The 62,716-nt window shown below is 41.4% G+C and overlaps 2 protein-coding genes across 4 annotated transcripts in view; both read right to left on the bottom strand.

The window, feature by feature from the left end:
• Positions 1-10,444: 10,444 nt before the first annotated feature.
• relt (RELT TNF receptor) lies at positions 10,445-51,628 on the bottom strand. Of its 3 annotated transcripts, none has more exons than XM_039744254.1 (12): positions 51,502-51,628; positions 26,412-26,486; positions 21,525-21,638; positions 21,059-21,237; positions 19,885-19,970; positions 18,489-18,752; positions 16,038-16,118; positions 15,863-15,941; positions 13,416-13,646; positions 12,889-13,078; positions 12,142-12,191; positions 10,445-10,784 (listed from the first exon to the last, which is right to left on the bottom strand). In XM_039744254.1, the coding sequence occupies exons 2-11, from the start codon at positions 26,457-26,459 to the stop codon at positions 12,144-12,146; spliced, it is 1,320 nt and encodes a 439-aa protein (XP_039600188.1). In that variant the 5' UTR covers positions 26,460-26,486; positions 51,502-51,628; the 3' UTR covers positions 10,445-10,784; positions 12,142-12,143. The 3 variants fall into 3 exon arrangements, with proteins under 3 accessions (XP_039600188.1, XP_039600190.1, XP_039600191.1); XM_039744256.1 differs by lacking the exon at positions 51,502-51,628 and adding an exon at positions 32,745-32,807; XM_039744257.1 differs by lacking the exon at positions 12,142-12,191.
• Positions 51,629-62,325: 10,697 nt separating this feature from the next.
• The window catches only part of LOC120523196 (rho guanine nucleotide exchange factor 17-like), a 277,419-nt gene continuing 277,028 nt past the window's right edge, over positions 62,326-62,716 (bottom strand). The window contains exon 21 of the mRNA XM_039744253.1: positions 62,326-62,716. This exon is cut by the window's right edge and continues 3,531 nt beyond it. The gene's annotated coding sequence lies outside the window, so the exon portion shown is untranslated.

Genomic DNA, 62,716 nt, shown 5'->3' with positions numbered 1-62,716 from the left:
GTCAACTGCTAATCAGGAGATGTGATCACAACAGACAAGCTGACTTGTAGCAGTGTTGTCATTGAATAAAGACTGATGACAACCAAACTAGTTTGATTACAGTGACGTGCTTTTTGGTTTTGTTTTACAGTCTTTTTTCATTTATTGCTGTTTTTGATGTCCTTGTTCACTACAGTAGTTTGCTTTATGTAAATTCAATACCCAAAATACTGTATATCAGGTGTGCCAACATTTACATTTTCTCTTTGTATTTTTTATGTTAAAAAGGTTTTTTTACCAAGATTAGCTATTATTTTCCAAGTAGACAGCCTAGATAAGTAAAGCCAAAGCCAACACCTGCTACTCTTCTGTTCTCTGCCCAAATGCTGTACCAGAAAAGCTAAAGACAATTGGAAAAACAAAACCAGGCATGACTGGGGAAGCTGGGAATTACACTTTCTGACCGAGTTAGTCTCTCCATTGCAAAGATGGAATTCATTTTCTGCCTTCCATTACTTCTCTGCTCAGTGTTGCACACGATTCTGTTGTTTGTTCTGGCTGCACAACTGAAAGGCTGTTGTACGGAGTGAAATGGGTTTGAGTGTTTTGGACATCACAAAGAAGATAACCAGAACCGTGTTTTGATTACCTGCAGCTCCTTGAAGGACTATTTGCAGAGCACTGTGTTAAAAGCCGAAGCTAAATCTTTAAAAGAAAATATGAGGGATGACTTGGCTGAAGTGTGGGCCATACTGTGTGTGTGTTTATTTTTCTGAATCTGAGACAGCCAGAGGTTTTGGAATCTGTCAGGCCCAGAGCTACCAAGACAAACCCTCTCGTGCTTGGCCAAGGTGAATATTTGAAAGAAAGTCTCACATCAGCCAGTCCAAGATGGTAATTAAGCCTCATTTAAATTTTATAACAATAAAAACTGGATTAACTCACAGTCGGAACGCTTGTACATGCAGTTCATTAGGGGACTGAGAGGTGTGCATTGGAGAACAAACCTGGGGTCAACCTGCCAGTGGCAAAGTTCGGAGAGAGGGGTTTCAGCTTGTGAGATCGTGCTTCTTCATATATTACTCTTTTAGTAGAAGAATTCAAGGTTAAAGTGAAGACATGGATGTAAAGTTGAGCAGATTTTGTGCATCGCTTCTGTGATGAAGGGACATGACAGACTACAAGGGGATTGATTACAGCATTTGCATCCACATTTATGTAACCCGAAAATTCACTTTGAGAAGAGCTAGTAGGGTTAAAGTGGTGAGAGTATAAGGAAGACAGCAAGACAATATTTCTCCTTTGAACCATTGTAACGCATGACCACTAATCTGTTTTTTCACCCGTGACCCACTGACTTTAGTTTACACATTCCAAGAAGGTAGCTTTGAAGTGTCACAGGATTTGTTGTGAGCGGAGTTGGACGCTGTTACTTGGAACTATCTGGTCATGTTACACAGTGATATGAAAAAGTTTGGGAACCCCACTCAGCCTGCATAATAATTTACTTTCAACAAAAAAGATAACAGTGGTATGTCTTTCAATTCCCAGGAACACCTGAGTACTGGGGTGTTTTCAGAACAAAGATTTTTAGTGAAGCAGTATTTAGTTATATGAAATTAAATCAAATGTGAAAAACTGACTGACTTTGAGGGTCCCCCTTGTAATTTTACTGATTGGAATGCATGTAACTGCTCAATACTGATTACTTGCAACACCTAATTGGTTGGATTAGCTTGTTAAGCCTTGAACTTTATAGACAGGTGTGTCCAATCATGAGAAAAGGTATTTAAGGTGGTCAATTGCAAGTTGTGCTTCCCTTTGACTCTCCTCTGAAGATTGACAGCATGGGATCCTCAAAGCAACTCTCAAAAGATCTGTAAACAAAGTTTGTTCAGCATCATGATTTAGGTGAAGGCTACAAAAAGGTATCTCAGAGGTTTAAACGGTCAGTTTCAACTGTAAGGAATGTAATCATGAAATGGAAGGCCACAGGCACAGTTGCTGTTAAACCCAGGTCTGGCAGGCCAAGAAAAATACAAGAGTGGCATTTGCACAGGATTGTGAAAATGGTTACAGACAACCCACAGATCATCTCCAAAGACCTGCAAGAACATCTTGCTGCAGATGGTGTATCTGTACATCGTTCTACAATTCAGTGCAATTTGCACAAAGAACATCAGTATGGCAGGGTGATGAGAAAGAAGCCCTTTCTGCACTCAAGCCACAAACAGAGTCGCTTGCTGTATGCAAATGCTCATTTAGACAAGCCAGATTCCTTTTTGATCAAACTGCTTTGGACTGATAAGACAAAAATTGAGTTATTTTGTCATAACAAAAAGCGCTTTGCATGGCGGAAGAAGAACACCACATTCCAAGAAAAACACCTGCTACCTACTGTCAAATTTGGTGGAGGTTTCATCATGCTGTGGGGCTGTGTAGCTAGTTCAGGGACTGGGGCCCTTGTTAAAGTCGGGGGCTCTTTGTTCTGTGTTTACTATTTTCTTTTTATGACAGTGGATTTGTGGACAGAATTAAGCAGGGCTATTTCGTTAATTATTGGGTTACTGGAGTTGATAAAAAAAATGTATTGACTCTGACTAAATGTAACTTGTAATATAATAAAATTTCTCATTTTCAATATACCAATTCTTTTATCCTTTTTTTCTTCAAGTATTTTAAATAAAAATATTGCCTATTTTTTTAAATTGAAAGTTTTTGTTTTTTTTCTCTCAGTGTTTGTAACTTCTTCAATATCTCATAAAGCTGCAACATCACTGCTACAGCCTTTAAACCCAAATTTTCAGAGGTTAGGGTGCTCAAAAGTAGCCTGTGGGCTTTCAGTAAACTCCGTAAATATAAGAGGCTGCGTACAAATTCAGGAGGCGGAGCCAGTGGTGCCATAAATTCAGGAGGTGGGGTCAAAAGCTTTATGTACCAACTCCACAGCTCTTGAATTAAGCAAGAATGCCTTAGGATGGAAAAGTGTGAGAGATGCAATGAATGTGCATGAAGTTAGTGTGGCCAGAGAAGGATGAAGTCGTAGCGCCGAGGTGAATATGACACGGATCTAACAAGTGTGAAGAAGCAAAACCGACGCTGAATTTATGTGTAGTACCAAACCTTATACAACTATGTGACTTGAACGGGACTTGTTTGAACAGAATTGTCTTGTAGTGTACACCTCGCGCCTCATTTTATGTCAATGTTTATGCAGCCTTTGCCACATCTCTGCCTTGAAAATCAAGATGAATGACAGTATTGATGAATGAAAGTGAGGAGGTGGATGTTAAGCATTTGTGGAAACTCTTTCCAGCCAATACAGCCTAATTTCTACAGATTTCCTGACAAGCATCACGTTGGCAGACACTTCTTGACCTTCTTAAATTGGCAATGCACTGCCTGTACCAGTCCTGAGCACTTCTGTTGTGTCCACAGCTCTCTCTGTACAGATACAGCAGTAATCATTGCACCCAAAGCAACAGCTACAGGTTTTCATTTGCTTTCTCTCTTCCTTGACTTCATAAGCTGACAAATTTGCAGTGAAAACAAGGTTAAGTAGCACAGCAGCCAACATGATGTTGGTGTCCATGTGCTCAGTAAGGGCTCACAGATTTGGTTTTATTTAACGCCCATTTTATTCCACGATTAAAATTTAGATCATGTGCAAAATGAATTTGATTGCTTGGGGGGAAAAAAAATGAACAAAACATTGAAATTGGGTCACCTTTAGCTGCAGTGTGACCGTGGCTGGCAGGCTGGCAGTACTTTCTGGAGTGCATTTTGTCGCTTAGTAAATGTGAGAGGTGTTTACAAGAGCATTTCAGTTTTTGCATCCTCCCGAGGTCAACTTGCACACAGGGAAAGGCAGTATCCTGTGACGACTGAAAGGTAAGACTGATTTTATTTTATTTTTATCATTATCAGTGTGTTTTCTTTATTATGAGGAGCATTCAATAATTTACATACCTCAGTAGAAAAGAAAAGAGTTTTCAATACATGTTTTATTTTTCTATATAGTCCCTTGATAACTCTATATACTTCATTCACTTTTCCTGCAATGACTTAAATCCATTTGAAAAAGAATCTTCTGTTTGATCTTCAAACCAGGACATCACCGCTGCTTTGACGTCTTCATCACTTGAAAAACGCTGTCCATGGAGAGATTTCTTCCAAACTCGCAACAGGAAATAATCTAAGGGAGCAAAGTGAGGATTGTAGGGTGGATGGTTCAGCTGCTGGAACCCGCAATCTCGGATGGCAGCCTGTGATTGATGTGACATGTGAACTGGTACCTTGTCATGAAGAAGCAGCATGTCTACTTTGAGTTTTCCTCATCTTTTCTTCTTGATTGACTCCCACGAAGCGATCATTGTGTTGGCGTATCTCTCCCCGGTTATGGTTGTCTTTTATAGCTTGAACTCGAGAAGCAAAAATTCTTCAATATCCCAGAAGACAGTTGCCATGACTTTCCTGCATATTTTTCTGTCTTGAACTTTTTTGGGGTGGGGGAGTGACTTGTGCTTGTGCTTGTGCATTTACTCCATATTGGACTCGGGATCTCTGTGATAGACCCAAGTCTCGTCTCCAGTCACCAAACAATGAAAAACATTCACTTGGTCTTCATGGAGCATCTCTTAAGTTCTCCTTACAGCACTGGAGCCTGATGGCCTTCAGACAAGGCATCAACATTCTTGGAACCCATCTTGCAATGACCTCTGACATGCCCAACTTGTCATGAATTATTTTACAAATTGTACCTGCCGAGATGCCAATTTCTTCACCTGTTTGGGAAAACCTTAATTCATCTGCCCCACTTAAACTGCTTGCACCAAAACTTTACTTTGTAGGATGATGGGGCAGACCCACCATAAACTGCAGTCATGCGTTCATAGATCTCCTTTGGCTTTTTCCCTTTCTTTGTGAGAAATTGTATCACTGCATGTTGCTCCAAATCTAGCATTTTCTTACTTGATTCGCACAAGGGCTCTCCTGTCATCCTGTCTCTTGGAATGTTAGACTCGCACTGAGCCACAACTGTGCATGAGTAACCCTGAGACGTGTCACACTGTGCCTAGACTTGTTTCAACGTGCTTGCTACTTTCTTTCATACTTGGGTAGATAAATTATTGAACACCCCTTGTACATATTAAATCTTGTTTGGGTTTGAAGATACTTAATAAAATACTCTAAGGCAGCCCATCTGAGAACGTCCCAGAGAACACAGATAAACAATCAAAAAACACGTAATTTGGGGTTCACAAAGAACTCCCTTCCCCTCAAAGCTGATGGATACTGGAGTGCAGGGCCGACATTTGGGGGACAGAAAACCAAAAGGCTTTCTGTTGACTAAATTTACATGTTTGAATGTTTGTGCCCCTGTATGCTGATATCCCTTTTAAATTAAACACATTATCTTATTGTAATATGTTAGAAGTTAAATTACGTTCCAGCATATATTATTATTATATGTTAAACTAGCTGTCCCCTCCAGCTCCACCTGTATAGTAGCGAAACAGGACAGCGAGGAAGGCCCTGCCTGGCTCCCCACTCCTGATGTCACGCATCCCCCTCCCCTCAGGCCCTTAGCCTCTGTCTCAGGTTAGTGCAAATATATCACTCCTGCAAATGAACTGTGATTCTTAGCACAATAAGAGAAGTCGCAAAATCAAGCAGAATGTTCAAGCAAAGTGTAGAAAAAAAACCTTCCCATTAAGTAATTCTCTCGTGCTCTAGCTAAGCAGAGGTAAGGAGTAACCTGAGGCAGACATGTGAGTGAGGAGGGCCCCACCGCCTCCCCTTCCCTATGCCCACTGTGTCTCTCTTGGATTTGAGCAAATAAATCGATACTATGATACATAGCACAATGAGGGAAGTCGCAAAATCAACTGCAATGTTAAAGCAAATTATAGAAAAAAAAAACGATCTAAATCCGTTAAGTAGTTCTCTCGTGAAAAGTGGACAGTCAGAGAAACATGGATTTATATATATATATATATATATATATATATATATATATATATACACACACACAGAGCATTAAAAAGGAGAAAACCCAGCATCTGGTGATGTCCATGAGTTCAAGACTTCAGGCTGTCATTGCCAGCAAAGGGTTTTCAACCAAGTATTAGAAATGAACATTTTATTTCCAGTTATTTAATTTGTCCAATTACTTTTGAGCCCCTGAAATAAAGGGATTGTGTTAAAAATGCTTTAATTAGCTCACATTTTTATGCAATCTTTTTGTTCAACCCACTGAATTAAAGCTGAAAGTCTGCACTTCATCTGCATCTGAGTTGTTTCATTTAAAATTCATTGTGGTAATGTACAGAACCAAAATTAGAAAAAGTTGTCTGTTCAAATATTAATGGACTTAACTGTATGTACAGTATGTGTGTGTGTGTGTATATATATATATATATATATATATATATATATCCTATATTTCTCTAAACATTTCCAAAATTTAATCATCCCCAAAATATTCTCCCCGAGACGCAATACACTTCTCCCACCACTTTTTCCATTGTTTAAACTGTTCTGAAACTCTTGCAAAATGATAGCCTGCAGTGCCTCCGTCGTTTGCTTCTTCATCCTCTATATCCTGAAAACACTTTCGTTTAAGGTCCCTTTTAATTCTTGGAAATAGGAAAAAAAATCGCAGGGTGCAAGGTCTGTTTGGGAGATGGGGATCCGTTGTCATGCTGTTTTTTGTGAGAAATGGCCACACACTCGGTGCTGTATGGGTGGGAGTGTTGTGATGTAGAAGAAGCCACTGTTTTCTCTAAAAGGAAGCAAAACTTGATGCAAACACATTATTCTTTCACATCTGCCCTCACAAAATCGATGAAGACATATAAGAGAGGCTCAAGAAAAAAAAAAAATGACGCTGACCTTACAGACCTTTCCCTAAGGACACTGCTTGGCCAGATGATGCAGAGTGCAGTCTACTACACACACCTAGTCAGCAAACGTCAGAACTAACTAACGCCCCTCCATTCTCCAGAAAAAAAGTCTCATTATTTTTGGGTCCCCCCTCATATGTTCTATTATAATATTATATTTTAGATGTTAAGCTGTGTTCCAGCACTTGTTATATTATTATTAGATGTGATGTTCCAACATATGTTATGATATTATTTTTATGTTTATGTTTTGACATTTGTTATTATATGTTAAATCTTCTAGTGTATGTTATAATATCATATGTTAGATGTTGCATTACATTCCCACATACAGAATGTTATACTACTGTTAGATGTTAAGTGATGTTCCTTTTTTGCTTCCCCTTTTTCAGTTCTTCATTTCCACCAGCTTATAACCAACCGCTAGGCCAAAAAGGGAGTTCTGAGTTAAAACAGCATCATGGGAGATGTTACCCTTTTGTATTAGCATTTTCAAGTTTTGTGTTTTAATTGTTTGAAGCTCTATTATAATTAGTGTTAAATATTGTACCGTGGATTCTTTGCTTCTGTGTCTCCTGTTATAGGTGTAATTTAGTTTTATTTTAATGGCTAATAGGCCTTTAGAAGGACGCCGTGTGTGTGCTCCAAGTTTGGGGAGAGCGTGTAACGTGTTCTGTTTTTCTTCTTCCTTCCCCAGGATGAAATCCCTGGTCAGAGAACTCCCTGACTTTCTAGCATGATTTGACTTTTAGCTATTTATAATAATCTTAAGATTTCTTTTTGTTTGCTTTACTGTTGAGTATACGAGTAAACATTTCTTTTAAAGTCCCCCTCTTTGGTCTGTTGCTCCTCTACTGACGTCACAAATGCCCTTCTAAATACTAAAAAAGTAAAATAAATCTGGAAAGAAAATGCATATGATGATTGAAGTGGCTTATTGCCAACTGCGAGTCGGAGGACAGTCTCTGTGAATGTGACTTTGAGCAGACCATGAGATGTCACAACTGTCAAGAGTAGCCTGGCATGGGATGGCAGTGAAAGTCAGTGTAGTGCGTGGCACTCGGGTCAACACAACTGAAATTGCGGTAAGAAAAAAAAATATTAGGCAGGCAGTGTGGCGTAGTGGTTAAGGCCTTGGACTTCAAGCCCTGAGGTTGTGGTTTCAAATCCTGAGCAGGTCACTTTGCCAGTCTGTGCTACGATTAGATAAAAGAATCGTCACTTAAACATTGCAAGTCACCTCGGAGAAAGACATAGGCCAACAAAATTTGGGACAAGCTTCAGTTTGAAACAAGCCATCTATTTGATTTTACATCACTTGGGGTGTTTCTGCATTTAGGGCTAGCGGGGCGCAGTTCCTTACCCATCCCCGACTTTGTGCCAAATAAGTAAGGTGCTCTCTTCACTAAGTTCAAGTTAAAATGTTCATAACAACCCTCAACTGTCGTCTTTACGAGTTTTTCTCCAGTTTTCTATTTTAGGCTCAAAGTAATTTCTCCTCTAGAAAAATGTGGCTTTTTGTAGTATGTGGAACGATCTTCATGTTGGGTGCGAGAAACCTCACAGCCTCGCTGTTGACCTCCATCTTTGTTTTCAGAGGTAAGTTTGAGATTTGGCTGACATTTTTGACACGTGCTGTTTTTCCTTATATTAGACCAAAATAAAGTCCATTTAAATAAATATTGCAAAAATGGTGTCATCCATCGTCAGACTAGTGGGGTGTTGTGGTGGAGTTGGAGCCTGACTGTGACTAAAGGCCTGTTTGTACTTGGCACGTCTGCGTCTAGGGTGTGGGTGACATAAGTTTCCTCATCCCTCATGGCGCCAGGACCCTTTTGTTGCCGACCGCGTGCATCCAGTATTTTGTGACCCCACGGACCTGTGTGTGTGTAGGAAAATGTGGGCTCATTCAAGGAAGAGTTGTGTAAAGTGATATGTCGGACCCGCACCAAAATAGCCAAACGTGATCCAATTTGGGGCGACAAATCACCCACACCATGGGCAAAGATGAAAGTTTGTACGGCAGAAATGGAAATATCTGTGAGATCGATCTGCGAAGGCAAAGAAAAAGCATTTGGGGAAAAGCCGGGGGATTCTGCAGCCTGAACACGTACTATTAACAGACCAGGGTGCACATCCTCTGTCAGCGTGCGCCCAATGTTGGTGAATTTTGAGGAGACGCTCTTACGAGGGTGAACAAAGAACTGAATGTAACGCAACAGGTCATCAAAGTGCAAAGGGGACGTGCAAAAATATTTCTTCATCGTGCAGGTCCCTCACTTTGGGTTACCTTTTCCGTTTTTCCTCTTAAAGTCAGTTATGACCGTTGCAACTCTCTCCATCTCTCGTCCTCTGCTGTGAGATTGTTGGGGGGGTGACGATGACCAAGCACTGTCACTATCTGACGAGGCCGCCAAGGGTCCAAATGCGTTTTAGTCCCCGATGGCGCACATGCTTCGTGTGAGCGGTCTGCACGCGGGCCTCACATGGTGAGCATTGCCAAGGCCTTATAAAGCAAGCGCTGGCACAAAGTGCTTCGATTTGGAGTGTAGGTGTAAGTCAGGCTGGTCATCTTAAATTTAATCGCCGTTCTCTGTGAAGACGCCATCATAGTAACAGTCATCGCAGCCAGTTGTCACTTTTGTGCTGTTTTTGCGGGGTTTGGGGAGAATAAAGAGACAGAAAGGCAGGTTTGAAATTTGATTCTTTACTTAAAGAACATAAATCTCCTAGCAAAGAAGAACAAAACAAATAAATTAAACCTACAAGGTTGTAGAGCAATGAGACATTCCGGTAAATAATAAACACAATCTTGACAGAAAAAAAAAAACAACCTTTAAAGCACCCAACCAATAAATTACAAGTTTATAACAAGAAAACATAACTCTCTGTAAACAACGAAAAGTGAGAGCAACATGTAAACTCTACGTTTTTTTTAGGTTTTTTTTTTTTCCTGTAAACCTTCTTAACAATATGTCTACTTCACTATAAAAAGTGGTTTTGCCCACATGAATATTTATTCGGGTTTCTCCCAGCCAGGTGCCTACGGCCAGCGTGAGGTAATCAATCGGCTGTGTCGGTTTAACCAGTGCCAGATTTCAGAGGCCACAAGTGAAGGGTGTCCCAATGTCTGCTAGCAGAGGGCACCTCTCACGGGTTCACGACTTGCATTAGGTTTGTTATTTTAGTGCCCACAAATGCCTTTCCTGTTGCTGCCCCCTTTCTCGGAGTACCTGCTGTAGTTGATTCCTGTATAAAGGGCAGGCTGAGGGGTTGTGTTTGAATTTTTTCACTTCCAGAATTCCCCCTCGTATGCTTCACTCTCCTAATCCCAATAGCTGAGGCAGGCTGAGCCCCGAGGTCTCCTGGGTAGTCGCAGGCCTTTGTAACAGCAGATTCCGCTTACCGCTTTACAAGCCCTTTACTATCAGGCCGATCTTAAGGGTACCCTACAACGCATGGGGGGCCCCAAATTCAGGTCCCTAAACGGCAGCTCCATCCACCTCCCCTGTCTGAACCCCAGCCTGCCCATCTCTGTACTCCCGAAATGAGAGCAAGAATTTCAAATCTCAAATCCAACACTGGCTGCTGCTTTTTCCTGCCACTCCAGCACTGTTGTCAGTGGCTATGAAAAGAAGCCATTTAGTGTTTTCATGTTGAAAAAATAAACTTTTATGAAAGGCTAATTTGATTCTTCAGCAATTTTGCCAAAATAAAGCATTTTTAACGCTCCTCCTAGACATGAGAAGCAAATCGGAGATTAAAGTGACAGTTTTACAGATTGTTCTGGGCTTTGTTGATGTGTGTTGCACATTTCCAAGTTTTCAGCCTTCGTTTTGACATCAGCGGTTGGTCTTCCCAGAATTTGGCCAAACTGTGCTTGTTCCATCAGTTGTTTACCTGTAAAAGAAAAAGGGAATGAACACTGAGTGCTGTAAGTGCAGGGGACATCAGGCACGTGACCACGACCGTCCTCCCTCTCCTCCTTGACGCTTATTTAGTGACCGTTCTTCTCGTTTTGACTAATTTTCCAACAGTTTCCATGGATTTCAAATTATTCCTGCACTGTCCTCCTTTCTTGGATTGCATGAGGCCATTTTATCTGGGACAGTATTGGTGCATTCTGGGACGAGCAGCTGTGTGTCCCATGTGAGCCCAGTGCCCGCTGACGCCTTTTAGTGGGCTGGTCAGTTCAGGTGAGTAACTAACAGGTTTATTTGTATAATTTAAGTCCAGCGTGTTTATCACGAGCAGGGGTGCAGTAAAGCACATGTGTGTAAAAACAAAAATGTGACCTGTTGTCTGCCCCGTGCAAAACTTGGCAGGAAAAGACTCAGTGGTGTGGATATACCAGAGAAAAAACACACACATTCAGGGTTTAATAGATGAAAGTATAAACTGAATAAAAAATACGGGCTGTTGACCAAGAGTGTAGTTACCTAACCAGTCCTGAAGTGGCTCGTGTGCAGGTTTGGCCTTTACAGTTCTGCACTGAGCGAGTCCCTTCATTTAAGGTTGGCATCAAATGAGTGAATTCTGAACGTCCTGCCAGATGGTGCCACTTTACCCCTCATTTCCACTGGCCTCACTGGTGGGCTCCTTGGCATACAGTAAGGGCTTGACACACTTTCTTTTGTCAGGGAGCTCACCGGTTGTGGGGCTCTTGTCTTCTCTTTTGTTCATATGTCTGACATACTAAGGAAACACTTCATTCAGGATGGAATTGGATTCTGTTGCTGCTCTTCTGAGAAGCCATGTGGATGGTAAGCAGAAGAGGGCGCTTTACAGAAAGCAGTAGCTGCCTTTTCCAACAGTAACCTGCAGAGCACGGTGCTCCCAGTGATTGATTTCCCCTGCAAAGTAGAATTGTCGCAACAAGCTGCAGGGTAGTCAGTGCCTCCCTGGCACACAAGTGTGAAGCACAAAAAGGTCCCGACTTGTTTGAACAATATAACTAAGTGACAGCGCAGCTGGTTTCTGCTCTTAGCGATGTTTCAGGCTAGGAAATATACCATTGGTAAACAGAACAATGAAATAAATAGACAGCAGAATGACAACGACAGGTTTCTAACCAGCTAAACGGGGACTAAAGTGAAAAAGGAGACGGTTTGAAAGAAACAGCATGCAAAAAAAAAAAAAAAACACGAATTCCTTAAGGAGCAGCTACTGCATTGCAGAAAGGCGCTTAGCAAGCAAAAAGGCAGGCTACTGCAGCTAGAAGCCCCAACCACCACATCATGGAGGCATTTGTTATTACCTTTATATTATAAGATTAGTTTCTCCCAGCTTTATGATGAGTTTTCTGTCCTGTGATGAGTAGGGGGGGAGAAAAAAGGGTCGAAATTGTCATGCTGTGAAACAAGCAAGGTAAGCCAAAGAGGAGAAAGGGCTACAGATCTTGTAAATGTGTTGCCTGCACACGGACCTTATCTGGGGGGCCGACTTGCCTCAATGGGTGGCTGGTTCATCTGACCATGCCTCCCCAGATTTTTTTTTAAAGAAAACAAGTGTCTGTGGAAAGGATTCCTATGTTGTTTGTCCTTCACACTGACGCATATCCCGTCATGGGTGCTGAAAGTGGTCCCCCAAGTTAAAATTAAATTAAAGAACTAAAGGCGAAGGAAAGGACACCCCTCCCTTTAAGAATGAACACATGTCTTAGAAATCTAACAGCTGATAACCCAACATGACTGCGGTTCAGCTGTTGTAATGCTGAAATAAAGTTAGTCGTAGAAGGATTTTAGTGCATAAAAAGCATGTTATGGCACCTGTGTCTGGGCCTGGCATGCTTTTTTAAAGGCATTATATGCAATAGTCCCATAATCCAAAGTGTGTTCAAGGAGCACTGAACCACTTTTAAAACCAAAGCCAACGGAATCCCAATTAAGGCTCAGACAGAAGAATTGCGACTGACAGATGGAGACTTTGAACATCCCATGAACGTGTTTGATTTAAAAAGCACAGGGCAGGTTGCTTGCATCACTGGTGCGTCTCAGTTGCTTACCTCTAATTTGCTGTCCCCAGGTTTCAGCCACTTGGACTTGGCACGTGATGAAGACGAGCCACCCAAAAGGGATTTCTCTTCTGCTGGCTCTGTGTGTGAAGTGTCGATGGAGTCTGTGTCACTTGACTCTGGGGGGCTGAGCTCTTCCAGTGGCATTGATTTCAGTTCAGGGATGTGGGCCACTCGAAACCTGAGGAGCAGAAACACAAGTCAGGCAAAAATGTTTGAGCTGCTCCGTTCATCTCGGCACTCCTCACTCTGGCTTAGCCCTCATACTGTTGCCATATTTTGGGAAACATGATTCATGATTGTGCCTTCCTCTGTTACACTAACTTGGATTTAGCTGGCTGTCTTAAACTGATCAGTATTTAGTGCCATTAGCAGCACGTGTCACCACATATGCTGTGTTACAGAGCAGCAACAAGTTTCAAAGAAAACTCTGTTTACACTGAAGGAGGATTGGAGCAAATTTAGATTTATGGCAGCCTTGGGCCGAGCGCACATTTGCTTATTAGCAGTCTTCTTACCTGCCCACAGATAGGATGGTGATCTCTCCTGGACGGGTGTTTTTGCTCCCCACCTTTGAGGACTTTGTTGTGTCAGTGGGTACCAGGATTTCTGGCCATTTCTTCTGTGTACAGCGGGTGCAGCAGGGGCCACTGGGTGCCACAAGTCCATGCACAGTGTGTAGGTGCTGCTGGTGTTTGCAGAGGTGGGGTAGAGATTTGAACTGGTGTAGCTGAGGCAGAGGAGGAAATCTGCATGAAAGAGAGGGAAAAAAATGTACTCAAGTGCCAATACAGACTGAGGAGATCATTCCGCCCCCACACTATCCGACTCTTCAATTCCACCCGAGGAGGTAAATGCTAACATTGTTCAAAGTTATTGTCTGTTTTTACATGCATTTTTATTACTCTAATTTATTGTTTTTTTTTTTTTTTGTATCAGTATACTGCTGCTGGATTATGTGAATTTCCCCTTGGGATTAATAAAGTATCTCTCTCTCTCTATCTACACGACAGCAAGTTCCATTGTAATCCTAATGGCCTTTGCTTTTGCCTGACCTTTTCTTAATAGGTTCAGATGCTCTTGGCCTTTCTTAAATGTCTGCTTGTAACACTTTAACAAAGGACTGATATTTGCCAAGTGTTTGTATGCAGAATGGATCCCTGCCCAGAGTCCCTGTCTTATTTAATACATGGCGAGTTGATAACTAATGCCATCTGCATCAGAATCTGGCTAAAATCGCCCAGTGAAGCTAACTTGTGGAAACTCGCGGCCTCGAAGTAAGGTAAGAGGCACCGGCTGGCCTCCTGCCAGACAGACTGTCATGTTTTCCATTGTGCTGCTGTGGTTCCTCCTTGTCCTTGGTGGGAGTTCACAGCCTGCGAGGCATTTAATGAATAATATGGCCGCTCTATTAACGCATGAAGGCAGCTGTGCTCGCAGTGGAAGTGTATCCTGCTTTTATTTCCTTGGCCAGACTCCTTCAAACCCCTTACAGATGCTCAATAGCAGCTTGTCTTTGGGTTCATATGTTTTGGCTTAATTTATCCTTTTGTTGTTAGTCACTGAGGAGCAAATAAAATCTAGTTTTTCCAAGCACAGGAACAGGCATGCCAGCTTGTTCACTACCTCATTGCTTCTAATTAAACAATGCATCTCTTAATGCTTGTGTGTTTTGGGGCAAATGCATATCATGAAATTGTGTGCCACCCAATTCCATGCACATTGGCCTCTGACACAAACATTGATAAAGTGACGGAAACTGAAGTCCATGACAGATATTGGGGATTCACACAAATCCCCTGATCACTATGGTGGGTTATAAATAAATGATTTAGAGTACCAAACTCTCATTTGAGCAGAAATAGGGTCGTTAAGTAGAAAATATTGTTTTCCTTCATATTATATACCCAGAGACACCAACCTTACTTCAAGTTCCTTTGTATACCGAATAACTATGAGGTCATATTGCCCCTCTCATGGGTTTAGATTGTCTAAAAGATGTACTTGTCAATGACCGGGTTAAATGCCAATGCTGATTTCATGAGAACGCAAGTCCATCAGTTTTCTAGGTCAAGATCCTATACAAGTGCCAGAGTGTAGCCAAAGCCATACAATTATAGTATATAACCAGCAAAAGGTCTTAATTGTTGTATGCAATACCTGAAGGTGTTAATACGAGTAAATCGGACATGAATGACTTCACTGGTGACGCGTGTATGTCCAGCTCTAGCCTGACAGCATTAAACAAGCACAGAGCTTTGTTTAACAAGAAAAGTCGATCGAATCTTCATATGATGCAAGAAGTATATTTTTACACAAGCAGGCAGTAAGATTTAGAGACTAAGGGACTGGGCTTAAAACCACAAGGTTGCTGGTTCAGAGCGTGCCTGTGGTTCATCATCAGACCTTTAATGTACCAATGCTCCATCTCGAATATGATCTAATGGATCACTTCTAAAATCAATTGGCACCAACTCTAAGTAAACTTTTACATCCTCTGAATAAAGCGAGCACCACTGAAAAAGTGGCATGGAAACAGCGTTAAGGGAGTACATCACGTAAGCCGGTTTGTGTTTAAATAAAATGAAATTATGTCTTTTAATGCACTCTAATTTATTATGACAAGACTACTACGACCATTAAAGGTGTCAGACAATATAACAATAATACAAACAACAATATTTCAATATTGAGAAAAGGGACGTGGGCTAAAACTGAAAACTTTTAACAAGTCTAATACTGCAGACCTTTACTGTGACCACTAGAACCCCCCTTTTTCAACTCACCCTAGAGTGTCATTTAAAAATTAATCGACATGGGAGACTAAATGTGAATGAGGGAGAAGTCAATAGATTCGTGGGATAGTTAAACCAAAATTGGCCCACGTTGTGCATGTGAAGTTGGCTCGCCTATCACCACAGTCTACCAGAAAGTCCCAGAAACAAGTAACAAAGTGATTGCATACCTGATGGAAGATCTCTTGCTCACAGTGTTCTGTTTGCTTTCATATTCTTTCAGAAGCTCTTCCAAAGCAGCAGCATTTTCTAAATAACAAAGCAAAATCGAGTTATTTCAAAGTTTACTTGGCATGCAGGAAAAGATGTCCATCATCAGGCTTCCTCATGCTGTATCTGACGCACCTTTCTTCTCTGTGATCAGTCGCACCAGCACGCTGATGGTGTCTTCATTGCCGTCATCAATTATATAAGGGCAGCCACTGCCTGTGGATCACAAAAGAATTATTGAACATGTCGGCAAAGAGCCCCTGAACCCTCAAAGGCACAGCCTTACATCAGCACCTGAATGCTGCGTCAGTCCACATTATATAAAAATAAATACACTGTAATCTGCAGGACTTCTAAAAATACTTTACTGTTTGATTCCAATTCAGCTGCTTCATGGCCATCTTTTTTAAATCTTACCCCTTCACAACAGATTTATTACAGAATATTTATTTTCAAGACAGTGTTTTTTATCAGTGAGAGCAGGCAATCTCAGATCAGCTGTCAGGCCTAATTCTGTTTGCTTGGCCAAAAATTCCGGAAGCCTCCCCTGACCCAGCCATGCCTTTGGGACCCAATGCATATAGCTATTTGTCTTTGGAGAGGCTGAGATCATACAGTGGACAAATGGCAGGGGGGATGATGATTAATAGCACTGCAGCGCCCTGTTCCCTGAGACAGAATAGATCAAGGTATTTCAGCCATTTTAAGGACGGTCCATTATTCATGCTTTTAGAGAGCTGATGCCTGTTCTACCTACAGTGAAACACCGACAGCTTGTGTACACTTGTCCGAACCCTTTCACTTTCTCTACCCTAAAGTAATGTCTAATGTGTGCCGTGGTGAGCAGCATATATGCAGAGCTTTTTCTGACACAATAAAATGAGGAAGGCAAGAACTGCATTAAGCACCAAGGCCAATGAGCTTGACAAATTCAACAGCCCTCCATCTATTGAACCCTTGCAATAAAATGTCTCTTTTAATTGTATATTATTTTGACTTCAGTTTCATTTTATTATCCTTAATAGCACATGCCAGACTGCTTTAAAAGGACCCAAGGACCCAGAAGCCCACTGATTTCAGTTTTGCTAATTTCCTAAGTAACACTTTGATGAAAATATCTCTAGGACTAACCCCATATAAATGATTTTACAAATTGGCATAGTGAATCCGCTTTGCATTCTCTTTTCAGAATTCATGTTGGGACACTAATAAATAATTTAACACCCCAGCTAAGCCTGTTTTATCAATTTTTCTATGCAGATACTGTTATTCATAGGAGTCGCATCTGAACAGCTGTGCATCTCCTCACTAAAGCGGACATCTTAGTATCTGAAGTACACACATCCGTTCATCCTTCTGTTTTTGCATCTTCTCTTTTGCCGTTAGAGTTGGGCACATTCTCCTGTCTAAACAGTCACTGTTGGGTACAAAGTGGCAAGCACACAGTATGTCCAGGATTATCACTGTCAATCGGCTTGATGTCATGCTGGTGGGAAAAGCGTACACACTTGGCAAAGCAAGGAGCTGGGTTGCAGTGATAAAGGCTACTCTAGTTTTTGTAATGGATTGCGTTTTAGGGAGTACCCCAAGTGCACATTTATTTTTACAATACCTTTCATTTTGACAATAAAACAACAATATTAACACTGTGTCAATAGTGGATCAAAACTCAATGTATTACAATTTTAAATGCAATGAAACCTAATCAAAGAAAAGCTGACTTTCCAAATATTGTGTGCGAAAGCCAGTATTGTGACATAAGTTTAGCATCTGCCCAGAACAGTTACACAGCAATACAATGTATTCATTTAGAAAGGAACACTACAAGTTGCGTGAGAAATGGATGTGCTTTGTCAGCATTTAAATTTTCACAGAAACCTAATCCTGCAAATAATTGCTTGTTAAAGATTTAGTTGGGTGTTTTGTTAAAACTGGAATTGTTACTCAAACTGTTCACAATACTACACATACTACACATAATGGAAGCTTTTCCTCATTTTTAGCTTGGCACTCCCAGTCATTCATCTTGCTACTAGACTACAATATGAATGGCTAACCAATAGCTGCCCAGCAAACAGTAGACCATCAATGACATAAAAGAGGTAATCCTATGGATGGTATGACCAGCATGCTAACATATTATTCGGCCTTGATCTGCTGGGTCCAGGAAGAAATGTGCCTAATGTTATGAATCCCACTAAGCTGGGATATGACGTTTGTACGTGGTATTGACTGTCAAAAGATAGCTGGTGGTGCTGCTCACTGTGATGGACAAGAAGGAACATATTGGGTTTACAAGAATGAGTTCAGACAAGGCTGAAGGGTCATTATTTTATAGGTGGGGTTTTCACACATTATTGGCATACTGTCCTCATGTCTGTGGGAGTAGAAGTGTAGATGTGCGCAGGAGCGGGACTTCTGATGGATTGGCAGCCTTTGTAAGATTGGCTCTTTCCTTGTACCTCATTCTACTGAGATTTGCTCCAATCCCCATGACACTGAACCGAAGTAGCAGGTTTTGTAACAGATGGCTGAATAAAATTTTTCCCGATGTCAGCGCATTGCTTTCCTGCTTTTTTTGCTTACCATCCTTCTCCTGCATACTGGACTGTTCATCACTGGCCTCCTTCTCCGTCATGCAGTGGTAGCCTTTTTTTTTCAGGACGTTACATATCAAGATTCCCAGAAGACCCATGATGCAGAAAATAGGTACAAGTGCAAATACTGCATACTCTGTGTTTTTTTCCTCTGGTAGGCTGGCAATTGTTCCATTAGTAGCAACTGAGACAACCAGTTTGGGGGTATTTTTCCCAGTGCTGTGCAAGATTTTTGGAACCAAGTCCTGGACATCTGAAAGAAAGATCAGAAAATTAAAAATTAATTAATGTAAAGCCAGAACTAGGGACACTGATCTACATTTTAAGTTTGATATTAGTGTTTTCAAATGGGATACAAGAGGGCTGATCTAATTTGTGACATGTGGCAGATGCCACAGCTTTTCTCATGGCATGCAGATTTAAGAATTATGGCTATACTACTGCAGTGTGACAAAAGAGGTTTTAAAACAAATGTCATGACACATTTCAAAACACTGGGCTGGCATTAACTGAACAGGACAGTCATGTCTTACATTTCCTTATTGTATTATACAGTTTTCTAAACAGGGTGCATAAATAGCTGCAACATCATACAAAGCTAAATCTTTCCACGAAGGAACAGCATGTAATTACAGACTGGCCTAACTGCTCTGGCTGATTTGGCACAAGTTGTCTACAGGCCTTTGTTTCATTGCCCAGATAGTAATTTAAATCTAAGCTCCTGTGCTTGTGATAGACAGATGTGCTAGCAATATTGTCCTAGTTTTAGTAAAGAATATGGATTCAAGTTTCTGTTTTTAAATGCCTTGTTGTCCGATTCGATAGCTGTCTTCTACAAACATCATCTGAATACCACATACTGGCTTGTAAGTCACGTGGCACAGCTCTGAATGTGCTCAACCTCTATTATGTTCTTTGCACTGGAAAGGCCCACCCTGTCAAACAGGAGTACTTATGTTATGGAAAGAATTGTATGCAAGACTGGAAATAGGAGTCGGCTTAGGAGATCAACCCTCCCTGCTTAACATTCTGCCAGCATTCACACGATACTCAAGTGCTGCGATTTTGTGGGACAAAATGTGATGTACAGTACTGTACAGATCACAGCATGGCTATTAACAGTTTCAACAATTCAGTCTTAGTCAGTCAGGATTAATTTTTCTTAACGCTTCAAAAGACAAAAACTCTCTACCAACTGGTTGCTTTAGGGATAACAAAATGTTTGAGTTAATGGAGGTAAAATACAAAGACAATGTGAATTATAGGCAGACGCAAACTGACAGTAGGAAAATGATACTTGATAATTACATCCAAAAGTGCAAAATATGCCAAGTGTTTATCATCTAGTAACAACAGTCCAAAATTCTGAATCAAATTTAACTGACCTTCACAGGCAGCTGTCCCCACTGGAGCCATCGCACACGGAAGACATTCGTTAATGAGAATGGACATGCCCTCGGTGTCAAAGAACCTGTAAAAACAGGGGTGATTAGGAAGGAAACTTGCCAAAAAAGTGAAAAGGCTATTAAGGAAAATAGATAAAGTTAATATAATGAATGTCAAAGTCAGCTGAACCTCAGCCTCCATTGCAACTTTCATTAATAAAAGTACTGCTGCCTACAGTCCCACTTGGGCTACAAAATGCTGAAGAAGGAAACTCCACTTCCGTTTGAAATCAGACACTCCAGTCTTCTCAAAAATATTCACTCACTTCATAGGAAGTAAACACAAAAAAGTATTTACAGTAAATTTTGCACAACTAAAATTTCCTCAAATTTAGTTCCACCTTTAAGGTATAAACAGACTAACAATGCTTTTTGTCATATAAGGTATCTCGTTGCTACACATCAAAAGGGAGAAAACATGGCTGAACAACCCTGGAGGAAATCTACAAAACAGCTTAATGGTTAGAAGCTTGTGCGCCTATATAATGTAGAGAGATGGTGCATTTTGTAATAAACACATTATCCATCTATCGATTTTGTGAACCAACTTTTCCAATATAAAATTTTAGGTGAGCCAGAGTCTTTTTCTAGCATGGACCGGCCAGTTCATTAATTTCATTTTTGTATAGACTTTGTGTATTGTTACAAGCTTACAGGTTACATACACATTTCAGATCATAAAGTACATTTAGCTTAAACATGTAGCTAAACATACCAATTAACATAAAGGAATCTAAAAAAATTAATGTCCAGTAATGTTATTGTTGAGATATGGCCAGGTGACAACAGAGGAGAGAAAAACAAAAACTCCACTGGGCAGCATGTCTGCGTAAAATATACACTCAGGCACAGTTAGTGTTGTGAAGATCGGGCCAGCCACCTAATCTGGGGCATTTAACAGTATCACGTCAGTATCACACGACACCCACTCATTCACCTTGGGCCAATTTAGAATTGCTGCTCAATCTCTGGATACAAAATAAGCCCTGCAGAACAAGTGAACTCCTCACGGTGCACAATAATGCTAAGAACATTGGAAAGACTAAACACGTTGCCCTCTGAGTTACATCAGGGCTGTCACTGTACCACAAGAAAGTCTTCTGTAAGAACTCACCCATGTAAGCAGTCTCCACACACTGCATCTGTGGTAGATGTGCCAGGGCTGAGCTGAGCACGATTCAAGTTCTCACACCAGGAGTGTGCTCTACAAGGCCAAGAGCTCAGGCTGTCTGAGAAAGTGCCCACTGCACAGGCCCGACATTGTGCTTCCTGGTCATTGCTGGAACTGCAATACTGAAATAAAAAAATAATTAAATGAATTTAAACACCGTGTTACATATATATTTAATTTTTAGCAATTTTTTCTTAGGGGACCAATCATTATGCCATTGTAGCAGAATGTATTAATGTTAAATTGCCAAACTGGGAATTTAAAAATAATCTGTAAATTTATAAAACTTAGAGACAACCATGGGTTTTGGTTCTAGCTATGTGATCCTTATTGTAATACTTTTATTTGCCGGAAGAGTATTATCAGTCTGTATTTGCCATTCATGTGCACAGTACACTGAAACACCTACCTGGTCAGGCTCCTCTCCGGCAGGGCACTGTAGACAGGGCACACACTGGCCTTCACCATTGAGCAACTCTTGTGGTCCACACTGAAGGCCCAGAACTCGGTGGCAGTACAGCACCTGCGCAGACAAAGAGAAATTGTAACAGGTAAGCTATGCCTGAAGTGTAGGTGGATGTTGTTGCTGTGTTCTAACTTGGGCAGTTCTCTCTTCTTTATGTGCACATCTCTTCAAATAAAAGGCTTTTCTATTCTGTTGCTTGCTACCTGTTGTTACCTTTAAACAAACAAAGAAGAAACTCCATGCATTATTTATGTTATTTGCAAACAGTGAGTCAGGAAAAGCCTTGTAATTGTTGGATTCCCTTTCGGCTGCTCAGAGCTGATTTATCTGGGCCTGTTAGAGGGTAGAACTGAAGAAGGTTGACGTCTGTGTAAGGCTTCACTTCCTGCACGGTACAAGATGACAGTTTAGACCCATTCAGTGAATGGGCCCAACTGTTTACCACCCACTTCAGCTCAGTCTGCTATATCATTTTTACTTTGTACCCTGGATCCGCTGAAGACAGTAGTACAAAAAAACACAAGGTTATCTATCACCTTCTGTAATTTCTTGTGTTGGAGAACCTTCAGCTATTGGCTCATTCTGCAACGTGTGCTACAAGATATTACTGGGGGACTTTTTTTGTGGTGATCTTTAACCTAGTCAGTGATAACACATTATAGCACAGAGACACAATAGACTAAAAAAGTGCTGTATTCTTTATATTATGTGTGGTTCTGTTTTATACAATGTCTTGGTGTACTTTATGTTCTGTGCGATTAATGCAGCATGTGAATTCCCCCTTGGATATGAATATGGTGTCTATCACAATTAACCATCATAATAGGATTAAAACACATATTCATTTATTTACCTTTTATACTGTCCATTTAGGGCATTACAAAATGGTTCACATGACAGTTCAAGATGAAACAGTGGCTAGTGTCACGCCAAACAGCAAGTAAGGACGGAAACAAATCAGCTGGCCACATACTTTTAAGGAAGGATGGAAAAAAAAAGGTCAAAACAAGACTCATTTGACACAGCAATGTGTCATCAGGAAGGATTTACAAAATGGAACTAAAATGTGCTGAATATGTGATCAAGGGAAAGACAGATTTCAAACCTAATGACAGATGCACTAAAAGGCACAGAGACAAAGTCTACAAAATTAAAAAAAATAGAAAGCAGACCTAAGGCAGTCATCAAACACACAAACAGAAAGAAAAATGTAAAAAAAAATCCACTGTGCTATTTAATCATTTATTAATCAGTCTAGTATTCCCCCTGAGAGATGACTAAACAGAACAATTCATGACTCAAAAAATGACAAAACATCACATCCTTCCCGATAGTATAGACAGAGCCTGAGCTCCAGGCTGTTAACAGTGCGGTTTAAGATCTCCTAACTTTTGTTTAACAACTCAGGTGAAATGGCTTTTCCTGTAGTTGCCCTCAACTTGAATTATTTTATTAGGCATGAGTCACATGCCACTCTCCAGATGTACCAGATGTATTGCTGTGCTCTGCTCTGCAAGGCCTTGAAATTGTGTGAAAACAGATTCAGCACTTTCTTGACAAACAATAAAGGGAAATACTCCATCTGCGATTTATGAAGATGTTCAGATCTGAAGGATGTTTTGGGCCATAAATAACGATCACTAAAGCACTGTGGGAGGTCTAACTTTGTCCTACAGTGGTCTGTAACATTTTACGCTGTGTATTAAGTTGCTCTATCTGTAGATTTATTAACTCTATAAAAATAAAAAAGGGACAGCAGCCACATTTACTGTTGTATGTTTCCCCATTATACTAAGCAGAAAAATGGGCCTTACCAACAGGAGCGAAGCAGAAGCAGCTCATCAAGGTGTGCCATACAGCCTGAGGAGATGACACCTTCACTCTCTACAACTGTGCAGAGTTCAGGGGCAGTAAGCGTTTCATTAAATTCAAAGGGGTTTTAAGACTACAATGAACATCCATCCATTATCGAATCTGGTTAATCCAATTCAGGAACCTATCCCAGAAACCTCAAGCATAAGACAGAAACTGTCCTGGTCAGGGTGCCAGTCCACAAAAACATGGGAAGAACATGGAGACTCTATACAGGTAATGCGTGTGTTGGGATTCAAACTCAGGAATCTAGACTGATGAGGCAGCAGTGTTAATCAAAGCCAAAACTAACATCTACTTTAGTTCTTGGCCATGAGTTACTACTGTCCATGGTGATCATTCAAAAGTTAACAAGTGTGGAACAAGCATGGTTAGCAGAAGTACTCTGTCTGGAAGCAGTTCCTGTTTTTGTAAACTTTGCCTTAGAAGTTTATCACTATGACGAGATGTTGGTCAATAATGGTGCAACGGTCGAAACTGGTCAAGCTAAAATTACTTTACATTTGAAACGGAGATGCTTTAAATGTTTATGCCAAATTGCACAAGATCAACATTCTCATCAGTTGTTTCTTCCCTTTGATCTAAGGCATCAAACAAGTAATTAATTTACAGATTATTGTGTTCTATTTCTTAAATTTTAAAGAGATCAGGCTTCAGGCTAATGGTAACTCTAGAACAGCCATTGCCTAGCAGCACGTTAAGTGGCGCAAAATGTGAGAGTAACTCGCCTTTTTTTTTGTTAGGGATCTGAGCTCAAAATTCAGGTGCTGCAAAACTCCTTTCCAAAAATGATGTTGTAGAGCATTTAGTTTGTGCAACTGGATAAAGAACTTGAAAAATGTAAATACAGTAACATAAGGCCCGACAGCATTAAATAGGTATTTTTTTTAAGCTTCTTTTGAAATCCTGCACCATAGCAAGTTAGAGTCACATCCAGATCAAATACTGCAATGCATCAGACACATAGCAAGACCCAACGCTCTTGTGGCTATGCCCATGAAGAAAGCCCACAGAGATACTAAGAGAACATAATGTTTCCTCAGCAGTCCACGACCATTTGATAAAGATATCTGATAACTGGTAAATAAAAGTTGAGTCAGCACTAATGATTATTGAACCACATCTATTATATTCATTACTGCATGCCATCCTGTTGGTTTGATGTTCTGACTCAGCTGTTCTTTAGGAAAAATTTACACCCACATATCTCTAAGTGCTTTCCAAACCTTGAGGCAGTATAGTGAATACGCATTTCTGAAGGCGTGTTCCCTTCCGCCTAATTAGTGACCTGGAAAAATATTACAAAGAACCTTTCCCATGACAGCGATCTAGTCACCTTGAAAAACACACCACTACCTGTCGCTTCCTTCTTGGTCAAAAAAATAGTGTCAGAGCAGGGCCTCATGCTCCAGCAGTAGACTGAAGAAGAGCATATCATTACAGTACAAAAACATGGGAGCCACCATGAACGTGCTAACAGAGCTTCCTCGTTAAAGTAAGCATTCTGTTCAAAATAATGTTAACTAAAACTTCACCTTTACAGCCTATTCAAATGTTTAAATGCCCTGCCTAGAGGAATTTTAGAGAGAACAGAGCTGGAAGAGTTCAGGTTCTTTCAAGTGGGTGCAGCTTTCAGCATTTCCAGTTTTCGCTTTGCCAGCTCATCACATTATTAAACTTATTAATGTCACTCTGCATTACAGCTCCCCTTCAGGCCTGAAGATACTTGAGTAGGCATTAACTGCAAGCAAATAGATCTGGAGTTCAGTGAACTGCACAAATAACCTGTAGCACTGCTGAGAGTAATGATGTGATGTAGTGGTTAGTGCTGCTGCCTCACAGCTCCATAGTTCTGGGATTGAATATTAGCCCTGGCACAGTCTGTGTGGAGAGTGGGCATTCTCAATGTTTAGGCAGTAGGGAGGGTGATTGGCTACCCTAAGTTAGCTCTGTGTGCAGGGGTGTGCTCTACCTGGCACCTATTCTTCTAGGATAGGCTCAGACTCCCTGCTGCCCCGATTAATTGGATGATGCCAATAAAAGCTCCCCGTTATTTTGCAACAGGAGAATTAGTGGCCAGCCAAGCAGAAGCCATGATCTTAATTGTGCAGATGTACCCCTGCCCTCCAGACCATTTTCTGCATCATGTTTAATCAATATGAAATCAAAAGAGATAAAGGAGGGCAAAGTGAGCTGAGCTGAGCTGTTACGACACCTCTTCCTATTTTTGTATCCAAATGCATTTGTGGCATCTTGGTAAGTGATTCAGCCTTGGGTTTCCACGATCTACTAAAATAATTTAAAGCACCTCTAACAACATCTTTCTGTTTTCTTATTAACATGTTAAAATGTGCAAGCCTTCTATCACATTGTGTTGTATTTGTGTTCTAATTCTAAGAGGATGGCAACTGTAAAAAACAGGAAATATACTATCAGTGTGCTTACATTGTTTTTTTCCCCCATCCATTCATTTTTCTAACTCACTTTTATTGTTCAGGGTCTGTAGGAGGCCAATGCCTATCCTGGCATCACTGCATATGCGTACGCATTAAGTTAAAGAGAATGGATGCTACAGCCCTGGATAGAACAGGAGGTAATGGCAGGGCACAATCATGCACAGATCCACACTCGCTCACACTGGGCAACTCTTGTGCCGCCTGCTAACCTTTAAGAAAAGTCGTAAAGGTGTGTTTATGAACCAAGGAGTAAAACAACAGCGTTTAATGATAATATCACTTCTATCTTTACCACAATTATCTTTCCATTTTAAATCACTGACTCCTGGCTACCAGCACAGCATACTCCTTCAGTTGAGTACTGCTTGCAGCTTTAACCCCTGAAGAAATAACGATTTGATTCTCTGACTGAAATGGGAACCCTTTTTCATTTTAATGTGGTGTGTGCCTGAAGAAAATTACAAGGCAGGAGATACTTGACACCCATGTTGATCACTCTTACCGTGAAAATCGAGACCACAGAACAGCAAAGGTGGCTCTTCATCTTCATCAAAATAGTCTTCTAGGAGCATAAGATCTGGGGAAAGAAAAGTTTCAAAATGTCACATTTGCATGTATTGCCGTGTTTACAGTATTCCTACCCCTCTGTAGCGGTCACTAGGCAAATTTTCCATTTGGCAGCATATGAAACAAAGTGGAATGCTGACCTGTTTTATGAATTATAACCTTGTATACAGGCCTCACTCCAATGATTATTTAACATTTTCTCACACTCTTAATCTAGTTCAGGGTCGCAGGACCAGAGCCTGTCCTGACAGCACTGGGCTCGAGACAGGAGACAATACACAGCATCATAGAGTTATTCAGAGAAAACTTAACAATTGCTTTTACTGACAAAACAGAGATGATCAAGACACTCAGATGTACCTGAGGTATACTACTGAGAGACGCCTTTTTACTTTCTCATATTCTACATGAGTTCTTCCTGTATTGCTTCTCTGTTGTACTTTATTGTGTTACATCAGTTTTTGTTTCAAATAATTTCTCAATTTCCACAATGATTCTGTTCTTAATTTCATACTGTTGAATTTCCTAATATTGTGCCTTGAATATTGCTTTCTGGTTCAGCTTGTACTCAAGTTATTTTAAATGGGTATTCTATTTCTGAGTTTCATGTCTGATACTGTAATCATGTTTGCCATGTAAAAGTCTCTATAATGGTGCATGCTGTTAATAGCACTACATAAAAATGATTCATTGACAGCTGCTGGTTAGTCATGATAAAGACTTGCTTAACCAGGCTTTCAAGTGCACACATAAACTAAACCAGTGGCTGGATTTAATCACACCAATGAGTTTAGCTGATGCCTAATGATTGAAATGTTCAAGCACCCATGGCGAGCTCTCTCAGCGTATATACACCACTTGAATTTTAACTGGAGATAGAAGATGAACTGCAATTCTTGTTGTGCTTCCCCAATGCAAGATGTTGAGGGAGTTACACATGCTAAAGAAATCCCAGTAATTTCAGATCTTGCGGGGAGAGGGCAAACATACAGTAAACAGTTTAAAAAGATAGAACAAACAGGAACAGTGCCTGTCAGAATTATGACAGATAGAGGCTGTGGACCAAAAGTAATCTGTATACTGTATATGCAAGCAAATATGTAATATACACCAATCATATCTGATTCCACAGGATGCCAGAGAATGAGAGTGATGACACCAAGTTCATCTTCTTGGGCATATTGGTCAGTCACACAAAGCCACATGTGATTGGCCTTCTGTGAAGCAAAAAAAATAATAATCCTCAGCGTGAACCTTCAATACAAGAAGACAGGTATTCTGACTGGAAATTAGCTCCAGATGCCTTTATTAAGAAACTCTGATATATGGAGGTGATGTTAACCCAAAAAGTCACTTTACCAAGTTCAAAGGTGCATTCTTTAGCACATTATATATTAGGTGTAATTATGGAATAGTTAGCAATTAAAGTATTTGTTATTTGAGAAGTCTTCAGAACAACAGTCCACCTATAAGAACTATTGTGCATTTGGGTTTATTTTATTTTATAATGTGCAGAGTACCCCCTAACAATTGTAATTCTATTAAAGATATGATCCTAAATTTGATTTCATCTGCGGGCCGGGCAGCTGACAGTGTGCCGTTTGCATACTCCGCCCATGCTGCCCGCATTCTCAGAGATGCCCATCAATTGGCGGCTCTGTTGGCCCAATGTGATGGAGTGAATGCGTGTGCCCTACAGGGGCATTGTCATCCAATCTATGACTGGCTGTACTAGCAGCAGGTCCGGCGCCAGCATTAAGGCGAATTAGACATACGCCTAAGGCGCAGATCATGGGGGGGTGGGACCGCGCGAGTTAGCTACCGAACAGTCGGCTGCCGCACTAATAAGCTTGGCATAATGGCGCGAAAAAACCTAGCACCAACACTGACTGCCAGTAATTACATTAATTAAAAACTGCTCAAAGGTATATTAATTAAAATAACGTTTTTCACAAAAATGAATTGCAATTCAAAACGGAAAGAGCTGAACACAGAGATAAATTCCACAGGTCACCACACGAACACAGCTCAGAGGTATCAATGGTTTTACAGACCGGGGTATTTAGGAAGTATTGTAAAATACCTAACTTTTTGATACGATAAAACTGGACTCAAATTCCCCACTTACATGTCTGATACTTCTATTTATCTAAGCCGTACTTTATCTGCAGTTACGTGCTTTGCCGTTAGGTTTCGGTTAACCTCGCATGCGAGCGCGTGCGCACAACAGGGAGCCAAAAAGGGCGCCCGTGGACGTCACCAGCGGCACGCGCGCACGCAGCACGCAGCTGGGGCGAGGAAGAATTGCTGGTGTTCAGGACGTTTATAGCCAATGATATATGTAATATCAAATACCAAACGTATTGTGTGCACCGGAGAGCACGTTTTATTTGAATATAAGCTGAGGAAGTAGAAATATAAATAGCAAATCCCGATGTATTAGTATTTAACTAACCATTTTATCAAAGGGACTTTAAAGCTAGGGCATCTTTGGCGAACACGCCTTTCGACGGTTCCAAGTTTGCATCATCATTTCTCTCCTTTTGCCAGCCCGACCAATTTTTATTCTGTTAAAACGACGCTAGCGATTTGTGAACTTCTACATGCCAGGTTTAAGTACCAGACATGTTCTGCATTAAAAGGTAGGGATCTTTCTTACCCTTTTCATTCATCAATCTAGTTTTACATCCTGGAATCTGCTTGTTAGCATTATTTCCTGGTATGGCATCTGCTAAGCTTAGGACCTCAAAGCACTGCACAGGTCGGTGAAGCCAGCATAGAATATAATACAGAAGCATTGCTGCCCTTTGTCCAGGACATATGTAAACCATGCTGCCTTAGAAAGACATATATTATTATTGTACAGTATTAAACACTAAATCATTCGTTACGCTTTCACGTTTCCCTCTTCATCAACTCTCGCTTACTCTCTTACTTTAAAGTCTTCATGCTGATCAGCAGCCACTCGAAATGACAACCCGTGTAAGTATACCGGACCTTCATTTCTTATATGTATTTAATGTATGATGTTGTATTTATTGTCTGTTGTCTGCACTATCCTACGGTCACTGACCTGTGGGAGAAATTAAGAATCTCAATGTACTGACAATAAGTTTCAAATTGACCATTTCACATTGTGTCTTTTACAAAAAAGCTACTTGCTGCATGAATAAGCCATTATGAACCCTATTGTTCTTCCAGTACTGTCTTGCTATAACAGGCATGCAAAAATTTTTTTATTTTTATCCTATTCACAGTCACTTAACATCTCCCTTAAATCTCAGTTTGTCTCCTCCTCACTTATCTGCTCATCAGCATCAACACTTCTTCCACCTCTGGTTTTGAACTTTCTACTTCTATTTTCATCTCCTTTCACTTCTTACTTTATGATCTCCTGCTTTCTCCTTAACACCAGGAGTAGACATCACTGTGGTCAACCTGGCACTAGGTTAGGTATTGCCACGTGTGCCAATGGTAAAATGAAATATTCTTGCTTTCCATGACATTACCACAGTTGAATTGAGAATAAAACAAAAGCTAAAGGGAACAGGGACAACCCTAACCAAGTTCCATATTTAAACTGACACACCCAACTTATATCCCTTCAAAGCAAATGGAGCACTACTAAAAATGTGGAAAACTGGGAATATAAAGCAGTACGAAAAAGACAAAATGTCTATTTTAGAAAAAAGGAATAGTGAAAATCTTTAATTGCATAAGTGTTTCAAAACTAAACGCTGAAGTCATAATAAAAGAAACAAAACATTTGGCCCCTTACAGATCTGTCTGCCTGTTTCAGGTCTTGCAAAAATAGCACTACAGCTTACAATGACAGCTGCAGGGGTTTACACTGCCAGGTATACAAAAGCTGTGTGACTTCAGACTCACCCAGGGTTCCTTCTTGGCAGCCATGTTTCTTGTGTATATCTGACTATCATTTCTGCCCTCATATCTCCAGAATCCTGGGCTAAAAGTCTAGCCTGGTAATATCAGTGTAAAGTATGCATGTTCTCTCAGTGTGTGAGTTTTCCCTGGCCCCAAACGCACCCACCTCACACACCCTAAAAGACGTACAGGTTAGGATGACTGGCCATGCTAAAATGAGCTTAGTGCACATACAAGTACTGTATATGTGCAAACATATCTTGTATTGAACTGACATCCTGCTCAGAGTTTCTTCTTTTACTGAGCTTGATGATGCAAAGACAGAATCCTGCTCCCAATGATTATGAAAGTTGAAAAAATTAATGAATGAATAAGCTGAATAGTAAAAGTTGGGTTTTAGAAATCAAGACGTTTTCATTTTGTGCAGCTCAGAAGAAAAAAAAAAAGATTTTTGTTGATTAGTGAATTTCAGAAAACATCGGCCATTACACAGTGTCAAAAGTATACTTTTCCCAAGTATTATTCTTTTCTACAATGCATGTTTACAAGGGCAGCTGTCTAGTATCCTGTTAAAAGTGAACCAAATTTATTTTTGCAAGTATACTCAAAAGTTACAGTTTTTGGTATGTAAGCAATAAGGCAGCCGAATAATTATTCATAATACAAAGCACAAAGCACGTTGCATCCTGTAAGACATTGCAGGAGGAGAGCTGGTTATCCATGCATTTAGGTGCCTGTATTTGAGCGATTCAGTATTAACTCTCCATAAGTGAAGTCCAGAGGCTTTTAAGCTTTTTTTTTATTATATATAAATATGGCCCTCAAAATAATGGAGCACACTCAGATGAGCACAGTTTAAAATCAGATGAACTGATTTCCTCTAGGTGTTTCAGTCTGAATCTGTTTCAAATATTCCTCATCTCTCTTAAACTTAACTTAGCTGGTGCCTCATATTAACTAAGAAGTGTCTCAAATGACCTGGGCAGAAACCCGGGCATAATAGTAACCAAACAAAGAAAACTGTGCATAATGTGAACTCGGCACAGAAACAATTACTATTTGATAACCACACTGAGACGCAAGTGTCAGATGCCAAAAAGTTTAAGATACCAGTGACCAAATCCAGCTACATGAAACAACAGGCACATTACCTCATTTAAACTCCCTAAATACACCATATCATATTAAGACTTTAATATATTATATAACACTATATGATTATATATAATATTTCATAAATTGGGTGCCAGAATAATTTTGTTCACTCCAGATTACTACTCCGTGTAGAGTGAGTGTGAAACTGTGAGAAACTTTGGAGACCCTGCTAACTACTGGTGGAAATCCAGAGATACAAAAGTGTCACTGTTAATTTTTATTTGAGTGTGTGTTAAAGAGGAGATGACCATTTTGAAATTAGCATGTTATTTACATATGAACGTACACTTGTCATTAAATCTGTGTTAAACTGTCAATTTGATTAACTAAATGTTTATGTGACTACTTACATTGTTCTGTGAGCCTGAGTGTTTATACAAAATATTACTGAAGTAAATAGATCAAATGCATTGTAGTATATTAAATAGAGAAATATTTGGTACCAAACTCCTTCTGTTCTAACTATGTGTCCAGACAAAGAGTAAATCTAAAATGACAAAAAGTTATTATCACTTGGCATTTGTCATGTTTCTTTCTTGCACCACTGTATGAGTGCTCTGTCAGCACACATTTGTACGGCAGTCAGTTTAAGATGAAAGCACAGCTCACATATTTTTACAAACTGATTTCTAATCAAGAACGTCAGACATCTCCAGGTAGAGTGACAGAAACAAGCAGCAATATTCTCAATGGCAGGAAATATTTTCAAATTTTCATTTTTAAAATTCTCATTAGCAGGAATGTCAACTACAAGCTGACCCTCTCCGGAGTTTTTAAAACTGTGAGTTTATTGTCACCTTAGGTCAGTTTTTTGATTCTTTCATTCCCACAAACTTGTTTCTTTAAAATCTCAACCCATTTGAAGACATTTCACTGCTAATTTGTTTTAGCTCCAGCTGCCTTCTTCCAGAAACATTCACTACCAGTTGCATTACACACAGATCTTTTTACCACTTGTATTGAACAAAATCAAATACAAAAATACCATTGTCTTGGTCATTTGTTTTTACCCATTCACATTTATGTCTTTTCCAGCTACTTTTTCTCCTTTATTCCACCTAACTGTTCATCTACAATAACCCCCCCCCCACTTGGCACTTAGTGCCTCATACTTCTTGTATCAGGAGAAAGGTGCCATACCATCAAGTTTAAATTTGTATATTTTCAAAGAACTGAGCATCAATAATCTATACTAATCCAAATTATTGAAACAGTAAATGACACCTACCCCAGGGTGCCTTCGGAGAGTTTCTGATTAGCTGCACTGGCTGTACCTGCTTCTGATCAGTCAGTGATACTTGAAACACTAGCAATGTCCAAATAGGCTCCTCTTATATACTTCTGAGCAACACAACAAGCTCCTCCCAGGCAATCATTGCCGTTTATCGTTTATTATCCACACAAAAGAGCAATTGGATGCACTGGAAGAGTAACGAGAGGCGGTGCAGTGTGGGCCTTGACTATCCACCTTAAGCGGCTCGAAGTGTGGGCAGCCTGCCAGTCCTCCCTAATCACTGTTTTCCATAAATGACTGCTCGCAACAACAACAAGCAGGGAAAGCCCTGTTTGGCTAGGAAAGTGTACAAAACACAAATGTGGCTCAGCTTTCCATTGGTGAGGTCTAAGCCTAGGTGTAGTGACCAGCAAGCAACAGTGGGCACAATGGAATTATTTGCCATGCCACTAGCCTGTAATTAGGGGCAGTTGTTTTCTGTTATGTTACACTTCCAACTCTTTTATTATGTTGATTTCTTTTAATGTCACGTCAAAATAGAAAGGAGGGGTGAAATCAAGCATGCTATGGATGTTCTACAGGTAAACATATATTGGTAGAGGTAATACGAGGACACATAGTGTCACAAGTAATGAGGTTCTTTGAACAGAACATACAACTTGATGGGGACAACAATTATCATGCTAGGCACCATTGTTCCACAGCCTTATATGAATAAGGTGTTGGGGTATAGGCAAATCAGGAAACGTCCTTTCCCATTCCGGTTGTATTTTTGTCTTACAGGGTCCATTAATAGTGAAGGGATGCAGTTAGGCAATGGAATTCATGAGGCAGACTTGACAACTACATGGTCATTATTTGAAACCCAACTTCTGGCTCACTTTGTGATCCTCAGAAACCTAAATGCACACAAACAGGTGTCTCCATTTTATCAAGTGAGACTTCTTTCTTCTTTTTCTCTATTCACATCGGTGCTGAGCCGTAGAAAAATGTACGAGACAAATATTAGATGAGTGTGGACCTTTACTTTTCTTTTGCTTTCGAGAGCAGCTAAAAGAAGCATAGCAAGCCACTTCAAACAGCACTGTGAGATATATTGAATATGTAAGATCTATCGCTGTTGTAAAACATAAGGAAAAGATGACAATTCTCTCTCTCTAGACTCAGTAGTTTAATAAACGCTCAGGTTACCTATTTAAGGCTGCAGCCTACAAAGGTGCTGTGCAGAAAGAAACTGCATACCTGTCCATGTCAACCATATTTGGTTAGCTGAGGCCCAAAGCTGTTTGATGGTGGAGGCATTCACTGTGGCTTTTTTTCCTTCATGTTCTAGCTGTCAGTTATTTGCATGTAGTTGTTCTATGAAATTCATAAAGGGATAATGTAAATATTTGTAGGATTATTATAAAGGTGTCAAAAGATGTAGCCAGATGCTCACTGATGCAAAATAAGGCATGTGATACAATTCTCAAGAGTGTGAAGGCATGATACCCACTGCTATGGTGGAATGTTAGCCATACTTTAGAGTGTGGCTCTGTGTTGTGTCCACATATAAATATGGTAGTTAATCTTAAGGGATGGCTGGCAGGGTCATACCAACTAGTGATCCCAGAAGTAAAAAATGGCTTAAATAACCAGAACACAGCAAATGTAGATTGAAAATCTTAAAACTCAAGATAAAAAAAAAAAATCTCCATTTAACATACATGTAATATACATAAATGATAGGCTAAATTCCAATAAAATTCATGTTTCGATGTTTATTGTCAATATTAGGATTACAGCAAGCTTCACAGAAAAAAGGTAAATTAACAGAAAAAACATTTAAATTATAACATCTGTACAAAACCTTCTAAATTCCTTGCAGAATGTACATTTCACACTGGTCTTTTCCAAATGCAGTATATGGGAAGAATAAAAGCAGCTAATTAAACAAGGTGAAACAACTCACAGATAGTGAACATGGAATAATACTGCAGCCATAGGAGTCTCCCAGGACTGAACTTGGCAAGCACGGAAATTCTGACATTTTAAAGTGGTGTACAAGCAACTTGTCCTACAGTCAGCCCTAGTACTAGACTTAATTTCAAAAAGGCTCAGTTGCCTGACACAATGTGTGCCCATTCTGCTTTTTTGCATATACAGACTATGTGTCGTTCTGCTTGTTAGCCCCCGAGCTTGGGCAGCTTGGTATAGATAACATTTGATGATTATAGCAGTCACAGGTATTGCATTTCATGCGCTCCATTTCATGGTATTGTTTGCATCATTTATGAGACATGGGAAGCATTTGTAAACATATTTGGAAAGCCTGTACACACTCCCCAGCCAATTCTGAGTGACCCTACATCCCCCTTAATGTGCAGGTTAGAATAAGTGGCAGCTCTGAACTGGCCCTTGTATGAGTGTGTGTGCCTGAATGGATCCGACGATGTAATGGTGCCTTGTCCAGAGCTATTTCCCACCTTGCCCTCAGTGCTGCAAGGATAGGTGCTAACCACACGAGTCTGAATTGGATGATGTAGGTTTCAGAATGATATTATATTTAAAAAGCACCGTTTTCGTTATTACACTGGTATCTCTCAAATATAAAATGACAATCAGCCCTTCCTCATTCTAGCTGTTATCCAAAAATAAAATATACACTGTTGGCTGTCAGCCAACTACAGGGTACATTTGCTATTTAAGAAAATGCATCCATTTTATGAAGTAGGTGGTTGTAATTCAGGGTTGACAGACGATGATGCCTATCCCTGTAGTTGAAGGCACAAGGTAGGGATGATGATGATGATGATGATGATGAACCAGGCCCCGATGGCATGATAATTTAGAGACACTAATCAACCCAGTTTGCACAACTTTTGAAATTTGGAATGTACCTGGAGAGAGAGGATTAAAAAAAAAAAAAAAAAGAGAGAGAGAGACAACTTCACACATACACACAACAAGGAGTCTTCTACAGGATCATACATCTCAGGCAGTGATGTAGGTTTGCTTCCAGTAAGCCACTTCTTTTGGATTAACTGATCAGACAAGATTTACAGTTTAATCCGAAGGCGTTAACACCATGATTTATAGCATCAGTCTAAAACATGTTACCAAACACACACACTATCCATTTGTGACAGCACAAGACCCCTGTCACAAGAGACCAAAGCTGCTCTCAAGTTCTCAAACACAGAGCCCAAGGTAATGGTGACTGATGCTCATCTGTTAGTGTTTGCTGACCACAAATGAGAGCAGGCCTATTTTTAAGCTCTTCTGCTATGGCAATACAGTGGGACAATTTATTATCATTGTGTCACAAAGAAACTCCAATTAACCTCAGCCAGGTTTCAGAAGGGCATGACAAAGCATATTAACAGCCAGGTCAGCAGCTATTTTTACAGAATTGCACTAGCTAAAAAAAGACTCACAACTTTTGCAAAAGGCTGGATACACATTGCGAGGGTCAGTCTAGTAGAATTTAGTATATTAACCATTTAACAACCTAGCTTTAGACACGCTAGGACTTAGAGCGAAATATTCAGAAATTAGTGCTCACATACAGGTGCTTACAGTACAGAATTCTAATGCAAGTAGTTTAGTTTTTTAATGTACCCCTCCCTAAAAAGAAATAGTCTGGAAAATCCGGGTTTAAATCTGTCATTGTAGATTTCCCACTCCAATCCCATGTCTCTTAGGAAACATTAGCTAATTATTAATCATCGAGTTGTTACACAGAAAGTGAACATAAAGGTGACAACTAAGAAGATGGACACATCTGATTGAGAAAGGCATAGCCCTAAATCGTGAAGCTAGCCATATATCGTTCCACAGCACTGTGCCTTTACTTCATTTCTGTTTAATGAAGGCTGTTTTTCAAAGCCACCGACGTACATACTTATGTTTAAAAGAACCACAGCTTATTTGTAGCAAGTGTGCACAAAACAGTAGACGAATGAATGATTGCAGAAAACAATAACAAGTCAGGTAATTAGTAGCTGTATAGCTCAGTAAACAGCTTCCTCTGTCATTTAAATATGATTCAGTGGAAAGTGATCCAGGAAAAATATTCACATTAGGCAAAATAGCTGGAAGAACCCCAAAAGTTGCTCCTGCTAGCTTACAGCACATTGCAGTTGTCTTATTTGGAAACCACTTAGGTTTTTTTTTTTTTCCTTACATTTTCAAAAGCCACTTTGGGGACCATAATGTGAAGTAAAAATGGTAAGTTCTTACAGGTCTCAAATGTACTGTAAAATAGACAGTGAAGGAAAAGAGGTGTGTGTAAAAATTGCCATTACAGAGAAAGTCTTTGTTCTTTAAAAAATTGTCACACACATCTGCACACTTAGGAGGGGTTCTTCTCTTAGCTTCTGCTACCCAACATGGCAGTAGTGCAGGCACCTTAGTGGAGTTGCCTCCTGCTAGTAGCACTCATTTAGAGGCTTATGTTTTTACCACTTTATCTTCTATGTTCCCATTTGTTCTCCAGCCAAACATAAGTGTATGTACTGTCATGAATATTTGATTGCGTTTACCCGAAATGCTATACACACACACACACACACACTCCACTCTGAATTCCTACTGTACATTTTAAGAGACCATACATCCTCCAGTAGTGAGTAACCGGGCATCATGTTATACTCTCAATCACTTCTGCTCCTCAACAAACCAATATGTGTTACTTTACACAGAGCCTTAGAACCTCAAAGAAGTTTGAAATTACACAGAAATCTAAGTAACAACATGGAATCAGTGGTGGGAAGTGAACTGGAACCTAGTGACATCTAGCCCATAAACGTACTACCAGACCACACTACCTGTGTAAGCACAGGTCCAGCTGTGTTACCTGTTCCCTTTATGCCAACCATTCACTTCCCGAACTCTGGTTCCAAAAACAAGGGCTGCCATCACTGCATGTTCCCAACACTATATCATCTCCCCAAGTCATGTGATTTAAAATCAGAGCTTTGATGGCTTTAGCACTGTCAAACATCAAACTAAAGCAAACTGCATTGTGTGAGATATCTGTGCCCAGATTGACACTGGCTGTGGCTGCAGTGTCTACAAGCACTCGTTGTGACTGGGTACAACCATTATGACAAATGTGTGTGGCTGTTTTTATTTTAATGTCATAAATTTAACTTACAATTGTTTGAAAAATTTGGAGGCCGTTTTCTTTTGTACAATATTGCATATTTTGAGTATGTGTAAACTGTATCTGTGTACACATGCCACAATAGACTAGAATCCCACCTGAGCAATACCTGTATGAATTTCTGTCCTTCCACATTTCAAAGGTGGGCATGTTAGTGTAATGAGTTACTTTGAGCTGGCCATTAATTACAACTACAGTGACACAGGGAGGTAGTGCCTAATCCCAGAATCATTGCCACAAGGTTTACACAGACCCAAATTTTCATTTACTCCGGGCAAATTTAAATTATCCAGTCAGCAAACAGACATGTTAATTCTACAAAAACAATGTCAAGGAGAAATTTTAACTCCTGGAGTTGAGAGGATGTTATTCTCTGCACAAATACACTTATTTTTAAAGATCAAGAAAAGGCTAAATTCACCCCTACATCAAAACAAAAAGTGCTGTCCAGATTGTAGGAATATCCTTTCTCTGGCCTGGATGATATCACATGAGAGATGCTCCTGGCAGGTTGTCCTCCTACTGTACTTGTCCTGCGACCCCTATTAAGAATTTGGTTTTCTACTGGTTGAAATAATACTTTCACACTAAATACAGAAGATAAGCTGTGAGATTTACTGTGTATGTTGGAAGAATAAAGGCAGTGGACAGAAAGTCCTATATACATGTTCAGTAATTGAAGTTATAATTCCTGTTCTCATCCTTATAGATATTTAAAAAAATGAATGTCATTTTAATTCATAGTAAAAAAAAAATAAATTGAAAAGTAAGTCGGGAGCACAATATAGTAGCTCCATGAGAAAGGTAAGGTAAAGCACTGCACAAGAACAAATCAAGAATGCGGAGACGTCAGTGGGTCATTGGCTTGGTGCGGTTACCATGTCCTAATTCTGTGCTTTATCCTTTTATCCAATTTTGAACTCTTCCAATCCAATTGTAGGTTTACAAGAGACCAAAGTCCATCCCAGGAACACTGAACACAAGGGAGGATCATAGGGTTCACTCCCACTGAGCCACTTTAGATACCAATTAACCAACACAAACAAACAGACACAGGGAGAACATGAAGTCTTCAAGAAAGTTACCAAACCAGAGATCTGAAGTGGTCTGAGGCAGCAGCCCCACTATGCTGTCCTTCTACATTTTGCACTACTTGAATTTACTTTAAGGTCATTTTTCTCCGTAGCTATGCATACTGTACATGAAATGGACTGAATAAAAAGCAAAATTAGGTACCATTTTAAAATGTTAAGACATCCATAAAATACAAAAGTTTTTCCTGTTTTCTTGTTAAATATCCTGAGTATGCCTCAAATAAGCAATCTTAATGCTACTGTCTTAACACTTTTAGAAGGCACCAGTTCTCTAGACTTACACATCAAGTGTGAAGATCAGAAGTAGACAGTGCCAACTTATTGTTTTCATCTGAAGTCTTTACACTTTCCTCACTGCAGTCAGACATATGCATTCCTGGTTTCCCCATCTTCTTTAAATGCCAGAGACCACACATGTCATACGAGACCCAAAGTTAAACAAGCATCTTGCATTACTTGGCCGGATGCAAGTCCGTAATGTCTGGGGAAATAAAGTTACACCATGATTACAACTCCCAGAGAACAAAGGCAAACGACAGGAAAAGCACACAGCGGAGCAGTGTCAGCAGCTTCGATGTGTTCTTTATTTGGAACGATGGAGGATGTCGGATGAGGTTTATTTGAAGTTCACAGGATGCCGCCCTGGCAGAGAGAAACAGCTGTCTGCGGCAGTGAAGGTAACCTTTGCTGCAGGTACACTGCCAAACTAAATCACTGGCTTGCTGCATACCTGTTACATCTGCCATGGCCATTTATAGCTACATCCGAACCAGACATGTAATTCCTAAAATAGACTCTCTCACACAATCTTTATGTCTAAATTATAATCAAACAGTCAAGAAAAAAAAAACATTTTGGTAAACATGCATTTGTTGGTGTGTGGGCAACATGTCCCTAACACGCCATAAAATGCACAGATGAAAATCCAACTCGCCCCTTCATCACCCTTCCAATGTCTTCATTCAGTTTATTTTTCAGCAGGTTTTTGTCAAGAATTGGTTAGCTTATCTTACACCAACCTCTACATTTTGACCAGCAGCCGGCCCATTATTTTACTCTCGAAAACCTTTTTTTGCGAAACACCACTACTTCCCGTATGTCACAAAAATCTTCCTCTTAATATGTAAATTAGTAAAGCAGAAAAAAAAACTCAGTTTTCTCATTAATGAGGTGGCACTATACAGCAGACTCTTGTTGCCCAGGAATGCCCACTCTTACTGTATGCCACAGTCTGCAAGAGGAATCATCTCTATGTAAGCAGTGCATGTCTTAGTCACCTCTAGCTGAATGGAAGTCACTTTGGGCCGTAGGTACAAAATTGGACAGACTACTCCCATAGTGTGTGTGTGTGTGTATATATATATTATATACACACACACATATACATACATATACACACACACACACACACACACACACAAGACAGACATGAATCAATTGTTCAGTCTAAATGACCCACAATTCCCCCCCAAAAATCAAAATTAAGGCCCAAGCACAGGCTAGAAAATCCTTTATAGGAAGCAAAGCTCTGACATGGAAGCAGTACTCTTTAGGTGAGTCAGCAGGGCGGCACACCTCTCACATAAGCACAGACCTGTCATCAGCCATGCTATGTATTATGGCCCTGGATGGCTAATGAAGCATTATTAATTGTCAAGAGCCAGTATTTCCCAGGATATGTATGTGTCAGTGGCCTTTTCAGTGCAGAGTCGCTACTGGACTTTGCTGAGCAATAGCCTGCAGTCATCAGGATTCAGGATCCTGAGAAAAACTATAATTATGACTCAGAGAATTTCAGTTGTTGCTAGTTTCTATTTTTAGCTCTGTGGTTCGCAGTCAATTTTTACACAGTTGTTTGCCAGGCTTAGAGCCAGCTGAGCCCAAGCCTGTGCAAAAACTAAATGAGAAGTTCTAAAATTATAACTAAAGTATTCGTGACACACTTTGCTGATTTCACAGGGATTATAAACTTAGGATAAGAACAACTGTAGAAAGGCATAGTAAAAGGTGGCCATTGACACCTCAACTCCCTGTACCTTTGGATGGTTATCTTCGCCCCAGTCTCCTGTGTTTAGGTCAGTGTGCCCAAAAATACAGATTGAAAAATATAAATGCTAAAAACACATCAGTGGTTATCAATTGCTCTAACCCTTTGTGCGATTGTGCTAGTGGATGTCTTTGCAGTAGGATTAACAAAAATGGTTTGATAGTAATCAATCATCAATTTACACTATAACATCAAACACAGGGCTAGGCCTACAGCCATCGTAAGCATCAAATAGAGTGCTAAATGTGAAACAGTGAGATCATCTTTATCCTGGCAGGAGCAGCTTTTTCAACTTTTTATTACGTGATTACAGCATTTGCAGTTTTTTTTTCTTTCTTTACAATAAACTCCAGCTTCTATTCATTTTAGATTACTAACAAGGAAAATTGCCCTAGGATTTTTAATATTGGCTGCTCTCTTTGAAAATATGGTGACATAAGACACTTTAGTGTACCTCTGGTGACCAAAGACCTGTGTGTCCCGATGAGTGGCCAGAACACCAGCATCGATCACTAGTAACAGGAATGACTGCTATTCAAAGCCAAGCCCATGAGTAACTGTCATCAGGTCATGATAGCTTTATGGGTCTCATATGAGGCCTGCTGAGGGAGCGTCATACATCGTTGGTAAAGTGCAGTCACACAAGGGTGGTGTGGTAATATGACAGCTGGGGCTGTAAAAATAACCGTCTTTAAATATATTTTTAAGAGAAAATTAACATTTGTATTACCCTGGTTTTATTATATTATTTACTTATAACTTTCACTGTTAAAGTCTGAAGGATGACTGAAAGCCTGCAGGTAATGTCTTTTGAGCACCTGCTAGTGTGGGTATGAGAAAGGACAAACATGTTAACTTGAGGATCAGAAAGTGAGCTGCCGAGAGGTTAATGAGGACTGTCCTCTACATACACAGAAGATAATGACATGCTCTCATTTCACACCTCACTCCTCTTCGAAGTCTTCTAGAGTGACAAAGCACATTATATGCAGCTAGAGCTATTCATGGAGTTCTGGTTTGCCACTTTCCTCATCTAAAAAACTGAATGCATTATGCTCAATCAAAACCTTCCTTCTTAGTTGTTCCTCACATGTCTCACTGAATGATAAACTGTAAATGGATGGACACTTTACACACAAGCCTCCAGCTTCTGGTCTGGCATGTTGACCATATCTAACTTCACCCGTTTAGTGGGCTACCAGTATAAGGCTACATATACAATAAAAGCGGATTACTTAAATATAATAATATGAATAAAAATTATTTACATTTGTACAGTGCTTTTCTCACTACTCAAAGCACTTTTCATAGTAATTGTGGAGCCACTTTAACCACCACTAATGTGTAGCATCCACCTGGGTGAGATGACGGCAGCCATTATTACACCAGTACGCTCACTACACATTACCTATTAGGTGGTGTAATTGTGAGAGAGACAGAAACAATTACAGATAGGGGATAATTAGGGGGCCAGAATGGCAAGGCCATAGTGGGCAACTTAGCCTGGGCATCAAGATATGTCCTACTTTTTGCGAAGGATCCCCAGGGATCTTGAACGCGAGTCCAAAACTTGATTTTGCCTTTCACCTGAAGGACAGCACCATTTTTAAGCACAGTGTCCCCATCACTGCACTGGAGCATTGGGTCCACATTTAGACCACAGGGTAAGCGCCCCCTGCTGGCCTCACAAACACCTCTATCAGCAGAAACCCAAGCCTTTTCCTAGATGGTCTCCCATTCAAGTACTGGCCAGTCCCAAACATGGTATACGACCTCTTCTGAAGTGCATGGAGATCTTGAAAACACACAACCTTGTCTGGCAGATTTTCTTTTGTCTTTTCTTTGCTTGTGTGTTAAGTGTGGTTTGCTTTTGTACTCCTGCACTTGTTCAGACTCCATCCAGCTTTCCAGATCGGAGTGTTCCTAGCATTCACTCCATCATGCCAAATGATCCAGCAATACTGTACCTCTAGCAACACAGCTTTAAGGAATGGTAAAAACAATACCCACTTGGAATAACAGATCTACTGTACAACTGAAGAATCTCCACAGAGAAACCAAAATGGAGTGTGCATTACAAGAATACCTAGTACACAGCATAACACTGCGTCTGCTTCTGCAAAGACAGACTCGTGTCAACATTTTCATTTTAATTACCACTCCAGACTATGGCTCCCTGTCACCTATTCAATAAGCTGGTTATTAAAATAGACGGATTGACTTTAATTGCCATAAAATTCGTCACACAGGGAAAGGAAAAGCTTTTGTTTTTATAGTTTGCGTTTTTTCTAATCCTGGTATCGTCAGAAGAACACCATAAATCACACGACGCGACAGCAATAGTGCCACAAGGTTGGGCGCATTAAGTGAAAATGAGGGTGGAGGGATGTGAGCTGGCCGTGAGGACTGCAAGATCCACCTGCTAATAACAAAGAGTGCTCCATGTACGTAAAAACATGTTATTCTTGACAAGCCGCATTCATAAAACCGCATCCGCAAGGCCATGTGGCACAGGGCCAGCAAGAAGGAAATGAGTGACAATTTACTCAGAGGTGCGATTCATGGTTATGGAGTTGCTTGTTTGCGTAAAAAATAAAAATGATAAAAAACATATACTTGATTTGAAAAAAAAAAATTAGAGGTTTTAAACTAATTGTGCTTAATTCTGCTTATAGCAGAGAGAATGGCAGCACTCTAACTATCATTCACAGATTCCTCTGCTCACCTGAAAGTTGCAGGGACATATTAAGTTCTACACACAAGAGGAAATCACTCAGCCCATTTGGTTAGACGACAGTGAAATTGTCCGAGTATGCCATCCACCCGTTTTTTAAAGTTGGGGTCAGTACTTGCCGTATGCCCACATTCCTAACGATCCTTTGTGGGAAGGCTAAAAATCAATCAGTTACAGACACTGCAGTCTTCTAATGGCAAAAATGTCCACCCCTTCTGTAGATGGGTCACCTACTCACAGCAAATGCATTTCAAGTGTTCAAGTTGAGACTTTTACAAGTTTTTCACATTATGTTTTGTATGTTTTTGCTGCATTTCTTGTACTCCTGCTATATTTATGCGGGGTTTGACAAAAGTTGTGTGCCTTGGGTAGAAGTGGTTTGGTATAGGATTTCAGTGTTTTGAGACTGTTCCCCTTCACATATGAAATAAATTTTGTGACTGGTGCACCTGTAAGTTAAACTCCTTTTTCATGTGATACCTCCAATAATGTGTTTTCCCTGTAATGAATATATTGATTGCTTATGCTTAATAATAATAATATCTTGAACTGAATGCCCCTTTTTTCTTTAGTGCTACACCCGATTTGTCTGCTTTAGTTTCTGCACTTAAGTGTTGGTGAATGTGATGCTAGGACATCTGGCACTGAGCAGCACAAAAGCATTACACACACACATCTTATAACAAAGTCCTTCTAGGACAGCACAAGAGCTACTGACTGCCCACCCCTGACCTTGAGACGTCCAAGGACTGGACATGTTCCTCATTCTTCGTAGGATTTCCTGCAGGAGAGCAGCATAAAAATAGACCTGGTTTGACCCATCATACACAACTCACGTGCACGCTCATGCTGCCACCCACTTTCTGCCACTGACAGCAATTGTGTATCATTACAAGGACAAAGCTGCATTTTAAAAGAGAGGTTACAGAACATTTTGCCAAGTATGAGGCTTCTGTGAAGCCACAGCTGCTCATGCCTGTCAGGGAATGCCAGTCAGGCTCCAGATTTTAACATTAGATTACAAAAAAAACATTTCTGCCTCCTTCCACAACTGGCACCACTAGCACAATGACCAGATAGGACAACCCTTCATGTCCGCTTGGCATTGGCCCCAAAATGCCACACTATGTTGTTCCAATGAGAGGCTGACCTTGTGCACTATCTCTTGAGTTTATTAAATGCATTTAGCTGGAGCTGGAGCTTCTTCTGGCAACACTTGGGTGCAAGGGCACCAGTCTATCACAGGATTTACACATGCGCCCATGGTCAGTTTGAAACTGCCCATCAACTTAATATGCACACCCTTGAGGATGTAGGGAGAACAGGCAAATGCCACACAGACAGCAAAAAGGGGAGACACAGCCCCACTCCATCTTCTGCTGTGCTCCCCAGCTCGTATATTACTTTATAAAAGGGGTTAATTGTGCAGATTTGTAGGAATCGTCATAACTTCAGTGACCAACTGACGGCTTCTGCTCTGAACAAAACCGAAAAATCAGCTACAAAAAAATGCCCCGTGAAACGTCCTCCCTTTCTGCTCAACGCAATGCTGCAGCAGTCCCACCACAACCACTGCGACACAAATCTGAAAAACATGCAGTACATTTTTAAAGTCATATACCCGTTTTATCAATTTTCTGCCTATTGATACTTCTTGAAACTTGTGCTGAATTAATCACTGATCCATTGGGTCTAAATATGGGAATGAATTATTAAGACCACTGCAAGTGATCACAGGGATCAAACACAGATGTGATCGAGTGCTGCAGCCCCCTGGCACAATAACTGTTCTGATAAGTTCTACACAATAGCATATGGCTTGAGGGAAATCATCATGTAACTGATGCGCCACGCAGAGCCAGTCTTCACTTCTGTTACTGCCAGCTAGTTGCAGGTGTGATACCCAACACAAAAGCACGATAGCCATAACTGTACTAATGCAAGCAACCCTCAAGCATCCCAAAGGGGGTCCACTACTCTTGCCTACTTTGTTGTAAACCTTGGCCTGCAAGCGTGAAGTTTCTTAGAATAAGTACTGCCATTGTAAATAAAGGACAGTGCAGCGAATAAAGTCATCGATTAACAACACTAAAGACACAGTAGGTGTGGAAACACTCTAAACTCACTGGGAACTTACCAGGCCAACCAGCCTTCAAAGAGTTCCGAGTAGCTGGTGAGACAATGGAGCTGCTGTCACACCCATGTCTTTCAGGCGAGAAACAAGGCTTCATGACTTTGAGCCGGTACACAAATGGAATCTGCTTTGTGACACCTCCTAGAAGACACATAATTGTACCGCCAGCAGTAAGGAATTTTTGTGGTCGTGTCAATTTTGTGAGAGGTCTTTTTTATGGCGAAAGTCTGCGACTAGCAAGATTTCAAGGTGAAACCTTTAAGACACACTGTGGGAAACTGCGATTTGACTGATGACATCATAAACAATGCTGCACATCCTCTCCGTGACACATTAACCCCTTTCACATACAGTAAGTCAATACACCTTTATAATCCACCACTGTGGCTACTTTATCTTTAGCCATGTTTAAGTTTCTTGCAAATCTTGTGTGTACAGTATCTGTGGGGGTTGTTGTTGATTATATTTCTATGTTTCTCAAGCTCTTGTAAAAAACTAAAACACCCCCTTGAAACACACAAAGTTCTGACTCTCTAGCTTGACGCTTACCCAGTGACGTGAGCTGAGTGCTCTGTAATATGAACTGACGGTCACTGTGCTATTTGACAGATGGTCAGCAGGAGTTTCTCAGTGGGAAATTTTGCATGAACGCCCTTAGAAGTGGTCTTTCCCGGTGGAACAGTTCAGATGAAACAAAGCTGCTGAAATGAGCCAATCTGTGACATAACAGCAACTTCTCGCCTCATCCAGTAAATACACTGTTAAAAAAATAAAATAATAAAAAACACCGTATCCAGAAATGTCACGGCTTTTCTGTGGTTTGGAGAAATGTGCTTCATGTCTTAAAGGTTTATTTTGCTTTTTACTTACTGAATGTCAGATCAACAATAACCTTAACATCTCTCCCTAGAAATTCATGTGAACATTAGGAACTGGAAAGGTCTCACGTCCCAAGTGGGTCCTCCGGAAATTCCCACAGTAATACAAGCGACCTGCCTCAGTCACCGATTCTTCATCTTGGTGCTTCCCACACTGGAAACAAGGCAGAACTAGGATGGACACAGAATCCACCACAGGACATCAATGCAAACACCTACCAACAATTTTCATTCACCAGTCAATTCAGCCACAAGAGTGCGGCCCGCTTACCTAGTGTGGTCATTCACATAACGGTAATTGCCCACGTACACTATGTGGGGGATCTGACTAAGAGGACATTTTGTGACTGACGAGGTGGCCATTCTGTGACGTTATTGGCACTGCATGACCCATGTCACACCTTCTGCATGTTGCAGTTAGACGCACTGCAATCCTACACACTGTGAGGAAAAGGAACTTGGATGTGGATGGAATGTGTAGACACCACATTGACAGAGACCAGCCTGATGGAGTGGACAGGCCGCAGCACTACTACCCAGTGTGCCACGGGGCTGCATCATAATTTACAACAAATACAGTAGCAGATGCACATTCCTCTCAGCACATCAGCTGACAAGCGAGGACATCTTGAAGCCCTCCAGCTTATCGCACGTTTAAAGGCCTTCTTCTAAAACACATCCCGAGCCATTAAAAGAAGCTTTCGGCAGCTCGCTTCATTCTTCCTAAGGGATATGTTTACACCGTCCTCGTTTATTTGCAAATCCATCTTTTATCCAATTTCTTGTCATTTTTCAGGGTGCAACCTTTTTGAATTTGACTGTCATTTTGAGAAGCCTCAGTCTGGACTGGACAGTCAAGGCTAATCGGGGCAAGTGAATGAAGTTCTCCTTCCATGTTAACTCACAGAGCACTGCAGGAAGGAGGCAGCCAAGGTCCAGAAAACCTCCAAGCAAGTGACCTTTAATGACCAGAGCCTGATAAAGACCCCACAGTCAGTTGCCTTTTCGTCTTCGCTCATTCTGCATTGAGGTCAGCAGCACAAAATCACAAAGGACCTTTGTCTGCAACGGCAATCACACGACACATTAGTTGTTGTGCATTGAGATAAACAAGCAGTGAGCACAAAAACTTTTGTTTGTTTGAAAAAAAAAATAAAGACACCCGTGTGTATCATAGTGGGCTCTTTTGGCTAATCTTGGGGTCTTAAAGCAGCTGTCCATTGCAAACTAAGCCACCCCACTCACCAGGAACCTCAAGGTTTTTCCTTCTGTCTCATCTGTGAACTGTGCACGCTCCAAAAGACAAAGGAAACAACTTCCACCGTACGTGGCGACTGTCCAAAGTGAATGCCACCCTTTAACTGGAACATTCCTTGTATTTTTTTTAGAGCACAAGCAGTGGCAAGTTAAGGGTCACACAAACGCTAAGTAACTTCAAGTGAGACAGCACTTGGGCGTCACAGGGGAAGGAATGAGACCCTCAAGTACCTCACATGACCAGCTGTTACATAACACAATTAAATGAACGAGAAATGGAACACGGGGGACAAGGCAGGACCCCTTAATATAACGGGCAACAGGAGCCAAATCTGTGACCCCCTGGAAGAGAGGAGAATTATGGCCAGGAGCCGAGCAAATGTGACACACGAAGGTGGGGTCAGAAATGGAGACGGACATTAGATATGCTGGTGAAGAGGCTGGACCAACCTGGGAAATTCAGCACTAAAGAGCCACAGTAGACAGGGATGGCATGGGCATTGGACAGACGTACAGGGTGAAAGTCTTTTTGGACTGACATTAGAAATGTCACTCCAAGAGAAGAAATACCAAGTTCACACCAGTGCCATGCACACAACAGTCTGCGTAGGTGCCAGATGGGCATGACAAGCTCTGCCCAGTTTTGAATCGGTGCCAGTTGCAGCATGAATGGCATTACAGTGCCAGTGGCCAGCCATTCTTCAGCCATGTAATCCGGATGACACAGAACGCTAATTGATTTATTTGTAATTTGGACAGCTTTCAAACGAGACTCCTCTCATGAAGTCACCATGGGAACAAACGTGGTGTTCTTTTCTCTGCCTCTTCCCAATTGTTCATGAAATAAAATAAAACGCTGCCCAGAGTGAGCGAGTGAGTGCTTGGGTCTGATTCACATTCTCCATTGTCACATGTCCACCGCCCAGCTGAAGCAACCCACTGCCGGCCAGTTGTATGCATTACATGAGCTGTGAAGGGGCCATCCGAGCTCCCAGGCAGCCTGAACAGCACTCTGTGTATGCGGCAGACATTGCAGTCTCCCCATTCGTGTCGCACTCACTCATTGCGCTCATTTTCTCGTCACTGATCATGTAGTATGCCGCACACATAAAACATTTACACAAAGGCCACAAGACAGAAGCTCCACATGTCAAAGAATGACAAGGAAACCAGAGTCAGAAAGCCACAAGGTGGCAGACTGAGAACCCTGGGGAGGGTGAGGGGTTTTATCTGTTGTTCAATTCTGAAATCAAACTTTAAATACTGAGAGTCAACCAGAAAGGCTCTGCTGTATATATCTCTGCGAGATATCAGAACACGTGGCACAATTCAAATTACCAGTGACCTTCACGTCATGATGGCAGCACAAGGATTTCAACTGTTGACAGTTAGAGGAACGGAAGGAAACCCTTAATTGTAAAGAGAATGTTAAGAACACAGTTACACATTTCCTCTGAAGACCTCATCTGTGTGATGTGGATTGGAGGATGTTCATCACTTCCACATCTCTTTTCATTCCCACAGTCCCCCCCAATTAAAACTTTCTCACTTTATTCACACCACCCTTCCAAATGCACGTCGCAGACTGCACAGAAATGACAAGCTTATAATAATAATTCTTTGCATTCTTATTGTGCTTTTCTCACTAAGCGTTCAACAATTGCAGGTTAAGGGCCCAACAGAGCAGTCCCTTTTTGGCATTTACGGGATTCAAACCGGCAGCCTTCCGATTGCCAGTGCAGATCCCTAACTAACCTCAGAGCCACCACTCCGCCTTGCTTCCAAAGGACCCATCCCAGTGAGACACACATGGCACACATTTTTCATTTTTGTTTGTCCCAAACCCACCTAAATACAAGAACAAGCCAATGCTACAAGGTGAGAATTGAGGGAACATGCCACGTGTCCAGAGCTACCGTGCTAGTGTCAGGAATGATTCAATGGGGGCCACTTCCACTTCTTATTTCAGTGCACTGAAAATCCAAAGTCTAAGGATATCTTGAACCTGAAGGGACCACAAAAGCCCTGCTAGTGGAAAAGAGTGAAATTGAACTCTCAGTGATTCTGTGAAGACCTAAGAGAAGGTTTATGGATGTGGTGAGAGAGGACATGCAGGTGACCGGTGTGACAGAGCAAGATGGAGGAGGACAGGAAGATAATGGAAGAAGATGATCCACTGTGGCAACCCAAACGGGAGCAGCCGAAAGAAGAAGAAAGTGTTCAGGTCACGTGTCCCTTTGCTGTTGAGGTATATTCTAGTGGTGCACCATTACAAAGTACTGCACTATGATGCACATTCCCAGAGCGGGCCGTGCTTAACTACTGAAATTACGAGACATCAGTCAGGCAGGCGATATGCAAATGAGCGAATTTAAATATGAAGAGGAAATGGAGGCGCACCACCCCCTGTGACTGGCTGTGTGCCGTTTGCACGTTCTCCCCATTGTTTGATTTCATTTTATCTCCTCTTTATATCTACGCTGCCCAGTTTATATTCGAATGACTTCTGTATTGCGACTGAGACCCCCAAGGCTCGAGCTCCAAACCTCCTCATACGTTGTGCTCGATGCGCCAAAGCAAACAGAATGCGGGTTTTCAGAATCTATCGTACAGTAAGCACAGTCAATGCGCAGCTGGGGACGCCCCGGCTCCGTGATCGAAGTTTAAATGAAAACTAACGAAATGTTGAATGGATCGCAGTGGATCTCGCCGCACCGTCAAGGGTGACATCACTGCACCCGTTCAGACGGTGTTAAAAATCAGATGCGGCGATTTCGTTTTTCAAAATGCTCACAAGTGAACACGTCGCACAGGTCGGCGCTCCGTTTAAGGTCCAGGCAGCCGTCCTCCTAAAGTTGGAGCTCCGACAAATGAGACACAAAGAGCCCATTTTATGTTAACCCGTTTAGCCGCGGGACACTTCAGAGACATAAAATTTGAGGAGTCGTTACAGTAGGTGAGAAGTAAAGGCTGAAATTACAGTGGACCCCCGATACCCTCCCCCATTTTCCTGTGAAATGCCAGCGAGGCACACGAGGTCTGACTGGAGGTGGGGGGAGTGGAGGGTCCGAAAATCGGGAGAGAAGACTCGAGGGGGACCGGAGAGAAAATCGGCACGACCGAACGAACTTTTCTTTTTTTTTCGGTTTCTTCCTCCCTCGTGTACAGCGTAACTCAACTCGCCTAAGATAGCCAGTCCAACACGCAAGTCTTGTTCTTTCCTGGCAGACCCCAGTCCCCACACACAAAGGGATCATCAACAGGCAGACCCTCCGCGCTTCCCTGCCCTGCCGGCAGCCCCCGCACCGCGCTCGGACACGTCGCTTCGGGGACTGCATGCCGGTCTCTGTCCTCAATGTACCAAAAACCGTAACGTGTTCGCAATCGTTCTAATTAAAACCACCAAAAACCTGTAAACTAATTATAATAATCACAAAAGTGAAAAAGAACCGGTGACTTACCTGCTTGTTTGAAATACAAATTAAAAGTGACGGTCTATAATCAAAGGAACATAATAATTAGGAGCCGAAGTGAAAATACACTGCTGGTAAATCTCGGATCGCTCTGCAGTCCGCATCATCTGAAATTTGAATAGCGCCGGCTCGTGTTTAATTTGACGTCACCGTGGAACGCCAAAACGCCCCCCTTCTCCTCCTCCTCCTTCTTCCTATAGCTTTACTTCACACAGACGCGACACCCCCGCCCCCTTCCAAAACTCCACAAAGCAGTTCAGCTCTCTACGTCCCTCTGCCGGACACCAAACACTCAGAAAACGTAAATTAGAAAGCGCAGAGCGATCGCCTTATGTCAAGAGGCTGCAATGCCTGCCACCTGTCTTTCAAAGCAGGGTCCTCGAGTGCCACACTCCCTGAATTCGCTGTAATACACGCTGATATTGTGGCATAGAAGTGCCAGGCTTTCCTCCCACAACCCAAAGCCAGGCAGGCGACTCTGAAATCTCCAAAGTGTATGTCGAGTGGTACTTCAGTGTGCCAAGTCATCGACCTCACCCCATGCCGCCTGGTGCCCCGCATGATGTTCAACGGGACTAAGTGGGAGAAGGAAATGCATAGAATGGAGTTTGAGCATGGGGCACCCGAGACAGTACTTGGTCACTTCTGCTGCTCCTGCCCATACTGTAACAAGTGCCAAATAAAGAATGGATAACGAGAGAATCATTTTATTTCAAGAAGTGCAGGCTCCTGTAATAATGTGCTGTGGACCCCATGTAATAAACTGTGTGTCGGTTTGACGAGGCGCTCATCTGGAGGTCCACACATACAGTGGGTACGGAAAGTATTCAGACCCCTTCAATTTTTCATTCTTTATTATATTGCAGCCATTTGCTAAAATCATTTAATTTTTTCCCTCATTAATGTACACACAGCACCCCATATTGGCAGACAAAAAAAAGAATTTTTGAAATTGTTGCAGATTTATTAAAAATGAAAAACTGAAATATCACATGGTCCTAAGTATTCAGACCCTTTGCTCAGTATTTAGTAGAAGCACCCTTTTGAGCTAATACAGCCATGAGTCTTCTTGGGAAAGATGCAACAAGTTTTTCACACCTGGATTTGGGGATCCTCTGCCATTCCTCCTTGCAGATCCTCTCCAGTTCTGTCGGGTTGGATGGTAAACGTTGGTGGACAGCCATTTTTATGTCTCTCCAGAGATGCTCAATTGAGTTTAAGTCAGGGCTTTGGCTGGGCCATTCAATAACAGTCACATAGTTGTTGTGAAGCCACTCCTTCATTATTTTAGCTGTGTGCTTAGGGTCATTGTCTTGTTGGAAGGTAAACCTTCGGCCCAGTCTGAGGTCCTTAGCACTCTGGAGAAGGTTTTTGTCCAGGATATCCCTGTACTTGGCCACATTCATCTTTCCATCGATTGCAACCTGTCGTCTTCTCCCTGCAGCTGAAAAACACCCCCACAGACTGTATTGGACAAGTGATGAGCAGTGCCTGGTTGTCATATATATATATATATATATATATATATATATATATATATATATATATATATATATATATATATATATACACACACACACACACACACATATATATATATATACACATATATACACACACAAAAAAGTTCTTTCTTGGAGTTTGCTAAAAGACACCTGAAGGATTCTGGGATGGTGAGAAATAAGTTTCTCTGGTCTGATGAGACCAAGATAGAACTTTTTGGCCTTAATTCTAAGTGTTATGTGTGGAGACAACCAGGCACTGCTCATCACTTGTCCAATACAGTCCCCACAGTGAAGCATGGCGGTGGCAGCATCATGCTGTGGGGGTGTTTTTCAGCTGCAGGGACTGGACAACTGGTTGCAATCAAGGGAAAGATGAATGCGGCCAAGTACAGGGATATCCAGGACAAAAACCTTCTCCAGAGTGCTAAGGACCTCAGACTGGGCTGAAGGTTTACCTTCCAACAAGACAATGACCCTAAGCACACAGCTAAAATAACGAAGGAGTGGCTTCACAACAACTCTGTGACTGTTCTTGAATGGCCCAGCCAGAGCCCTGACTTAAACCCAATTGAGCATCTCTGGAGAGACCTAAAAATGGCTGCCCACCAATGTTTACCATCCAACCTGACATAACTGGAGAGGATCTGCAAGTAGGAATGGGAGAGGATCCCCAAATCCAGGTGTAAAAAACTTGTTGCATCTTTCCCAAGAAGACTCATGGCTGTATTAGCTCAAAAGGGTGCTTCTACTAAATACTGAGCAAAGGGTCTGAATACTTAGGACCATGTGATATTTCAGTTTTTCTTTTTTAATAAATCTGCAACAATTTCAAAAATTCTTTTTTTTGTCTGTCAATATGGGGTGCTGTGTGTATATTAATGAGGAAAAAACTAAATGATTTTAGCAAATGGCTGCAATATAACAAAGAATGAAAAATTGAAGGGGTCTGAATACTTTCTGTACCCACTGTATCTGTGGCTCTCTGAATGAAGAAGAATGTTTTAAGAAATGTACCCTTAACTTAACCCGCTTCCATCAGAGCCACGGTGTCCTTATTGAAGAGCACATTAAACACAATCTGTTAGTAGAGTTAAGGTGCCCCCCTCATGGGGCAGTGCATTCTGATGGCCCACCCAGCCTCAGGTCCAATTCCTGCAGCTCCCTTGGAAATCCAAGATTTCCTCCTGGTGTGGCCAGGGTTTGTGCCTTGAATGTAGTGTGGTAATGTTATGACATTTAGTAGAATCCTTTGTGTTTTATGTTAATGAATGTAGTTTATTTTTTTTTCTCCTTGTGTTAGAAACTTCTTGAATTGACATTGCCTTGTTTATTAATCGTTTTTTTCTCTCTGTGTTTGTTGTATATTGATCCTAAGGGGGTGCCCCCCGCTTTTGACACAGGACTGTGGAGACCACCCTCTGCCTTTATAAAGACTTCAGAGGCCCCAGTCCCAGGCTGACGCAGTAGCTCCCTTTACTTGTGCTGTTCGTGTCTTTTTGATTTCTCACATCAGGACTTGTAAGTGCCATACAGTTTAGGTCTTCAATTTTCTGGATTGTCGACTTTCTGCTCTGCTCTTGGTTTACAATTTAGTTTGATGTTGCCTCTCCAAGATAGGCATTTTTCTATACTTTTGACTCTTTTTTTTTTAAAACTCATAGTTTCCTTTTTTTCATAGACTTTATTATTGTTTTAAAAAGGACTGTTTACTCTTTGGCACTCGATTTTATGTGTATGTGAGCTGCAAACCTGCGCCTTGAGTTTAGGGCCAGGCCTGCTTTATCTTTACAGGCCTCCTCAGAGTTTTCGAGGCCTAGTTTTGAAGGTAAGGCCTTTGCTGATTTCATGAGCCATGAGGCACTAACAGCAGGAAGCCGATCTGAATATTGGCAGACTCGGTTCCGGTCATTATGCATTCCCGGTTTCTGTAAACCCCATGCAGTTGTCGCCACCATGCTTACCAATATTGTTATGGATTGTGCTGTTACAAAAACAATGAATCTCTGCCCAGATCATCCACAGCCAGTGTTTCTGGAAGTCTGCATCCCTGTCCTCAAAGAAAGCAGTACTCTTCACCCTGGCCTGTTGGTGATATGCAAGGCCTCAAAACGACATTTCCACCCATGGGACTTTGGGTCAGGGTGCTCACTTACGTTTCTGCTTCGTCAAAGGCATGTCAGGTAGGCCCAGGCCTTGCGCTATCAGCGGTCGTTGCCTAGTACACCACAGGCAGATGTTCCTTGCATGTCACACGGTAATTACACTGCTCCTGCTTTAGGACTTGGCTGCACTATGCGGCCACTTGTTTACCATCTAGATGTTCCGGGACAACTTTAATCAGCTTGTATAGGCACCTTAAATGGGGTAGGAGCTGGCCTGACAGCTGCCTAAATGACTTTGAGAGCCACTCAAGATGGCAACCCTGGTGACTGAAGCAGTGCAGAGAACTGCAGGTGGTATTGAAATAAGGGGCAAGGTGCAAGTCCTCAAAGATTAGCCCCAGTAATGCTGAATTTCTCAGGTTAAAGTCATTCCTTCACCTCCAACTCTTCATCCGAGTCAGCAGGAACAACGTGAACATCTCCCTGGGGTAGCTTACGTTAGTAAGGGTGTGGCTCAGGACATACGCGTAAAGGTTTTGATACTCAGAATTAGGAACGGTCACAAGCCTTGCATGTTCTCCATACACCTGATTCAGGGACCACTGGACAGGACCTTCTCTATACACTACTAAAATGTTGCTGGGATATTTCACAATCCATACGGCATTGTGACAGCCGTTACAGTCCCTACCTTCTTGACAATTCAGTTTCAGAACGTTCCTCTGGGTGAGCTCTGCCTTCCAGTTGTTACTACTGAGGTCAGGCAGTCTTGTCAGGAACGTGCCAGCCAGTTGTCTATAGCCACTGAACCTGCCTTTAGCATACAAGACTGCCATGACACTATTACACTGCTTATTCCCACCTTGTTCACTCAGCCCCAACACCCTAAAAATCATGACGTCCTTGTGACGAACCCTTTGCGTTTGCTTTGACATTTCAAGCTAGCACCACCGTCCCCCCCACCCACCTTGCAAATGCGTTTGTCATTCCCTCCTTTCTCCCTCTTCATATCCATGTCTTTGCTTGCCAGTCACCTCGGTTAGATTAGGTCACAGGCTGTGACAGGGGTGGCGGTGGTGTCGTTGGCAATATCTTCTGTAGAAACCAAAGCTGTCTGTGATATGTCGAGGGCCACGTCTCCGATTATATACTACCACGATGAGCGGTCCACTAAAAAGAGGGCATTATACCACCCACCACAGGCGTCACACTTGAACACGCTCGGCTAATTTCACAGGACAGTCATGTGGTGACAGTTTAAAAGACAATGCTTTATAAAAATAAAAAAAAAGGCTTACTGGCAGCAAAGAGCAGTTCAGCGTGAATTCAAGGTTGGCTTTGTTCTGTAAACGTGAGAAAATAAAATTCGAGACAATACTCCATTAATGGCCTTGTCAGATTCAAACCTCTGTTGCTCCACCGTTCAGTGTCCAGACTGGTGTCTCTTTCCCTCCTGAACATTCCATATCCACTCTTACAGTCCACACAGAATATTGAGTTATATTGTTCCTTATCAGAAGAGGATAAGCCAACCAAGGCCTTTGAAATGGCCGACTCACGTTGACAACTGTCATTTCCTTCATGAATTCCTCTGCAGCAGCCCACTGGTTTCATGCCAGCCTCTCGTGTAGAATGCTGCCTGGCTGGTGGATTTGCATTTTTTTTCTTTTTTAATTGAAGGTCGCTTCCTTGAGCGAGGGAGTCTCAAATTAATTTTTTAACTTGTGTTCTTTTTATTTATTTTTTGCTTATTTTAATGTTTGTACAGCACGATAGCTCTGCCATTTGACCCATGTCCTGCATGGCATCATGGCTGGCAGGCCACGTGTCAACTGGAAATAAATTAAATATTAGCTAAAATGTGTTTCATGAGCAACTTACAGTAATTAAAAATTTCCCTTTTAACACTAGCAAGCATCTCTGTAATGACGGAGTTTTGTTTTACCCTTTAAAAGCTCATCCCAAATGTAGTGTTTGACTTAAAAAGCACTTTGCTTAGATCTGTTTTCACTTTTTCTCATGATCACAGTCAAAAAATCCAAATTAAACGTACTGTGATTCAATGATTCAAGACTCCAAGGGGCGCTGTGCTTACTGGACCACCCCACGTGATAGGTCAGGACACCCCTTTACCTTCAACCAATCAGCAGTGTGCAGCCTGTGATGTCATGAAGGAACCGGTGAAGGGCAGTGTCAGCGGGCAAAGGAGAAATGGAAAGAAGTAAGAGACGCCATGTTTTGGTTTGGCTGTACAGCCTTCATCAGGCGGGTGGCCTCAAAATGAAAGAGCAGGTAATGGAGAAAGGAGATAACGCGTACAAGTTGATAAAGAAGCGAAAAACCGTAAAAAGACAACAATGGCAGATTTCAGAGATGTGCAAGCATCAAAGATTTCTAAAGTCATGCTTCATCCAAAAATAACCATTTTTGTTATATGTTGCTTACTACATGTTGTTTATAGCATTGGACAAGAAAAAAATTGTAATCTCATGTTTCCATGCAGAACAGAGATCAAAAAAATGATATCCATATAAAATACAAGCCAATGGTAACCAATGCGGTTCAACAGGAAACAATGTTCAAAACGTTCACAGAAAAAAGAAAATAGAACTTTTACGTTACTCATGTTGCATAATCCACATGTCCGTTATCCATTTGTAAGCACAAAATGTGCAAAATACATCCTTTCGTGCTCAAATATTTTTAAAGAGCTACTTCCGGGAAAAGTCAGTGCGCTTCATCACCAGGAAACAAAAGCCACATGGGATTGGCTTCTTGAACTTAAGATCCGCCTCTACTGCTCAATCATTGGTCAAGAATCCTGTCTTCATTTCTAAAAGTGACTCCCATGTGGTTTCGTTTCCTGTTTATGATGTGCACTGACTCTTTCCGGAAGTAACTCTTTCAACAATAGTTTAGGAAAAATGCATGCGTTTTGTATGTTTTCGCCGTACGACTGGATAACGTCCATGTAAAGGATGCAACACAAGTTACGTGAAAATCCTTTTTTTCTTTTATCCATTTTTCTAATTGTTTTCTGTTTACAGCATTGGTCACAATTTATTGCATTACATCACACTTTTTTTTTTAAATCTGTGTTCTGCATGAAACACAAGACAAAAAACTTTTATTGGCCACCACTATATACTACTTGGCGAAAGTAACACATAAAAAATGACATTTTTGGGTGGCGTATTCCTTTCATTCCCAACTTTTTTGCACACTTTCAACTTTATAAAATCAGAGGTTAACTTTAAAGCTAATTGGTTGAAAGTGGATGACCGTCCGCAAAGAACAACGTTGAGCTCACTCCAGGGAAAACAGAAAGCCACCGGTAGCAGATTACTGCCAAGTCATCCTTCTGTCTGCCATCACTAGTGGCTGCTGAGATCCTCTCGGCACTGACTGCTCACTTGATGTATGTATGATGTCCTCTCCATTTGGTTTCAGAACTTTAAATTGCTAAGGTTGCCTGCCCCCCTCTGCCCCTAAGTGGCAGTGAGCACTTTTGCGATGTTCAGCACTTTGGCCAGTGACTTCAGTTTTAATAAAATTATGCAGAGACAGACGAAGTCAGGGTGTGGTTACAGAATAACTATTTTTTTGGTTAAAAACACTCAAAGCATTTCAGAGTAATTTGGTTGATTCTTTGGAATGTGATGAAGAGTGCTGCCCACCCCAGGCTTTTGCTGACAATCCAGCTGCCTCTCAAACATCTTCCTTCAATGAAAATCCTCTGCATGTTTACTGAAGTGGCACCTCTCTGCCTCCGACACAAGTGCTGTATCCTAGCTGGCCTCTTGTAAAGAGCAGGGAGTCCAGGACATCTCAGTTTCGTGGTGGTAGTGGTTGTTTCTGCTGTTCATTGCAGTTGGGATGCCGCTAATCCCTGGCTTTCTTTTGCTATCCTGTAGCCTCGGCACCGTAGTACTGGCATCTGAAGCCTTGTTTGTCCGAGAGAAGACTGACTGCCTGTTGAAGTAGGCCGTCATAGACCCAGGAATCTTCTAAAATGCCTTACGTTACCAAATAAGGATCTGGCACTGAGAAGATGACAATGACGATGAAACTCTATAAAAGCAACATTAAAAAGAAACGACTCCTACTTCACAGTCAGTAGTGTCGACTTTTAGGGCCGCTGTGGCCTGAGCTACATTGGGCCGATTATATTTGGTGTTGTTTGTTTTATAACCTATGGAGTGAGGTTCGTGACACCAGTTGTTGCTGTTATTTGATTGTGATTATACAGTAAGTTCCCTACATACAAACGAGTTGCGTTCCGAGAGCGCGTTCACAAGTCCACTTTGTTCGAAAGTCCAGCAAAGTTAGCATGGGCACCCAATGAACACAATGCAGCCCCCAACAACTGTAGAAAATATATACATGTACAGCTATTTGTACATAAGAAACTCCTTTAAAAAGTTAATATTTGTATTTTGTCACAGATTTCTTGTGTATTTGAACAACAAACAACAGAAAGTTAAATTTTTATTCCCATTGTTTTCCATCAGCTGATCTCGGTACAGTAGATTTGCTTAACGTTAGCGAATAAAGTCTACGTGATCGTCTTCAAGTCCACTTCCAGCCGCCACACACAAAGTGAGCAATCAGATGGCATCATCACTCAACACCTACTGCCCATCACTTAATATTGATGCCCGGTAAGTCCAGCGTGAAGATTCATGGAAGGTTTTGAAGTGAGAACCAAAAAAAAAACTATCAAAACAAAAGCCCTCGCTAAGTCTGCGGTACCCCAGCCCATATCTGAAGACCACACATTAGAGTCGATAAGGACAAGCTGACGAGACCAAGCTGTTTGAGAGCCAAACGAAGGTCTCTGTTGCACCTGCGCTCCACCACACTACCTGGTTACTTTTGGCGTGGTAATGTGCTTCTCTGAAAGAAGAAGAACTCACCCTCCATGAGTTTCCAATATGTGTCTCTGTGTTCTTACTGAAGACGTTTAATTCTGGACATCTTGAGCTTGAAATAAAAGAGCATTAACTCAACGTAAAGTTAACGTACTTGTAGAGGATGCACGTACGTGACTGAGAATGTAAGCGATAATTGCGCGGGACGTGCTAACTAACTTACGCACTGCCACAAAATCTAAAGTTACGCTACAACTTTTCATTTTTCACTTATTTAAATATGGTTTAATATATTGGACATGCATGTTTACACCCTTGAAAGTTCAAAACTTGAAGGTTTGTATTTTATTAATTTTATACATGTTTTGCTAGACCCTTTAATTACTTTTAATGGAATATCTGATTCTATTTTTTACTTTGTGCTCAGTGTTGTTTATAATGACTTTACACATTTTTAACTTGTTATTTTCATTTTCTGAGATAATGTTAACAATGTAACATGTTACATTTAAATATGGCAGCAGTTAACAAAAAAAAACAAAAAACAAGAGGATTGATCGATATCAGAAATGTTTCCGCATATTCACCGGCCCACTACTTTATTGGGTCCTCATTTATAAAGCGCCATGCGCCGCTCCTCACTGGCCAAGGTTCAGCCTTCCAGGGGCATCTCTGCCCTTTCATTAGCGTCCAATTTGGTGACACGAAATGACATTTGCCAGAGTCCCAGCATTGTTCCTCTGTCTGAAGACACGGATTGCATTGCTGGTTGCCTTTGAGCCGTCTTTTTTTAAATAATCCACCCGTTCCTCCAGTTTAAACCATTCTGGTGTTCATCTGTTATTTACTTTTTAACACATAAAAAGCTGTGCTCGGGGACGGGAATGGCTAAATCTTCACTTATTCCAAAAACTGTGTGGACAAAATGAGTGGCACCTTTCAGAAGTCGTAACAAATATTTGGCCCACCCAGCAGTAATGGCTAGAAAGGGGAAGGAGCCCTGGATGGTCATGGTGCCAACACCTTAGAGGCCACAGTCTGAATCTGCCATTTTACTCAAATGTGCACATCTTTGTGATGTCGGGAGAAAGCACCGTTTGTAGAAGTTTGGCCCACACAGTCTTTAGCAGAAGCCATGCTTGTGCATTTCATTTCTCTCCTTTCTGACCTTCTTGCCCTTTTCTTCTTTACCAACTTTGTGCCCAGCAGATGAAAGCACAGAACATTGCGTCTTTTGTGCTCTCACCTTCTCTGCGTCTCAGTCATCAATAATAGATTTGTACCTGGGATGAAACAAAAGCCGTCTGCCCGTAATGGCGAGAACACCTGTAAGGCAATCCGCTCACTGGCAGCATGAAGCTGGATGGGTGCCACCTCCTCATGTTCCAAGCAGGCCTGGCTGATCCTTTTCTCAATTACCTCATGTGCCTGGGGGCTCACAGCCATTGGACTCCCATGGGATCTGCAAGCAGCTCACTTGTGTTTGTCATTTTCAGTAAGTAAGGGTACCAGGTGGTCCGTCCTCAGTGTGTCACTACATTCGAGCCATTGGGTGAAGGAAGGCAGACATCAGAACAGGACAAAGGTCTCCAGTTACAATGTGCTGCACCTCTCACTGGGACACAAGAATGCAGGGAGCCGTGACAGACAACTGGGCACCATCCCCACCACTCTCTGGTGACACAGGAAGATCTCCAAACAACTCGGAGCCAAGTCCAAGGAAAGCCTCACATATTCAAAAGTGAACAGCCATGAAGCAGTCCTGTGATGACAACGAAAGGCATGACGGCCCGGCCACAACGTACTGCTGCCTTGCACTGGCAGATCACGTGGTGCAATCGTGTATTACAAGGAGACCCACATAATGCTTTGGAAGGGTTTAAACTTCACGGAAGGATGGATTTCATTTCAGACGGTGGTCCCAGAGGCCTCAGAGCTCTAAAGCTTTCATTTCAGGTCTATTCATTGGACTCTGATTCACCGACAAACAAATTCATAGTGAGCAGGTGAAGCCAAGTAAGGATGGAGCGCACCATCATGCAGACGAGAACTCCCATTTGATCTTCTCCCTTGGGTGTGGACATGCGTGGTGGGTGTCACATGCAGCATCACCCCTGGTACGAATAACGGAATTCAATAAGCCAGCGTGTGCTTTTCCTCTTCTCATTCGTGTCCAAACTCCCTCTAAAGTGAGGCCTACAGCCATGCTGTGTCAAAGCTACACACTGAAGAGAATGGAGTGTGGATGAAGCTGTCGTAATAGAGGAGCCCCCCGATGGGTCGCACCACCAAAGCAGGACTGTGAACCCCAATAATGAGCTCAGGGACACATACTTGACAATCTGGCACCAGTGAAATTTTAATTACAAAGATCCCACAGTGACAAAAACGTAACAGGAATGAATATGTGATATAACCATGAGCTGCTATTGTGATCTGTAATAGTTTTAGAGTAAAAGTATTTCTTTAAAATACTGTGGTAGTTATAATTTAAACGCAACAGCACAATAGATGTACCTAAAGGAGACAAAAAAAGAAACAAGTTTATAAAAATATGCAGTTAGATTCATATCGACAGTGAGCACTGGGATCAGTATGTACAGCACAAGGCGACAAAGCCCCCAATTTACAGGACATCCGAGCGGCAGGCGGGGGGGTGGGGCCTTACTGACTACAGTGCCCCGCGCCCGCCGAGAGGAGGCACCATTTCTGCTGATCAACTTTA

Source organism: Polypterus senegalus, chromosome 2 (genome assembly GCF_016835505.1).
Source record: "Polypterus senegalus isolate Bchr_013 chromosome 2, ASM1683550v1, whole genome shotgun sequence".
In the NCBI taxonomy this organism is placed as follows: Eukaryota; Metazoa; Chordata; class Cladistia; order Polypteriformes; family Polypteridae; genus Polypterus; species Polypterus senegalus.
This window is presented reverse-complemented; position numbering and strand designations above follow the sequence as displayed.

What these genes read in the sequence shown, in the direction of transcription:
- relt (XM_039744254.1), bottom strand. Translation starts at nt 26,459, where the DNA reads ATGAAGATGAAGAGCCACCTTTGCTGTTCTGTGGTCTCGATTTTCACG. An exon ending in CCGGAGAGGAGCCTGACCAG is followed by an intron (nt 21,238 to 21,524) that starts GTAGGTGTTTCA and finishes TTTTTATTTCAG; the next exon opens with TATTGCAGTTCCAGCAATGA. An exon ending in AGCAAGAGATCTTCCATCAG is followed by an intron (nt 13,647 to 15,862) that starts GTATGCAATCAC and finishes TCTTTCATGCAG; the next exon opens with ATTTCCTCCTCTGCCTCAGC.